The sequence below is a fragment of the Chrysemys picta genome, chromosome 21 (assembly GCF_011386835.1).
Source record: "Chrysemys picta bellii isolate R12L10 chromosome 21, ASM1138683v2, whole genome shotgun sequence".
Taxonomy (NCBI): Eukaryota; Metazoa; Chordata; order Testudines; family Emydidae; genus Chrysemys; species Chrysemys picta.
The window spans coordinates 21184331-21256419 of record NC_088811.1 but is presented as its reverse complement, the minus strand read 5'-3'; the positions used below and the strand labels follow the sequence as shown (position 1 = coordinate 21256419).

General features: G+C 48.2%; 1 long non-coding RNA gene across 1 annotated transcript; it reads right to left on the bottom strand.

The window, feature by feature from the left end:
- Window positions 1–23433: 23433 nt before the first annotated feature.
- Window positions 23434–64951, bottom strand: LOC135976953 (uncharacterized). The gene is made up of 3 exons (XR_010594229.1): window positions 64524–64951; window positions 27226–27307; window positions 23434–26598 (listed from the first exon to the last, which is right to left on the bottom strand). It is a non-coding gene; the product is annotated as an uncharacterized LOC135976953 (long non-coding RNA).
- Between the last annotated feature and the right edge of the window lie 7138 nt (window positions 64952–72089).

Here is a 72089-nt window from a genome sequence, read left to right as displayed (position 1 = left end):
TGATCATCTGATTTGTATAAATGTACCACTCTTGTATCTAAAACTAGAAATATAAAATGTAACTCTGAGGGCCTATTGTAATTGTGTAAAGTGTGGACCATTAATGATGGTTTGGAATCTTGATGACTCCCATTGTCTGCAGATGGCTGTATTTACCTGTGAGTCTTCCTGTATATGTGTGTGCTGGCAAGTGAGTAATGAAGTCTTGCAGTGACATGTGATCATGTCACCTGAACTGGAATCCATCTTTAACCTGGTGCTTTTCCAGTGAGGGGGGGTGGAAACCCAGAGAGACAAAGAGGTCCTGCCTTATGCAAAAGATATATAAAGGGGGGGAAGAGAACAGAGAGGGAGAGAAGCCATCATGAAGAATCCCCTAGCTACCACCTGAGCTGCAACAAGAGCTGTACCAGGGGAAAGAATTGTGCCCAGGCCTGGAAGGTGTCCAGTCTGAGAAAAACTTACTGAAACATCTCTGAGGGTGAGATTATCTGTATTTAGTTTGATTAGGCATAGATTTGCGCATTTTATTTTATTTTGCTTGGTGACTTACTTTGTTCTGTCTGTTACTACTTTGAACCACTTAAATCCTACTGTCTGTATTTAATAAAATCACTTTTTATTTAGTAATTTACTCGGAGTATGTATTAATACCTGAGGGAGCAAACAACTGTGCATATCTCTCTATCAGTGTTATAGAGGGCGAACAATTTGAGTTTGCCCTGCATAAGCTTTATGCAGGGTAAAACGGATTTATTTGGGTTTAGACCCCATTGGGAGTTGAGCATCTGAGTGCTAAAGACAAGCGCGCTACTGTGAGCTGTTTTCAGGTAAACTTGCAGCTTTGGGACAGGAGATTCAGACCCTGGATCTGTGTCTGGAGCCAGACGGGAGTGTCTGGCTCAGCAAGACAGGGTGCTGGAGTCCTGAGCTGGCAGGGAAAACAGGAGCAGGGGTAGTCTTTGCACATCGGGTGGCAGCTCCCAAGGGGGTTTCTGTGATCCAACCCGTCACACATACAATCATAGAACTGGAAGGGACCTCGAGAGATCATCTAGTCCAGTCCCATGCACTCAAAGCAGGACTAATTATCTAGACCATCCCTGACAGGGGTTTGTCCAACCTGCTCTTAAAAATCTCCAATGATGGAGATTCCACCACCTCCGTAGGCAATTTATTCCAGTGCTTCACCACCCTGACAGTTAGGAAGTTTTTCCTAATGTCCAACCTAAACCTCCCTTGCTGCAATTTTAGCCCGTTGCTTCTTGTCCTATCCTCAGAGGTTAAGAAAAACAATTTAACAACCTTTTATGTACTTGAAAACTGTTCTCATGTCTCCTTTCAGTCGTCTCTTCTCCAGACTAAACAAACCCAATTTTTTCAATCTTCCCTCATAGGTCACATTTTCTAGACCTTTAATCATTTTTGTTGCTCTTCTCTGAACTCTCTCCAATTTGTCCACATCCTTCCTGAAATGTGGCGCCCAGAACTGGGCACAATACTCCAGTTGAGGCCTAATCAGCACGGAGTAGAGGGGAAGAATTACTTCCTGTGTCTTGCGTACAACACTCCTGCTAATACATCCCAGAAGGATGTTTGCTTTTTTTGCAACAGCGTTACACTGTTGACTTATATTTAGCTTGTGATCCACTATGACTCCCAGATCCCTTTCCGCAGGACTCCTTCCTAGGCAGTCATTGTCCATTTTGTATGTGTGCAGCTGATCTCGCCCTGCCCCATCTATTTCTCTGCTCTCATCCCCCCTGCTTATGCCAGTCCTTTCACCGTGCTCCTTTCCCTGCTCTCAGCTTCCACTCTTCGACTGTGACCCTCTGCCTCCCCTACCCCCCGTGCTCCTGGGCCAAGCCCCTCTCCCCACCCCTCCGTTTGCCCAGGGCCTTGCTCAGCATTTGACTTGTTGCTTCTTGGGACACAGTGCGCTCAAGGGCAAGAGTGGGCCCTCAGCGGCCGCGGTTCCAGGAGCGGGCGCAGGGTTCACACATCCTGCATCTGGGCTGGCTCAGCTGAGCGGAGCGCCCTTGGGACGAGGCTCTGGCCTTCACAGAGGATGGGCAGCTCCGAGGGGCCGGCTTCTCAGACAGCCTTGGGAGGAAGTCGTCCATCCTCGCACTCAGCTGTATTGAAAACAGAGCTTGTCATTACAGCCCGTGTTACCTAAGCCATCTGGCTGGGGCAGTGACATCATGCACAGCTGGGCCCAGCACCCAGTGTAGAGGGACTCAGGTCCCCTCTCCCCTGCCATGGCTGGGGAGCTGATGGTGCTGCAGACTTCAGCCTCCAGGCCCTGTTTCCTGCTCTCCCCCGCTGCCACCACTGGGCTGGCTCCCTCATGCCCCGGCCTGACATGGCCTGTGTCCTCCATGCTTGCTCCCAGACCGAGGCAAGGGGGGGGGGAGGAAGCTGGGTCGTCTTGGGGCAGCAATGGGAGGGAAGGAGTCAGGGCTGCTGGGGACAGGGGGGCGGTCGTTCTGGACTCTCCCAAGTTTCTCAATTTAGCCTCCCTGCTGTCAGCAGCCCTCCTCCCTCCCCAGTACAGCGCAGCGCCCCCTAGTGGCAACAAAACCGCCCCGTCCAGGCCCCAGCTGGGAGTAAGCCAGCATCCTAGGGCTTAAACGGTACGTTTGGGAGGAAGGCTGGAATCCAGGCAGGTTTTTGGCGAGGGGCCGAAGTGAACAGTGAGTCTTCGCTCTCACTGCTAAGCAGCGCTGCTTCCAGCACTCCCTTGCCACGAAGGACCAACCCCCTGCCCAGGTGAGAGCAACAAGGTGCCCAGCGTGGGGAGGGAACCAATGGGGCAGGGAGGGGGCGGAGTCAGGGCAGGGCTAGGGCGGAGTTGGGGCGGTGGGGGGCGCGAGACAATTCGCATCCCAGCGTGAGGCCCCGCACCTGCTAAAGCCGGCCCTGGATGCAGGACACGCCCAAAGGGGATTTGTGTTAAAAAACAATAAAGGCTTGTTTTTACGTTAGGGATTCAAATCCCATCTACCCTCAAAGAGTCACTGGGGACTGGAGAACTAGTGAAATTCTATCATCAAAGAGCTGCAATGGCTGAGAGGGGAAGGAGATTTTAGTCAGGCTGCTTCAAACACTGTGCTTTTGGTTTGTTTGTGTTAACACCTATTGAATATCAATGCCCAATGAACTCTTTGGAGAAAGGATGATATATATATATACACACACAGAGGTATACCTATCTCATAGAGCTAGAAGGGACCTTAGAAGGTCATCAAGTCTAGTTTCCTATCTTCACAGCAGGACCAAGTACTGTCCTTGACAGGTTTTTGCCCCAGATCCCTAAATGGTCCCCTCAAGGATTGAACTCACAACCATGAGTTTAATAGACCCAGGTTCAAACCACTGAGCTATCCCTCCCCTCTAAGCATTGTTCCTTCCTTCCTCCCCCCCAACACCTTCAGTTAAGATGTGAGACCACACTCCACATCTCTAAGAGTCCACCCAAGCCCCGCTAGAAGAGACAATGCTTCGTGTTCCTGATATTTCTAAGGTTAAAAAAATAAAGAAAAAAAAACCATCTTCTTTTGTGAGGTAAAACCTTTCAGGTCCTCTTCATAATAATACTCTAATAATACCCCTATCAGCTCCCCCCTGCCCCAAATGCCTTCCACCCGTCGGCGGCCCTCCTGATCAGCGCCTCCCCCTCCCTTCCCATGCCTCCCACCCACCGCGATCAGCTGTTCTGCAGCATGCAGGAGGGGCTGGGGGGAGGGAGAGGAGCAGGGCAGAATAGGGAGGAAAGAGGCGGGACAGGGGCGGGGGCGGGAAGAGGCAGGGTAAGAGTGGGGACTTGGGGGAAGGGGTGGAGTGGGGGCAGGGCCTGGGGCAGAGCCGGGGGTTGAGTACCCCCTGGCACAGTGGGGACAGAGATTTGGACGACTCCCCCCCACACTGTAGATGAAGAGCCTGACAGTACCTTTTGCTAAGGTTGCCTACGGCTTTTCATTCGAAAGGGCCTCGTTATTACCACAGGAGCAGCTGCAGGCCCCCCAGCTGCAGCCTCCCCCAGGCCCTGGTGTGTTACACACACAGCGAGAGACAGAGCCGGCCCCAGCGAGGTTACAATCTCCGTAGACACAGAGGGGACATGCCACCCTCTCCATTTTGCACAAGAGAACTGAGCCCCGGGAAGATTCACACTATTTACAGCATTGCCAACTCTCGTAAGCGAGCTCTAGCCCACGAAAGCTTGTGTCCAATAAATGTGTTAGTCTCTAAGGTGGCACGAGGACTCCGGTTCTTTTTGTGATCTGATCGTGACTCTTGGGATATTGAGCTGGTTTTTAACCTGTCTCATGCAAACATGGCGGAAGGTGTCAACTCATGAATTTTCCCCTATTCACAATGGCCGCCATCTCCTATCACTGTCAATGCGGCTGAAGCCAGCAAGACGCTGCCATTTCTCTACAGTCTATCTCCTCTAATAGTGCTGGCTGCCACCTCTCGCTGCTTGCAATGCAACTGAAGCCATGCCCAGCGGCAACATGGCTGCCATGCTACGGGTAGCAGGGACTGTGAGGAACAGCAGAGACCCTATGAAAAGGGGATGGGGAGAGTGGGGGGGGGCAGGGCACTGAGTGGAGCAGGAGGCAGGTTTAGGGGTAGCAGCAGGATGTGAGGGCAGGAGGGAGTGGTAGGAAGGGAAGGTGGGGGGGTCCGGAGCAGGGGGGGGTCCGGAGAAGGGTCGGGGGTGAACACAGGGGGTCTGGAGCAAGGGAGGAGTGTGGGGGGAGGTGAACGGGGGGGTCTGGAGCAGGGGAGCAGTGTGGGGAGGAGGTGAACACGGGGGGTCTGGAGCAGGGGAGCAGTGTGGGGGGGAGGTGAACAGGGGAGCAGTGTGGGGGGGAGGTGAACACGGGGGGTCTGGAGCAAGGGAGGAGTGGGGGGGAGGTGAACACGGGGGGTTTGGAGCAAGGAAGGAGTGGGGGGAGGTGAAAACGGGGGGTTTGGAGCAGGGGAGCAGTATGGGGGGGAGGTGAACACGGGGGGTTTGGAGCAGGGGAGCACTATGGAGGGGAGGTGAACATGGGGGGGTCTGCAGGAAGGGAGGAGTGTCAGGGGGAGGTGAACATGGGGGGGTTGGAGCAGGGGAGCTGTGTGGGGGGAGGTAAACACGGGGGGTCTGGAGCAGGGGAGGAGTGTGGGGGGAGGTGAACATGGGGGGGTTGGAGCAGGGGAGCTGTGTGGGGGGAGGTAAACACGGGGGGTCTGGAGCAGGGGAGGAATGTGGGGGGGAGGTGAACACGGGGGGGTCTGGAGCAAGGGAGGAGTGGGGGGAAGGTGAACACGGAGGGTTTGGAGCAGGGGAGCATTATGGGGGGGAGGTGAACACGAGGGGGTTGGAGCAGGGGAGCTGTGTGGGGGTAGGTAAACACGGGGGGTCTGGAGCAGGGGAGGAATATGGGGGGAGGTGAACACGGGGGTCTGGAGCAGGGGAGGAGTGTGAGGGGGAGGTGAACACGGGGGAGGGGTTGGAGCAGGGGAGCTGTGTGTGGGGGAGGTAAACACGGGGAGTCTGGAGCAGGGGAGGAGTGTGAGGGGGAGGTGAACACGGGGGGGTTGGAGCAGGGGAGCTGTGTAGGGGAAGGTAAACACGGGGGGTCTGGAGCAGGGGAGCAGTGTGGGGGGGAGGTAAACAGAGGGGGTTTGGAGCAGGGGAGCAGTGTGGGGGCGGGTGGTGAACACGGGGGGTTGGAACAGGGGAGCAGTGTGGGGTGGAGGTGAACACGGGGGGTCTGGAGCAGGGGAGCAGTGTGGGGGGGAGGTGAACAGGGGAGCAGTGTGGGGTAGAGGTGAACACGGGGGTGTGTGGAGCAAGGGAGGAGTGGGGGGGAGGTGAACACTGGGGGTTTGGAGCAGCGGAGCATTATGCGAGGGAGGTGAACACGGGGGGCTGGAGCAGGGGAGCTAATGTCTGGCACACACTTTTAGCTTTGGTGTTGCTTAAGGGTACTGCTTCCGGCCATCGGGTAGCAAAATCCATGAAAGTCAGTATGTACTGCTTTCCTCTGGGTGTCTTCTTTGGGAAAGGACCCAGAATATCCACAGCTACTCGCTGAAATGGGACCTAAATTATGGGGAGTGGCTGGAGAGGGGCTTTAACCTGGTCTTGGGGCTTTCCCACTCATTGGCACACCTCACAAGACCGGACATAATTAGCAACGTCCTTGCCCATTCCCTCCCAGTGGAAGGACTCCCCCAACCGGTCTTTGGTTCTGTTCACCCCAGAATGGCCACTGGGATGATCATGGGCTACACTCAAGAGCTTTACCCGATACTTAGTGGGAACTACCAACTGTCTTTGAGGATGCCAGTTTTCCTGGTGCCCACCAGAAAGAGTCTCCTTGTATAAAAGTCCTTGTTCTACAACAAACCGGGATCGGTTAGAAGAGCTGAGAGGCGGTGGGGTGCTCCGCGCCGCCGCCCAAGCTTTCTGAAGGCTGTCATCTGCTTCCTGCTCGGCCTGGAACTGTTCCCTTGATGCTGGAGACATCAGTTCCTCCTTGGACTGTGGACTGGGGCTTGGTTCCTCTGGAAGTGATGCAGGTGCTGGGGCTGTTTCCATTGACTGTGAACCGCTGTCCGCTGGTGCACTATGTGGTATCTCAGGCTCTGGCTGAGCCTCTTGGGTAGGGTTATCTGCTGCTTCTGCCAGGTTAGGCTCGCTGGTGCCCTCTGGCGTTGGAGTGGTAGACGGGTTTGCAAGCGCTGGACTCAGTGCTGGCAATGGTTCTGTTGCTGGTTGCATTGCCAGTTCCGGTTCTGGGACTGGCTTTGGCTGGGTCTTTGGGATTGGATCCACTACAGCTGTTGCAGTCGTTGGCAGGGGATCCGGTTCCACCACCTTTGTTTGGGTCTCTGGTAACACAGACGGGGCCCTGGTGGACGGCTCAGGAACAGGGAGGGGGGTGAAAGCTTGCTTAGCCTGGCTGCGGGTGACTATTCCCACCCTCTTGGCTAGCTTTACATGGTTGGCCAAGTCTTCCCCCAGCAGCATGGGGATGGGATAATTGTCATAGACTGCAAAAGTCCACATTCCTGACCAGCCCTTGTACTGGACATGCAACTTGGCTGTAGGCAAGGTTACAGACTGTGACATGAAGGGTTGAATTGTCACTGGAACCTCCGGGTTGATGAGTTTGGGGTCCACTAGGGATTGGTGGATAGTTGACACTTGTGCCCCAGTGTCCCTCCAAGCGATAACCTTCTTTTCGCCCACTCTCAAGGTTTCCCTTCGCTCCGAGGGTATGAGAGAGGCATCTGGGTCTGGGGATCTTTGGTGTGATTGTGGTGTAATGAACTGTAATCGGTTGGGGTTCTTGGGGCAGTGAGCCTTTATATGTCCCAGTTCATTACATTTAAAACACCGCCCTGCTAAGATATCACCTGGGTGATGTTGGTTGGTGGAGACTGGTGTGGTGGGGTGAGAAGGCATCTGGGGTTTCCCTTGGGATGTGGGTGGGGCCTTGGTTGTCCCCGGTGGTAAGGTTTGGTTTCGGCTTGCCCCTTCTGATATTTGCTCCAACTGCTACTAGTTTTTTTCTTTTCTGCCACCTCCACCCATTTGGCTTCAATCTCCCCCGCCTCGGTTACAGTTTTGGGCTTCCCATCTAGGATGTACCTTTCTGTTTTCTCAAGAACACCCTCTAAAAACTGCTCCATTTGCATTAGGAAGGGCAACTCTTCCGTAGATTTAACATTTGCTTCTGATATCCAGGCATCCCAATTTTTTCCAATGTGGTAGGCATGTCGGGTAAATGACACATCGGGTTTCCACCTTAGGGCTCTGAACCGCCGATGGGCATGCTCAGGTGTTAGCCCCATTCTGATTTTGGCCTTGTTTTTAAAAAGTTCATAACTGTTCATGTGTTCCTTAGGCATTTCAGCCGCCACCTCTGCTAAGGGTCCACTGAGCTGCGGCCTTAGCTCTACCATGTACTGGTCTGTAGTGATGTTGTATCCAAGGCAGGCCCTTTCAAAATTTTTTAAGAAGGCCTCAGTATCATCACCTGCCTTGTAGGTGGGGAATTTTCTGGGATGGGAAGGGGTACCTGGAGAGGGGTTGTTAGGATTGGCTGGTATATCCGGCCTAGCCCGTGCTAATTTCAGTTCATGCTTCATCTCTTTTTCCCTCTCCTCCATCTCTTTTTCTCTTAGCTCCATAGCTCTCTTGTGGGCCACCTCTTTGGCTTTCTTTTCTGCTCCATTTCTTTTTCTTTCAGCTCCATAGCTCTTTTGTGGGCCTCCTCTTTGGCTTTCTCTTCAGCTTCTTGCTCGAGTTTTTTTAATTGAAGCAGTCTCTGATGTTTTTTTTTTAATTTTCTTTTGCTTCTAGTCTGGCCAGTTCTATTTTGTTAGCTACGTCTTTGGTAGTTATTTTCCTGTTTTCTTGTGCTGGGTCACACCCCTCTGCAGTTGACTGAAACTGGGATGCACTTAGCTCAGGCTGCTGCTGAGGTAACAGAGACTTTCTAACTAGCTAACCCCGAGAGGTAGAAAGAAAAAAAAACAATTCAGCTTGTAAATTCCTTTTACCAGTTGTTTGCTCACTGATTGAACCCTTCTCTTAACAAAGACCCTTGTTAAAAAAAACTTAACACCTCTGCCTTCAGGCAAGGAGAGATAAGATATGCATCTACCTTCAGCTCTGCTTTCCAAGCAGCTAGAAAGGAGGGAAAAAATCTTACTGGCTTTTGGTTTAAAATGATCCCACCTCTGCCACCATGTCAAGGCTGCTTCCCCACTCTGAACTTTAGGGTACAAATGTGGGGGCCTGCATGAAAACTTCTAAGCTTAACTACCAGCTTAGATCTGGTCCGTGGCCACCACTCCCAAAGCTAATTCCCTTCCTTGGGTAGCCTTGAGAGACTCTTCACCAATTCCCTGGTGAATACAGATCCAAACCCCTTGGATCTTAAAACAAGGAGAAATTAACCATTCCCCCTCCTCCCTCCCACCAACTCCTGGTGGATCAAGATCCAACTCCCTTGGATCTAAAAACAAGGAAAATCAATCAGGTTCTTAAAAAGAAGGCTTTTAATTAAAGAAAAGGTAAAAATCATCTCTGTAAAATCAGGATGGAAAATAACTTTACAGGGTAATCAAACTTAAAGAGCCCAGAGGACCCCCCTCTAGCCTTAGGTTCAAAGTTACAGCAAACAGAGGTAAACACCCTAGTAAAAGGTACATTTACAAGTTGAGAAAACAAAGATAAAACTAACATGCCTTGCCTGGCTGTTTACTTACAAATTTGAAATATGAGAGACTTGTTCAGAAAGATCTGGAGAGCCTGGATTGATGTCTGGTCCCTCTTAGTCCCAAGAGCGAACCACCCCCAAAACAAAGAGCACAAACAAAAACCTTCCCCCCACCAAGATTTGAAAGTATCTTGTCCCCTTATTGGTCCTTTGGGTCAGGTGTCAGCCAGGTTACCTGAGCTTCTTAACCCTTTACAGGTAAAAGGATTTTGGAGTCTCTGGCCAGGAGGGATTTTATAGTACTGTACACAGGAGAGCTGTTACCCTTCCCTTTATAGTTATGACAGGAGCAGTGTGGGGGGAGTTGAACACGGGGGGGGGGCTGGAGCAGGGGAGCAGTGTGGGGGAGATGAACACGGGGGGGGCTGGAGCAGGGGAGCAGTGTGGGGGGGAAGTGAACAGGGGGGGTTTGGAGCAGGGGAGCAGTGTGAGGGGGTGGTGAACATGGGGGGGTTTAGAGCAGGAGAGGAGTGTGTGGGGGGAGGTGAACACGGGGGGGTTGGAGCGGTGGAGCAGTGGGGGGGTGAACATGGGGGAGTTTGGAGCAGGGGAGGAGTGTGTGGGGGAGTTGAACACGGGGGGGTGGAGCTGGGGAGCAGTGTTAGGGGAAGGTGAACATGGGGGGTTTGGAGCAGGGGAGGAGTGTGGGGGGAGGTGAACATGGGGGGTTGGAGCAGGGGCGGAGTGTGGGGGGGAGTGCTGCCCAATCTCAGGCAGTGAAGTGTGTGTGCAGGGAGCAGAGTGGAGTCGGGGAAGTGTTGCTTCTTGAAAAAGTCTAGGCCAGTCCATTGTTTTTACTATGACATTATTGCTTCTGTGTATGATTGATCTAGGTTTAAAGTTCTTTAATATGCTTATCTGTAACTCATCAACCCTAAAGAGTAATATAAGTTCTATGGGCGAGTGATTAATGATGCGTCGTTAATTAGGTCAGTAGATCTCAAACTAGTTACCACTCAGCCCTTCTTTTCGTGAAGGAGATGAACGAGGAGGGGAGAGAGTCAGGACAGTCCCAGGAAATGGCTGGCAGTTCCCCTGTCTCGCGGGAGAGGGGAGGGCCAGCGGAGCAGCCTGGGAGAGGCGTGCAGTTCTGTGCACTAAAGGCTGGTTACTTTGCAGTGTGAAGTTCTCACACAGGCATGGAGCCAGAACAGTGGGGGGGGGGGGTTAGAAAGTAAGAAGATGACTAAAAACACATGATTTGATGACGTTCTTAAACTCTCGTGATTTGTGGGACCAATCTCATGAATTTTGGGGATCTGACTCATGATGTTTGGTCTCTGGAGGTTGGCTACACTTCATTGAGGAGCCTAATCCCCATTGAAAACAAGGGCAGGGCCAGAATACCCTGTCACTGGACTTTAGGCCAGTGGTTCCCAAACTTTAACAACCCGTGAACCCCTTTCACTAAAATGTCAAGTCTCGCGAACCCCCTCCAGGGGGTTTCTCCCTTACCTGAGCATAAATTATAAAAGCAGTGATCTTGGAAATATAAAATTTGTTTTTATGACATATTTATTACACACTATTTATTTTCATAGATTCATAGATTCTAGGACTGGAAGGGACTTCGAGAGGTCATTGAGTCCAGTCCCCTGCCCGCATGGCAGGACCAAATACTGTCTAGACCGTCCCTGATAGACATTTCTCTAACCTACTCTTAAATATCTCCAGAGATGGAGATTCCACAACCTCCCTAGGCAATTTATTCCAATGTTTAACCACCCTGACAGTTAGGAACTTTTTCCTAATGTCCAACCTAGACCTCCCTTGCTGCAGTTTAAGCCCATTGCTTCTTGTTCTATCCTTAGAGGCTAAGGTGAACAAGTTTTCTCCCTCCTCCTTATGACGCCTGTTTAGATACCTGAAAACTGCTATCATGTCCCCTCTCAGTCTTTTCCAAACTAAACAAACCCAATTCTTTCAGCCTTCCTTATTTATCATTACAGTAATTTTATGACATTATGAAAACGGCAATACTCTTCCAAGATCTCACTTTTGTAGCTTGTAAGACAAGGCTCCCATGTTTCATCAAGGAGTATCAGATGTGAAACAGCATGAAGGTATTTAAGAAGCCAACTCAAAGAGTTCCTCCTACACAAGCATTCAGGTCTTGAACAATCCAGGCAAAGAACGCACATTACAACAAAGCTTAAACTTGTTCTCCATAATAATTTTAAAAACAATCCTAGGTGCCTATTTAATTTTAAAAACAGCAAAATATATCCACCTCCCTTTCCATTTCTTATAAGAAATGTTGAAGCTTAAATCTCCTCAGTGTGATAGATATGCTGGCTTTGATCTGCTCAGCTCTTGGAAGTCCCCAGGGCTCCGGGCTGCCGGCCCCATGCTGCCCAGGATCCCTAGGGACAGCTCTGTCCACCATTAGGAAATTGTTGCCCAGGAACATTTCGGGAATCCCTAGGGGGTTCTCAAACCCCAGTTTGGGAACCACTGCTCTAGGCAAACAGACACTTCTGGGTTTCTACCTTCTAATATGAATAACAACAAACAACCGTCCATTGTGGCCAGGCCGACTGTGCTGCGGATCTGCTGGGGTCGGATGCTCGTCCTGCTGCTGCAAGGGGTGCTACTCACAAGGATGGAAGGGCAGCCAGGCCAAATTTGAGTGGTGCTGCAACCCCTTATGCCAGGCCACAACTCCACCCACTCAAGGGAGCAAAGTTCTTTCAGTTTGCCTGCAAATCCACATTGCCAGAACAAGAAGCAATGGTCTCAAGTTGCAGTGGGGGAGGTCTAGGTTGGATATTAGGAAAAACTATTTCACTAGGAGGGTGGTGAAGCACTGGAATGGGTTACCTAGGGAGGTGGTGGAATCTCCATCCTTAGAGGTTTTAAGGCACGGCTTGACAAAGCCCTGGCTGGTATGATTTAGTTGGGGTTGGTCCTGCTTTGAGCAGGGGGTTGGACTAGATGACCTCATAGACTCATAGACTATAAGGTCAGAAGGGACCATTATGATCATCTAGTCTGACCTCCTGCACAACACAGGCCACAGAATCTCACCACCCACTCCTGTAACAAACCCCTAACCAATGCCTGACTTATTGAAGTCCGCAAATTGTGGTTTAAAGACCTCAAGGTGCAGAGAATCCTCCAACAAGTGACCCGTGCCCCACGCTGCAGAGGAAGGCGAAAAACCTCCAGGGCCTCTGCCAATCTGCCCTGGAGGGAAATTCCTTCCGGACCCCAAATATGGCGATCAGTTAAACCCTGAGCATGTGGGCAAGACTCACCAGCCAGCACCCAGGAAAGAATTCTCTGTAGTAACTCAGATCCCACCCCATCTAACATCCCATCACAGACCATTGGGGATATTTACCTGCTAATAATCAAAGATCAATTAATTACAAAAATTAGGCTATCCCATCATACCATCCCCTCCTTAAACTTATCAAGCTTAGTCTTGAAGCCAGATATGTCTTTTGACCCCACTACTCCCCTTGGAAGGCTGTTCCAGAACTTCACTCCTCTGATGGTTAGAAACCTTCGTCTAATTTCAAGCCTAAACTTCCCCACGGCCAGTTTATATACATTTGTTCTTGTGTCCACATTGGTACTGAGCTTAAATAATTCCTCTCCCTCCCTGATATTTATCCCTCTGATATATTTATAGAGAGCAATCATATCTCCCCTCAGCCTTCATTTGGTTAGGCTAAACAAGCCAAGCTCTTTGAGTCCCCTTTCATAAGACAGGTTTTCCATTCCTCGGATCATCCTAGTAGCCCTTCTTTGTACTTGTTCCAGTTTGAATTCATCTTTCTTAAACATGGGAGACCAGAACTGCACACAGTATTCCAGAAGAGGTTTCACCAGTGCCTTGTATAACGGTACTAACACCTCCTTATCTTTACTGGAAATATCTCGCCTGATGCATCCCAAGACCGCATTAGCTTTTTTAACGGCCATATCACATTGGCGGCTCATAGTCATCCTGTGATCAACCAATACTCCGAGGTCCTTCTCCTCCTCTGTTACTTCCAACTGATGCGTCCCCAATTTATAACCAAAATTCTTGTTATTAATCCCTAAATGCATGACCTTGCACTTTTCACTATTTAATTTCATCCTATTACTATTACTCCAGTTTACAAGGTCATCCAGATCTTCCTGTAGGATATCCCAGTCCTTCTCTGTATTGGCAATACCTCCCAGCTTTGTGTCATCTGCAAACTTTATTAGCACATTCCCACTTTTTGTGGCAAGGTCAGTAATAAAAAGATTAAATAAGATTGGTCCCAAAACCGATCCCCGAGGAACTCCACTAGTAACCTCCTTCCAGCCTGACAGTTCACCTTTCAGTACGACCCGTTGTAGTCTCCCCTTTAACCAGTTCCTTATCCACCTTTCAGTTTTCATATTGATCCCCATCTTTTCCAATTTAGCTAATAATTCCCCATGTGGAACCATATCAAATGCCTTACTGAAATCGAGGTAAATTAGACCCACTGCGTTTCCTTTGTCTAAAAAATCTGTTACCTTCTCAAAGAAGGAGATCAGGTTGGTTTGTCACGATCTACCTTTTGTAAAACCATGTTGTATTTTGTCCCAATTACCATTGCCCTCAATGTCCTTAACTACTTTCTCCTTCAAATTTTTTTCCAAGACCTTGCATACTACAGATGTCAAACTAACAGGCCTCTAGTTACTCGGATCACTTTTTTTCCCTTTCTTAAAAATAGGAACTATGTTAGCAATTCTCCAGTTGTACCATACAACCCCTGAGTTTACTGATTCATTAAAAATTCTTGCTAATGGGCTTGTAATTTCATGTGCCAGTTCCTTTAATATTCTTGGATGAAGATTATCTGGGCCCCCCGATTTAGTCCCATTAAGCTGTTCAAGTTTGGCTTCTACCTCCTGAGATCTCTTCCAACCCTGATCTTCTATGATTTAACCCCCAAATAAACCTCCATGTTTTGGGCCCCTCCTCCCCACAAATCTGGGCCCCCAGCAGGGTTGGTGCAAGGAAGTTTCGCGCCCTAGGCGAAACTTCCACCTTGCGCCCCCCCCGCCCCCCGTGGCAGCTAATCATGCCCAGCCACCCCTCCCACCCAAGGAGCCCCCCCTCGCAGCTACCCCCCCTTGCAAGCCCCCTCTCCACGTCAGCTAACCCGGCCCGGGGAGCCCCCCCGCAGAAGCTAACACCGTCCCCCTCCATGGCAGCTAACCCGGCCCGGGGAGCCCCCCCGCGGAAGCTAACCCTGCCCCCCTCCGCGGCAGCTAACCCTGCCCGGGAAGCCCACCCCAGCTCTCCTTCGCTGAGCACGCTGGCTCTGCTCTAATTCTCCTCCCCTCCCAGGCTTGCGGTGCCAATTGGAGGAGACTTAGAGCGGGGGCTGTGTGCTCAGCAGAGGAGGCAGAGTGGAGGTGATCTGGGGTGGGAAGTGGTTCCCCTGTGCACCCCCCCCCGTTACTGCAGACAGCCCTCCCCATGCCCCCCCGCCCCAGCTCACCTCCACTCCACCTCCTCGACTGAGTGGGCTTTTAGGCGCCCTCAACCACTAGGCGCCTTAGGCGGCCGCCTAGCTTGCCTAAGTGGTTGCACCGACCCTGGCCCCCAGCACATGTCTAGTTGGCTTATGTGTTAATCTAGCTCTGTCAATGGGAGTTAGGCACCTTGAGGACCCATGCCTTGGGGACTTCCCTAAGGCAACCCAGGGAGTTGCTGGCAGTGCCAGGAGTCGAACCCAGATCTCCTGGGTTCCACCCTGGTGCCTTCTTCTCTTTTGCACGTCCTTATAGTGGGAAGCTTTTTCCTTTCAGGATGAATTGTTCTGGCTCTGGGCAGTGCTTGCGAATCCACTGCTTTCTTGTTTTTGAAAGACTGAGCAAAAACAGCTCAGTCAATTTCAGGAACAAAGAAGGTGGGAAAATACTTTTTTTCCCCAGCATTAAAAAAAATAAAATAAAAAGTCACTTCTTTTTTACCAGCTCTGATGCGTCCATGGTTTGGTGCAGAAACACGCATGTTGGCCGGGCCGGGGGAGAGGAGCCTGTTTAGAGAAGTGCCTTTCAATGGGATGTGGAAAATGCCTTTTGATTTGGGTGAGTGTGATAGGGTGTTCATCCCGCACCAACACCGAAGGGGTTACGGTGGCAAGAGGCTGATTAGCCGTAGGCGGCACCTGCTGGGGAGCTAAGGGGCAAGGACACTCCTTGAGACTGAAGCTCACCTGGGCAGGACCAGGCGGGGGCTTCTAGAAAGCGCAGGAGCTGAGGCGAGCCAGTCACACCCCCTGGTACAAGGGCAGGAGCAGGACCCTGAAAAAGGCGCTGTTGGAAGCAGTCCAGGGAAGGAGCAGTGAAGACCTACAGACCTGAACGGTGGGTTCAAGGGTCCCTGAACTGGCACCTGGAGGAGAGGACGGGCCTGGGTTCCCCTACCAGCTGCTGTGGGAGTGGCGCAGTCAGCACAGTGGAAAGAGACTTTGATGAGACCCCGGCAGGGGAGGCCAGAGGACGAAGCCATGGAGAGGTGCTACAGCTCCTGACTGCAGAGCCAGTGCCTGAGGCAAGGGACTGAGCAAGAGCAAGGACAGTGGTGAGCTAATTCCCCAGATAAACCCCTGGGAGGTGGTGAGTGGAGCGAAGCCCTTCACAGTGAGTTATAAATACTTGTTAAACACTTTGTGCTGTGCTTTGATTGAGCAAATGAGGAGGGATTCTGTAGTGTTAAAAAATTGGGTAGTATCTCTTTAAATAGTTTGGGAGCTCTCTGGTGGGTCTCTCTCTCTTCTATTGCAGGATGCACCATAGCCTAACAGAGCAGCAGAGTGTGTCTATGTATCTATATAGGCCTTTTATGTAGTATATAGCTAGTAAGCACTGTTATTCGCAACCCAGTGGTGTCTGTGTGCTTTCTGCATGCTCCTAATGTTATTTAAAGAGCAAAGATGTGACAGATTCCTTAGTATCGACCTCCCCCACTGGGATTAGCATTGTGCTGACACCTACAAATCACTGCAATGGGATTTCGGCTCTCAGAAGGTGACTATAGAATCTCCCCTATACCGTGTTTGAAGTTGCCTATGGGATTGGAATGCACCCCTGGACGGAAGTCAGGCACAAACCTTTGTTTCTCTGAAGCCCAAGCATTGCACTGGCTTTCTTTGCATAGGTGAATTTCACCCACCATAAGGTAGAGCTAGTGAGTGTCTTGTACAGGAATCAGCCCTCTCCTGCCCTCTAGCAACAGTTTCACACGAGGGGATTTCTTTGCTTTATCATTTTCCTTTAGAAAAAAACGATCTAGGAAATCCTCTACAGCAACTCATTCATGTTGCAATACAGACGTCAGGTTTTGTGCACACTTGGCTCTGTCCCCTTGTGCATCTGCAAAACGATTTAGGCTCAGATTGTCCAGGTCCTATTAATTTCCAGTGGGAATTGGGCATCCAGACTCCTTTGAAAATCCCACCCACAGTCGTTAATTACATGATCACCTACTATTTCCCCCCAAGACCCCTGACTCATTGTTCAGGTTGGGCAGTTTGCAGTAGATGAGGCTGGGAATCTGAGGATCTGTCCCCGATAAGGAACCTAATTCTATTTGTGATTACTAAGATGTAAATGCAAATGAACCTGATCTAACTGAGAACACACGAGGGCCCTCAGTGGGCAGGCTGGATGGTGTGAACTGAAAGCAACAAGAATCCACTCAATGAATAATGAGGATAAAAATAAATATTGTACAGCTGCCTCCTTCACTGTGCTCCAGACAACAAACACAGGGTAGGAAGATAATATGTGATCGTGTCATTAAAGCTGTCATGCACGGTGGGAGCACCAGGGGGCAGAGTGAAGGATACACAGGCAAGCTCAATATAAGCATTTCAGGTCAGATGTTTAAAAGTATGTGGGCACTTAATGGGATTTTCATAGAATGTAGAAATGTGGGGCTGGAAGGGACATTGAGAGGTCACCAAGTCCATCCCCTGGCCTGAGGCCGGACCAGATAAACCTGCAGCATCCCTGGCAGGTGTTTGTCCAGCCTGTTCTTAAAACCCCCCAATGACAGGGACTCCACAACCCCCCTTGGAAGCCAGGTCCAGAGCTTAGAAAGTTTTCCCTAATATCTAACCTACATCTCCCTTCCTGCAGATTAGCAAACAGAGTAACAGACTAGCAAGCATCTGTGCCCCAAACGAGCGAGTATGGCATTTAAATAGCTATTCATGGCGCCAAGCAGTGTTGCCGACGCTCATGAGTTTATTACAAGTATCACAGTATTTGGTATTTTTCGTCAAGCCCCAGCTCCTGGGATTGTGTAAGAATCCCAGCTTTCATTTAATGAAAAAAAAAAAGTTTCACTCTAATGGTTGTGGAGCAAAGAGAAAGTGTGACCTGAGTTTGTCCACGCGGCTCCAAAGCCAGACGGCAAGGTAAAAGAGCTGCACAGTTATTACTTTTCCAAATCTCATGACTTTTCCTTTTGAACGCTCGGCTGGTGATCCTGGGGTAGGAGTCAGCTCTTGGTGCGGGACATGTGACCCAGAAGCAGCCAGTGTGTTTGAGGCACCTTCGCCAGGTGTACGAAAGCGCTTTTTGAAGGCTACTGCTCCAGGGCTAAGTGGCAGCCCTTGGTTAGGGCGCCAGCCAGGCACCAATGGGGACGTGGGATTACATCCTGATTGGGGCCACAAATGTAATAGGTTTAAAGGTCTCATTCAAGTGGCTGGTGGCTCAGAGAGCCCACCGTGCGCTGGAGCACAAGTGATAGTGTGCCTCCCAGAAAGTCCCAGAAGTGATGGTACAGCTCAGGAGTTCTGCCCCCATTTACCAGGGAGCAGCTTTCATGGGTCACCGAGCCTTCCAGCCCCCATAGCAACTGGCTCTGTCCATGGGGCAGGAGTCGGATAGTCCTGTTCACAGTGGATTCCTTCCCAGCCAGGAGACTAGCCGCAGTCTTGCTGTAGCTGGGAGTGCAGTGAAGGAAGCGCTGGCTGATTTATTGGCGATTCGTCCCAGACACTCCCCATCTCTCTGATGTGGTTCCAGCATCATCGATCTTGGTGATGGAGGAGTCTGACCATGGAGCAACGCCGGGTGAATGGCTAAAGAGGAGTGGTGGCTCAGGGGAGAGATGATTATTGTCTGCAGAGGAGCAGAGGGATGTTAGAAAGAGGAGAGGGATCGATTATTTGCATTACTCGGTGCGGACAGAACAAGAAGTAATGACCTGATGCTGCAGCAGGGAAAACTTAGCTTCACCACTACGAGAAAGAACTATAAATCCAGGAGCCGCTCAGCAATGGACAAGCTGCCAACGGGAAGCGAATGGAGAGAACCCCAGCGATGAGAGAGACCCATCCATTGGGGTTGTCCCAGGTATTGAGATCAGTCCTGCAGGAGTGCAGGGGGAGTGATGGGAGGCCGCCCTAGGGGGCCCTCCAGTCCTCATTCTTCTCCAGGAGCAATGGCTGAAATGGTGTCCCGGAAAATGCAGCTGAATATCAGAATAACTTTGGGAGCTATTAGGCTGTGGAATAATCTCTCCCGGGGAAGGGCTGGGAGCCCCATTGCTTAAGTCATTTAAAATTTGTTTGGACAAGATGCTGAAGAATATATAGCCCCATATGGGACATCCCAGGTGAAATTTACCCCTGTGCATCGCTTATGGCTGGTCTTGCCTTTCACCTTGATGAGAATGGATTAGAGACACTTGTGAGTCTTTTTGATCTCTTATTTCCCTCTCCTGAAGGGTGGACGTGTTTGTGATGTTGCACTCCATATGATTTTATGAAAATATGCTTATGAGTGTGAATATCAGGTCGCGTTATAGCGGGGTAGAGGTGTATAACTCTGAGGTCCTATTGTAGTTATGCAAAGTGTGGGTCATTAATGGTGGTTTGGAATCTGTTGGCTCCCATCAACTAGGACAATTGGTTGTAAATGGCTCTGTTTACTTGCAAGCCTTCCTGTGAGTCAGACCAGGAAGAATGAAGGCTTGGGGTCTCACAGCACATGTGACCATGTCACCTGGTACTGGAATCCATCTTAAACCTGGTGCTTTTCCATTTAGAAGGAGGGGTGGGGACCCAGAGAGACAAAAGATTCTCGCCTTGTGCCAAAGCTATATAAGGGGGTGGAACAGGACAAAGGAGGCTGCAGTTATGAGAAATCCCCTAGCTATCATCTGAGCTGGAACTAACAAGAACTGTACCAGGGGAAAGGATTGGACTCAGACTAAGAAGGAGTCTAGTCTGTGAAAGAAGCTTATTGGAACATCTCTGAGGGTGAGATCTACCTGTATTCAGTTTCTTAAATGTATTAGGTTTAGACTTGTGTTTTTTAATCATAGAATATCAGGGACAGAAGGGACCTCAGGAGGTCATCTAATCCAACTGCCTGCTCAATGCAGGACCGATCCCCAGACAGATTTTTGCCCCAAAATCCTCAAGGACTGAACTCACAATCCTGGGTTTAGCAGGCCAATGCTCAAACCACTGAGCTATTTTGTTTTATTTTGCTTAGCACCTTACTTTGTTCTGTCTGTTATTACTTGGAACCACTTAAATCCTACTTTTTATACTTAATAAAATCACTTTTGTTTATTATTGAACCCAGAGTAAGTGATTAATACTTGGGGGAGCAAACAGCTGTGCATATCTCTCTATCAGTGTTATAGAGGGTGGACAATTTATGAGTTTACCCTGTATAAGCTTCAAACAGAGTAAAACGGATTAATTTGGGGTTTGGATCCCATTGGGAGCTGGGTGTCTGGGTGCTGGAGACAGGAGCACTTCTTAAGCTGTTTTCAATTAAGTCTGCAGCTTTGGGGCACGTGGTTCAGACCCTGGGTCTGTGTTGCAGCAGACTGGCGTGTCTGGCTCAACAAGGCAGAGTTCTGGAGGCCCAAACTGGCAGGGAAGACGGGCTCAGAGGTAGTCTCAGCACATCAGGTGACAGTCCCAAGGGGGTCTCCGTGATCAAACCCATCACAATGTTGTCTACTGGCTAGAGCAGGGAACTGGGGATCAGGACTCCTGGGTTCTATTATTACGATTCATTATTATTTTATGTAATGTGTATACTGTATGTACCTGTACTGTGGTACTCCAGAGGCTGTAGTGAGGGCCTCAGTGTGCTGGGAGCTGTACACACATAGGGATAGACAGTCCTTCCTACAACATGTGTATTATCTGCCATTCTCAGCCTCGCCACTGACTCACTGTGTAACCTTGGGCAAGTCCTTTAACCTCTCTGGCTGTGACACTAGGCTTGTCTGTCAAACACTTGCCATCAGTGCTACCAGTGCTTTGTTACAGGCAGTGATAACATGATAAGAGTGGAAAAGAAGGTCTTTGGGCTTCAGGTTTGCCATCTATAATACACCTGGTGATGACAGTAAATCCTTATTTATGGGTGTAAGAGACCCTTGTTCTGTGCCTTGGGAGAAGATGGAGAATAGGACTCCTGCGGGACCAAAGGACCATGAAAAGTGATACTGAGTCTGTCTACATTATTGAAAAGGGTCTATCGATCTCCCCATCCACCCCCATCCTTGCTCATCTGTCTGTCTGTCTAAGCTCCAATCCACAAAATGAGACTGATTCAGCAAGGAGCCTGCATTTCCTGTTCCTCTCAGGCTTATTCTCAGTTCTGGCAAGTCCCCTTGGTGTCTCTGGAGTCAGCTCCACACCTCTGCATCATCGCTCATCCTGTTTCATCTTGTTCTTTTTGTCCTGAAACGACCGGTTGCTTTTTGTCCATGCAGCCCATTGGTGGCTGCCATCACCAGGCTGGGGGAAGCCCCAACAAGCTATCAGCTCAGCCCGCCCCTCACAGGAGATTCATCGCTGGATCTGTTAGCTAACAACAAACATCCCCTTGCTCCCTAATTGATGGAACGTGTCCAGAGTGCCTGGAAGTGAACTGGAAAGTTTAGTTAATAAAGGCATGTTCCCCTCCCTGGGATTAATTAATCATCAGTTAGTCATAAGGTAATTCATCAGCGCAAATGAGAATGTGATGAAATGTAATTACGGCTAGAGCGTTTGGCAAAGTAAAAGCTTTTATCGAACTGATCCTTCTTGCCAGAGTGATTGGCTGGGACGCCGCAGATGGATGGGCCAGCCTGTTACGTGCCAGCAGGACTCGCATCCCGCAGCAGCCCCAGCCCCTTCTGAGAGTCAGCGCCCGGTGCATTAGCACCATGTCCAGCCAGTGAGTGCAAGCTGGATGCAGGCACAGAACCTGCCCTGCTGCAGGTGGCAAGTGCCTGCCTCATGTATATGGGGCACCATGCTGGCCATGCGAGCTCAGAATTGGGCCCTGAAAACTGCAGTGGCAGCTGGTGGGTGGAATTCACCCCTATGCGGAGGGCTCTGCACCACCTGGGACTTCATGGTGCCTCGGGCTGGGGCTGGCTCTCTGCATGGGGCTGAAATTCACCCTCTGGCAGTGACCCTAGGAGGGAAAAGAAGTGATTTATTAGGTATTCACATTACTGTAGCACCCAGGAGTCCCAGTCCTGAACCAGGACCTTCTGGTGCCAGGCGCTGTACAAAGAGTCCCTGCTCCAAAGAGCCTGCAGTCTAATTGCACTGTGCAGAAGAGCTGTCCCCAGATGGGCTCCTTAGTAACCAAGGCAGAGAGGAATTCAGAGGCACTGGGAGAGGAGGAAAGAATGACAGTGGCTAAGACTGCTCAAGGCACCCAGAGCTGCAGAGGGGGAGGCTCTCGCACCAGGAGTGGTGGGAGGCTGGGATGGGATGGTAGCCACCAGCTCATCTCCCTAGGCCAATGGCTTTTTGTTGTGACCAACCCAGGGCAGCTTTGAACCAGCATCCTGTCTCCTGTCACCAAAGTCAGCTCGCCCCTTCCCCTGTGGCCCTTAGGATTGTCTCGGGGACTGACCCTGCTCAGATGCCAGGTGGCATGCCAAGGCTCACCGTCCAGATGCTGGAAATGGTCCCGGAGGCCTTCAGCACCCCCGGATTCCCCAGGAGTACTCCTGCAAAGGGCTCTGCTATGTCTGCCCACACAGGTGGTGAAAGAGTTAATGTGGCCCTGAGAGACCAGTGAATACACCTGGCTGCACCTGGAGGGTGAGGCCCAACTAGGGAGAGCTAAAGGGAGGAGGCCCAGATTAGACGGGGCTGCAGGGCAGAGGGAAGAACGCTGCAGTCCCTCTCTGAGCATAGGGAGTGGGACCCAGAGGTACAGAGAAGCAGCCGGGGTGCAGCCTGCTCTGGTGGAGAGTCCAGACAGAAAAGCAGGACCTGGAGTGCCAGGGAAGAAACCAGGGGGGTGTTTGACTGAAGAGAGTGTCTGGAGATGGGCCGTGATGGGAGAGGGCAGCAGGGGTGAAGGAGACTCCTGATTTGGGCCAGAGAGACGCCAACCCACAAACAGCGGCCTTGGGGGTGGACAGGAGTGGGGGAGCAGAGACAAGACTCCAGGAAGGCAGCGTTCTGCAGAGGACTGCAGAACCCAGATTGATTTACGTTTAAGCTCAAGGGAGGGGGCAGAAGTAGCTTCCATTGTGGTTTGTGTTTCGCTTTTGAGTTTGGTTGAGAGGCCCAGGGAGGAGTGTAGGGTCCTGCTCTGACTGCAGAGGAGCCCCGGAGGGCGGAAAACGTTGTCTTAGTGATCCGCAGCGTGAGGGACACTGTCCGTGTGGGCTGTTGATACCTGGGAGGGGAAAGGCTTAGTGACCTGCTCTGAGGCTGAGCCATGGAAGTGGACAACCACAGGGCCAGAGCAACCGTTGGTGCGGGGCGGTAGAGGAGAGCCTGCTATGCCCTGCCCAGCCATGGGTCGACTCTCCTGCAGGCTCCCAGGCAGGGGAGGATGCAGGGCCGGCTTTCGGGAAAATGGCGCCCTGGCCCCTGCTGCCTCCCCGCTCCCTCCATCCCCCCGGCCCCCGCTGCCTCCCAGGCATGCCCCCCCCAATCGCCCCAGCCATCGCTGCCTTCCGGCCTCTCCACACACACCCCCCTCAATCACCCCAGCCCCTGCTGCCTCCCCATTCATCCTCCCATCCATTGCCCCTGGCCCCCGCTGCCTCCCCAGGCTCTCCACACACCCCTCCCAATCGCCCCAGTCCCCACTACCTCCCACCATCACCCCTGGCCCCTGCTGCCTCCCACGGCCCCGCTGCCTCCCTCCCCTTTCACAACATTTCCCTGAGCTCCTTCCATGGACTTGCACCCCAAGCCTGCCCCGCTCCTTGCCTCTTGGCCCCAGTGCCCCCACCCGACCACAGCGCCCTGGGTGGTTGCTCACCCATAAGGCTGGCCCTGGGAGGATGGCAGTGTGCTCAGTGTGAAGCCTTGCTCATTAGAGTCACACAGTTTGGATGCTGGCTGAAGCCCCCAGGAGGCAGGTGCGAGGGAGAGGGCCTACTCCCTCTGGGCTCCTCCAGGATAGTAGCTAGTGGTCCCATTTCTGTCCATCCCTGGGGCCCTGGATCAGTGTTCACATCGCACTCCCCATCAGTACCCGGCCTGGGCTGGGGAATCAAATTCGGTGATGAATCCTGGTCTGGTGCCACCTGAGTCATGTGGCGCATACGCTAGGAAGCCCGTCCCTGGAGGAGGCTGCCAGAGCTGTAGCAAAAGCACTAAAGAGATGAGTAAGACGAGAGTCCCTGCCACTGGGTTAAACACCCGGGAGCCCCGCTGCGTCTGCGTGGCCTGGCTAAGCTGCTCAGGGTGTCAGGTACTTTGGGAGAATCCTTCAGCCACTGCCTCACTGGCTCACCTATCGTTCCAAAGGCAGGGTCCTGCTAAGTACCCCCATGCGCAGACACGGCCTCAGTGCCGCGTGTGTTTGGCCACAGGCAATCGCCCAAGCAGACACAAGATGAAAATGACTCTGAAAGTGCGTGTGTGCGAGGAAGCATGTGTATGTGGGTGAAGGGGCTGGTGTGTATGTGTGAGCATGTGTATGCGTGTAAAAGGGGTGTGTGTCAGGGCGTGTGTGTGTAAGCATACATACATCTGTAAAGGGGTGTGTGTGAGAGAGCGCACATGTGTACGTGTGTAAAAGGGGTGGTGTGTATCGGGGTGTGTATGTGTGGGAACATACATATGTCTGAAGAGGAGTGTGTGTGAGAGTGTGCTTGCATATGTGTGTAAAAGGGGTTGTGCGTGTCTCTGTGTGTAAGCATACATACAACTGGGAAGGGCGTGTGTGTGTATGAGAGAGCGCCTGGGTACATGTGTAAAAGGTGGTGTGCTGGGGGTGTGTGGGGAGCATACATATGTGTGTAAAGGGGGTGCTGGGAGATTGCGTATGTGTGTAAAGGGGTGTGTGTGTGTGAGCACATGTACGTGTGTAAATGGGTGTGTGTTGGGGTGGTGGGGGGGGAAAGGGGAGCATGCATACATGTGTGAGGGGGAGTGTGAGTGTGTGGAGAGCGCCAGCCTGGAGATGCCAGAGTGGGGAAGGGGTGTGCGCGTGCATTCCTTAGGCCCAGGCCATGCCCCAGAGCCAGGAAACCCAGGCTTCCCCTTCCCCATTTGCGTGCCCAGGACACTCCCTGGGAGCCTCCCTATCAATCCCAGGGGAATCTTACCTGCTGATACAAACTGCGTCCCCAGGGGGCAGGGAGGGGAGGGCAGGCTGGGACGCGCCTGCCTGTTCTGAAGGGCACAGAGCCTGTTCCTTGATTTCAATCAGGGATGGTTTATTGCTCGTTAGGGTTGCAGCCTCACCCAACTTTAAAGACACCCCTGGGCTGTGTCCCATTAGGAGCGTAGGCCTGTGTCCTGGTCACATAGCTGGGAATCCACCGCAGTGAATGCTTGAAATATAGTGTGGTGTTAAGAACCTAGATAGAGATGGGTGTATGGGGACAGATTGATCTGAGACCAGAATAGGGAAAGAACAAGTTAAAGAATATTTAGGTAAGTTAAAGGTATTCAAGTTGTCCAGGCCCGATTAAATTCACTCTCTAGAATAATTAAGAAACTAGCCAAAGCAACCTCTGAACCATTAGTGATTACCTTTGAGAATTCATGGAGGACAGGTGAGGTCCCAGAGGACTGGAGAAGGGCAAACATAGCACCTATCTTCAAAAAGGGGGGAGGGGGAGGACATGCCGAACTATAGACCCATCAGCCTAACTTTGATACCCAGAAAGATACCGGAACAAATTATTAAACAACCAGTTTGTACAACCCTGGAGGATAGCAAGGTAATAAGGAATGGCCAACATGGATTTGTCAAATCCTGCCAAACCAATCCAATTTCCTTCTTTGACAGGGTCCCTGGACTAGTGGAGGGGGGAAGCAGTAGACATGATATACCTTGACTTTAGTAAAGCTTTTGACACTGTCCCACATGACATTCTCATAAGCAAACTAGGGAAATATGATCTAGTTCAGAGGTGGGCAAACTACAGCCCGCAGGCCACATCCGGCCCGCGGGACCCTCCTGCCCGGCCCCCGAGCTCCTGGCCCGGGAGACTAGCTCCTGTCCCGTCCCCTGCTGTTCCCCCTCCCCCGCAGCCTCAGCTCACGCCGCCACCAGCGCGATGCTCTGGGCAGCGGGGCTGTGAGCTCCTGGGGCAGCGCAGCTGCAGAGCCCGACCTGACCTGGTCTCTGTGCTGTGTGGTGGTGGTAGCAGCGTGGCTGGCTGCAGCCGGGCGGCACGGCTGTAGCGCCGCCAGCCACCAGTGCTCCAGGCAGCACGGTAAGGGGGCAGGGAGTGGGAAGTTGGATAGAGGGCAGGGGAGTTCTGGGGATTGTCGGGGGGCAGGGATGTGGATAGGGGTCGGGGGGGAAAAGGGGTTGAATGGGTGCAGAGGTCCTGAGGGGGCAGTCAGGAAGGAGGGGGGGTTGGATGGGGAAGCAGGGGGCAGTCAAGGGCAGGGGCTCCGGGGGTGGTCAGGGGACAGGGAGCGCAGGTGTGTGGATGGGGCAGGAGTCAGGGAATGGGGGGGTTGGATGGGGCAGGAGTCCCGGGGGGGGCAGATAGGAGGTGGGGGCTGGGCCACAATCCCCTCCCCAACTGGCCCTCCATACAATTTACGAAACCCAATGCAGTCATCAGGCCAAAAAGTTTGCTCACCCCGATCTAGTTGAAACTACTATAAGATGGAGGCACAACTGGTGGAGAGATCGGACTCAAAGAGTAGTTACCAATTGTCAGCTGTCAAACTGGAAGAACATGCCTGGTGGGTCCCACAGGGTCAGTCCTGGATATGGTCTAGTCAATATTTCCATTAATGACTTGGAGTGTTGTATGTAAGACACAGGAGGTAATTGTCCTGAGCTACTTGGCAGTGGTGAGGCCTCAGCTGCAGTACTGTGTCCAGTTCTGGGCACCACACTTAAAGAAAGAGGTGAATAAATTGAAGAGTGTCCAGAGAAGAGCAACAAAAATGATAAGAAGGTATGTCATGTTTTCCAGAGAGGAAAGGTTGAATGAATTGGGCATGTTCCATTGAGAGAAGAGAAAGCTGAGGGGGCCATTATAACAGTCTTCCTGTTACAAAGAGGACAGTGATCAATTGTTCTCCATGTCCACTGAAGGTAGGAGAAGAATTAATTGGCTTAATCTGCAGCAAAGGAGAGTTAGGTTAGATATTCAGAAAACTTTCTAACTATAGGAATAGTTAAGCTCTGGAACAGGTTTCCTAGGGAGGCTGTGGAATCTCCATCACTGGAGGTATTTAAGAGCAGATTAGACAAACTCCTGTCAGGGATGGGATGGGTTTACTTGGCAGGGGGCTGGACTTGATGACCTCTCGAGGTCTCTTCCAGCCCCTCATTTCTGTGATTCAATAGATTGATATAGGTGGAGGTTCAGCTTGGGCAGCCCAGTAAGCTGCTGCTCTCAGGGATCCTTTGTATTGGGTCCGAGTGTGAATTCAAGTTTTAAGGCATTTATCTTTTTGCATAGTGACACCATCACAGGACCTAACCAGATCAGCCACAACATCACCGGTTCATTCACCTGCACATCCACCAACGTGATATACGCCATCATGTGCCAGCAATGCCCCTCTGCTATGTACATCGGCCAAATTGGACAGTCCCTACGTAAAAGGATAAATGGACACAAGTCAGATATTAGGAATGGCAATATACAAAACCTGTAGGAGAACTTCAACCTCCCTGGCCACACAATAGCAGATTTAAAGGTAGCCATCTTACAGCAAAAAAACTTCAGGACCAGACTCCAAAGAGAAACTGCTGAGCTCCAGTTCATTTGCTAATTTGACACCATCAGCTCAGGATTAAACAAAGACTGTGAATGGCTAGCCAACTACAAAAGCAGTTTCTCCTCCCTTGGTGTTCACACCTCAACTGCTAGCAGAGCACCTCACCCTCCCTGATTGAACTAACCTCGTTATCTCCAGACTGATTCTTGCCTGCATATTTATACCTCCCTCTGGAAATTTCCATTACATGCATCTGATGAAGTGGGTATTCACCCACGAAAGCTTATGCTCCAATACGTCTGTTAGTCTATAAGGTGCCACAGGACTCTTTGTCACTTTTTACAGATCCAGACTAACATGGCTACCCCTCTGATACTTGATATGTAATGCCAGTTTTTCAAAAAGACTTCAGAGGGGATCCTGCTGATTACAGGTGGGTAAGTCTAACTTCAGTGCCAGGCAAATTAGTTGAAACTATAGTAAAGAACAGAATTATCAGACACATACATGAACACTATATGTTGGGAAAGAGTACATGACTCGAATCATCAATTTCTCCTCCTAACAGACACTGTCTGGCAAGGATCCATGATTGGCAAAATGCTCGGGCAAAGGGCAACATTATTATTGTGTAGCAATCTCATGCTCATTTGAAGCTGACTCATGATAGCTGAAAGCTTGGGGCCGGCCATACTGTGTGTGATTAGCTCAAGGTCACACAGCAAGTCAGTGTCCAAGCTAGGAATATGAGGCAGGATCTGGCTCCTTGGGTAAGTTTTGAGAAGTGATTTAGGAAACTACGTTCCATGTTCATAAATGACATAGGCACTCAACAGCCTAATAATCATTGAAAGTCGGTGAGGCCACATCCACGTCTACACTACAAACTTTGGTCGACACAAGTTACATCAGTGTACAGGCACCAAAGTTGTATATGGCTTGGGTGCGTGCACATGTGGCTGCTTGCACTGGTGCTGCGTGTGCTCACCAGGAGGGCTTGTGTTGATGTGAAGTGCCGTGCACCACGGGTAGGTATCCCAGTGTGCCACACGCCGCCATCTGGAACAATGCCTCTTGGGACATTTTTTCAGTGGTACATGGGATAGGAATGATTCACCCAGGAATCTCTGGGAACTAGGGGTCAAGTTCCCAGCATACAACTTTCTCCATCCACTAATGCCAGCCATATCCCATAATTTTTGTGCTTCTTTTTAAAGAATCCCACAAACCCACGTGATGCTTTTCAGTGTCCACCATCTCTGAAAGAGGCACGGAGCCTGCAGAGCTCTGCGCTAGTCTCATAAACAGTGCAAATACAGCATGCACAATTCTCCTTGATTTTCAGACCCTCAAGAAGTACCACATCAACCAGGATTTCTTCAAGGACAGATTGCTGTGGGACACAGTGAACAAACAATGTAAGGTTGTTGGTGGCATTCCCAGAGCAGCTGCAGATGATGGAACAGCACTTCTGGCCTTGTGAAATGAGCACCGATTTATGGGATTACATTGTAATTTAGGTTTGGGGAAGGGTGACCAGATGTCCTGATTTTATAGGGACAGTCCCGATATTTGAGGCTTTTTCTTATATAGGTGCCTATTATCTCTCACCACGTCCCGATTTTTCACACTTGCTATCTGGTCACCCTAGTTTGGGGTGATGTGACATTGCACTCCATATGTTTATGAAAATATGCTTATGAGTGTGAATATTATGTAACTGGAATATGCTTTATGCAAAAGGTCTCTTGTAAGGTATCATTACAAAGCTTATAATCTACTGAGTATGATCATCCTATTTGTATGAATGTATCTTTCTTGTATCTGAAGCTAGAAATATGAAGTATTACTCTGAAGCCCTATTGTAACTATGCAAAGTGTGGGCTATTAATAGTGGCTCGGAATCTTGATGGCTCCCATTAACTAGGACAATTGGTTGTAAATGGCTCTGTTTACTTGTAAGTCTTCCTGTATACCTGTGTGCCAGCCAGTGGGTAATGAAGTCTCACAGGACATGTGAACATGTCACATGATACTGGAATCCATCTTAAACCTGGTACTTTTCCATTTAGAAGGAAGGGTGGGATCCCAGAGAGAGACTAAAGATTCCCGCCTTGTGCCAAAGCTGTAAAAGGGGGTGGAACAGGACAAAGGGGGCTGCCAGTCATGAGAAATCCCTGAGCTGGAACTAACAAGAACTGTACTGGGGAAAGGATTGGGCTCAGACTAAGAAGGAGTCTAGTCTGTGAAAGAAGCTTATTGGAACATCTCTGATGGTGAGATTTACCTGTATTCAGTTTCTTAAATGTATTAGGCTTAGACGTGCGTGTTTTGTTTTATTTTGCTTGGCAACTTACTTTGTTCCGTCTGTTATTACTTGGAACCACTTAAATCCTACTTTTTATACTTAATAAAATCACTTTTGTTTATTAATTAACCTAGAGTACCTGGGGGAGCAAACAGCTGTGCATATCTCTCTATCAGTGTTATGTGGGGGGGACAATTTATGAGTTTACCCTGTATAAGCTTTATACAGAGTAAAATGGATTTATTCGGGGTTTGGATCGCATTGGGAACTGGGTGTCTGGGTGCTGGAAATAAGTGACTTGCTGAGCAGTTTTTGGTTAAAGTCTGCAGCTTTGAGGGCGTGGACCAGACCTGGGTCTGTGTTGCAGCAGACTAGCGTGTCTGTCTCAACAAGGCAGGGTTCTGGAGTCCCAATCTGGCAGTGGAAAATGGGCTCAGAGATTATTCCAGCATGTCAGGTGACAGTCCCATGGGTGATGAGCAGCAGCTGCAGAACTTTCAGATGGAAAAGGCCACACTCCTGGATCTGTGTGCCTTGCTCGCCCCAGCCCTCCAACTCAGGGATACCAGGAGGAGAGCTGCATTGACAGCAGAGAATGATGTGAAGATTGCACTGTGAAGGCTTACAATGCCTGATTGCTACTGATCAGTGGGAAATCATTTTGGATTTGGAAAATCCACAGCGGGGGCCATTGTCATGCAAGTGTGCAGGGTCATTAATTGTCTCCTGCTAAGCAGGACTGTGACACTTGACCATGAGCAGGACCTAGTGGAGGGATATGCAGCAATGGGGTTCCTTAACTGCAGTGGGGCAACAGATGGCACACATAACCCTATTTTGGCACCAGCCCACATTGCCCGAGAGTACATCAACAGAAAGGGCTGCTTTTCTATGGTTATGCCAGCGCTGGCAGATCACCGGGGACATTACACCAATATCAGTATGGGCTGGTCAGGGAAGGTACATGGCCCTCGCATCTCTAAGAACACAGGACTGTTCAGAAGGCTGCACGCTGCAAGCTATTGAGAGTCTTTGGGTTAAGTTTAGAGGTGAGCATAAGGGTGATGTCATGGTGGGCGTGTGCTCTAGACCAGTAGCGTAGCTAGCGGGGTGCAGGGGAAGCAGCTGCTTCCCCTCACCCCTTTTCCCAAAAGCGGCGCCTGCTGGGCCGGCGTTGGGGGCAGCACTGCCGGAGGAGCCGGGAGGGCGGGGGCAGCAAGCGCAGACGGAGAAGAGAGGGGGGCCGGCTCCTCGGACATCGCGCCCCACGCGGCCCCAACATAGCCGCAGGCGCAACTACCTCCCTGCCCGGAGCCAGAGCTGGGACTGGGATCGGCCTGCGGTGCAGGGCCGGGATCAGTCGGGGACAGGCAGTGGCACAGGACAGCCGGGCCGGCGCTGGGGGCAGCACGGCCAGAGGAGCGATGGGGGGGGGGGCAGCAGGCGTAGCTGGAGAAGCGAGGGGGAGGGCGGCAGGCACGGCCGGAGGAGAGAGGGGGGCCGGCTAATCAGCCATTGCGCCCCACGGGGCCCCAACATCGCCGCAGGCGCAGCCACTTCCTGCGGCAGCTCAGGGCTCGGCGGCCAAGCGCTCCTCGCCCAGAGCCAGAGCTGGGACCGGGATCCGCCCGCGGCGCGGGGCCGGGATTGGCCAGGGACAGGCGGCGGCGCAGGACAGAACGTGAACGGCATGGGTCCGGTGCCTTGCACTGGGGGGTCTCCTCCGGGCGAGGGGCTCCCCGGGGCCGGGCCCGCAGGGCGGGGGCGCAGGCCACGCTGTCTGGGACAGGGGGCCCTGGCGCGGCGCAGGAGTCTGGAGCCCCGGGCGGGGGGGACGGGACCCCACGGGTGGGGCCAGCCGCTGCAGCCCGGCGGGGGAAACCTGCAGAGCAGCCTGGGGAGGAGAGACTCTCCCGGGACCGCGGGGGGACGGGGCTATCCGCACCCCTGGGAAGCCCGCAGGAGTCCTGAGCCGGGCCTCGGGGTTAATCTGGGAGGGAAATGGGAGGAGCCAGGGGGCGTGGCCAGAGGAGGAGCTAAGGAGGAGCGCCTTTTTTCTGTTTGCTCCCCCTACACTTAGACCCTGGCTACGCCACTGCTCTAGACCACCAGATCAGAAGGATGAGGTGGATGAGGCTTTCTTCAGACAACTAACTGAAGTTTCCAGATCACAGGCCCTGGTACTAATGGGGGACTTCAATCACCCTGACATCTGCTGGGAGAGCAGTACAGCAGTGCACAGACAATCCAGGAAGTTTGTGGAGAGTGTTGGGGACAACTTCATGGTGCATGGTGGTTGGAGGAACCAACTAGGGGCCATGCTCCTCTTGACCTGCTGCTTACAAACACGGAAGAACTGGTAGGGGAAGTAGAAGTGGGTGGCAACCTAGGCAGCAGTGACCATGAGATGGTTGAGTTCAGGATCCTGACAAAAGGAAGAAAGGAGAGTAGGAAAATACAGACCCTGGACTTCAGAAAAGCAGACTTTGACTCCCGTAGGGAACTGATGGGCAGGATCCCCTAGGAAGCTAATATGAGGGGGCAAGGAATCCAGGAGAGCTGGCTGTATTTTAAAGAAGCCTTATTGAGGGCATAGGAACAAACCATCCCGAAGTGCAGAAAGAATAGCAAATATGGCAGGTGACCAACTTGGCTTAACAGTGAAATCTTCAGTGAGCTTAAATTCAAAAAGGAAGCTTACAAGAAGTGGAAATTTGGACAGATGACTAAGGAGGAATATAAAAATATTGCTAGAGCATGCAGGGATGTAATCAGGAAGGCCAAAGCACAATTGGAGTTGCAGCTAGCAAGGGATGTGAAGGGTAACAAGAAGGGTTTCTACAGGTATGTTAGCAACAAGAAGAAGGTCAGGGAAAGTGTGGGACCCTTACTGAATAGGGGAGGCAACCTAGTGACAGATTATATGGAAAAAGCTGAAGGCTTTTTTTGCCTCGGTCTTCACAGACAAGGTCAGCTCCCAGACTGCTGCACTGGGCAACACAGTATGGGGAGGAGGTGAGCAGCCCTCAGTGGTGAAAGAACAGGTTAAGGGCTATTTAGAAAAGCTGGACATGCACAAGTCCATGGGTCCGTCCAGATCTAATGCATCCAAGGGTGCTGAGGGAGTTGGCTGATGTGATTGCAGAGCCATTGGCCATTATCTTTAAAAATTCATGGCGATCAGGGGAGGTCCCGGATGATTGGCAAGAGGCAAATATAGTGCCCATATTTTTTAAAAATGGAAGAAAGAGAACCTGGGGAACTACAGCCTCACTTCAGTCCCCGGCAAAATCATGCTGCAGGTCCTCAAGGAATCCATTTTGAAGCACTTGGAGGAGAGGAAGGTGATCAGGAACAGTCAACATGGATTCACCAAGGGCAAGTCATGCCTGACCAACCTGATTGCCTTCTATGATGAGATAACTGGCTCTGTGGATATGGGGAAAGTGGTGAATATGATATATATTGACTTTAGCAAAGCTTTTGATACGGTCTCCCACAGTATTCTGGCCAGCAAGTTAAAAAAGTATGGATTGGATGAATGGACTATAAGGTGGATAGAAAGCTGGCTAGATTGTCGGGTTCAACGGCTAGTGATCAATGGCTCCATGTCTAGTTGGCAACCGGTATCAAACAGAGTGCCCCAAGGGTCAGTTCTGGGGCCGGTTTTGTTCAACATCTTTATTAATGATCTGGATGATGGGATGGATTGCATCCTCAGCAAGTTCTGAGATGACACTAAGCTGAGGGGAGAGGTAGATACGCTGGAGGGTAGGAATAGGGTCCAGAGTGACTGAGACAAATTGAGGATTGGGCCAAAAGAAATCTGATGAGGTTCAACAAGGCCTGCGATGTGCAGGAGGTCAAACTAGATCATCATGATGGTCCCTTCTGACTTTCAAGTCTCTGAGACTAAGATAGGATATTGGGCTAGATCAGGGATCAGCAACCTTTCAGAAGTGCTGTGCCGAGTCTTCATTTAATCACTCTAATTTAAGGTTTCCCGTGCCAGTGATACATTTTAACATTTTTAGAAGGTCTCTTTCTATAAGTGTATAATATATAACTAAACTATTGTTGTATGTAAAGTAAATAAGGTTTTTAAAATATTTAAGAAGTTTCATTTAAAATTAAATTAAAATGCAGAGCCCCCCGGACCGGTGCCCAGGACCCGGGCAATGTGAGTACCACTGAAAATCAGCTTGCATGCTGCCTTCGGCACACGTGCCATAGGTTGCCTACCCCTGGGCTAGGTGGACTATTGATCTCACCTATATGGTCATTCTTATACTATTTACTAGCTGGCGGTTAAATCTAGTGGAGAAAAGCAAAACAAGAACCAATGCCTGGAAGCTGAAGTCAGACAAAATGAGGCACACCTTTTTAACAGTCAGGGTGATCAACAATCGGAACAAACTCCCAAAGGAAGTGGTGAATTCTTCATCTCTTGATGACTTCACATCAAGACTGGATGCCGTTCTGGAAGGTGTGTGTCACAGGGTCCACCCACCATTGTGGCACCTCCTTGTGACTCGGTCTGGGGATCTTCTCTTTCCTGGTCTGGAATCCCCGGTGGAAGGAAAAGCTTTCTCAGTCTTAGTTTGTGGAAAAGTACAGGCACAAGATGGAGTCCAGAGTCACAGGAGACACTGACATGCTTTGATGATTCTTAGGAGCAGCCATTACCCATATTCTGGCTAAAGCATCCACAGGAAGGCTTGCTGGGTGGGATGAATTTTTTCTATGGCCCATTGTGAGAGTTAATTGCCTTCAATGGGCCATCAAGCTTGAATAGTCCATTCAAAATGGCTGGCTAGACTGGATGTAAACTACTCTGTGGTTGTTGGCCAGGAATACAGCACATAGGTAGGATGCCAGTATATAGTCAATATTTATAACTAGAGGTAAAAAATAATATATGCATATAAACAGGATAATCATACTCAGCCATTCATAACTTTTCTGTTGACACCTTACATGATATACTTTGTACAAGATTTGTTGCAATTAACTAACAGTGACAATTGTAATGATATTAATGGTCATGTTTCAATCATACAGCATCATAGTGGCCTCAAAGGCCTTCTCCACACCCACCTACCACCTGACCCTGATGAGGAGAAAGATGAGGACAAGGGAGGACGTGTTCTGTGAGATCCGGCAAGCCACTGCTGCAGCTTTTCCCCCTTTGCCCCAAAGGTATTACGCAACAGACAGTATAACCATGGAGATCTTTTTCTCACTGGGATCTAATTTATGAGTAAACACTAAGAATGTCCATATTGACACCAATGGTCCATCTAGCTGTCTTCTGACAGTGGCCAATGCCAGGTGCTTCAGAGGGAATAAACAGAAAAGGGCAATTTATCGAGTGATCCATCCCCTGTCATCCAGCCCCAGCTTCTGGCAGTCAGAGGTTTAGGGACAACCAGAGCATGGGGTTGCCTCTCTGAGCATCTGACTAATAGCCACTGATGGACCTGTCCTCCACGAACTTCTCTCATTCTTTTTTGAATGCACTTATACTTTTGGCCTTCACAACATCCCCTAGCAACAAGTTCCAAAGGTTGAAGTGTGAAGAAGTACTTCCTTATGTTTGCTTTAAACTAGGGTTGTCAAGTGATTAAAAAAATTAATCACGAATAATCGTGCTGTTAAACAATAGAATACCATTTATTTTAAATATTTTTGGATATTCACTACATTTTCAAATATATTAATTTCAATTACAACACAGAATACAAAGTGTACAGTGCTCACTTTATATTTATTTTTTATTACAAATATTTGCAGTGTAAAAAACAAAACAAAAATATTTTCAGTACACCTTGTACAAGTACTGTAGTGCAATCACTTTATCGTGAAAGTTGAATTTACAAATGTGGAATTATGTACAAAAAAACCCCTGCATTCAAAAATAAAACAATGTACAACTTTAGAGCCTACAAGTCCACTCAGTCCTACTTCTTGGTCAGACAAACAAGGTTGGTTACAATTTACAGGAGATAATGCTGCCTGCTTCTTGTTTACAATGTCACCTGAAAGTGAGAATAGGCCTTCGACATCGCATGCACTGTTGTAGCTGGCGTTGCAAAATATTTACATGCCAGATGTGCTAAAGATTCATATGTCCCTTCATGCTTCAATCACCATTCCAGAGGACATGCTTCCATGCTGATGACGGGTTCTGCTTGATAACAATCCAAAGCAGTGAGAACCGACGCATGTTCATTTTCATCATCTGAGTCAGATGCCACCAGCAGAAGATTGATTTTCTTATTTGGTTGTTTGGATTCTGTAGTTTCCGCATCAGAGTGTTGCTCTTTTAAGACTTCTGAAAGCATGCTCCACACCACGCCCCTCTCAGATTTTGGACAGCACTTCAGACTCTTAAACCTTGGGTCGAGTGCTGTAGCTATTTTTAGAAATCTCACATCGATACCTTCTTCACGTTTTGTCAAATCTGCTGTGAAAGTGTTCTTAAAACGAACATGTGATGGGTCATCATCCGAGACTGCTATAACATGAAATATATGCAGAATGTGGGTAAAACAGAGCAGAAGACATACAATTCTCCCCCCAAGGAGTACAGTCACAAATTTAATTGACACATTATTTTTTTAACAAGCATCGTCAGCATGGAAGCACATCCTCTGGAATGGTGGCCGAAGCATGAAGGGGCATACGAATGTTTAGCATATCTGGCACGTAAATACCTTGCAACGCCAGCTACAAAAGTGCCATGCAAATGCCCATTCTCACTTTCAGGTGACATTGTAAATAAGAAGCAGGCAGCAGTATCTCCCGTCAATCTAACCAAACTTGTTTGTCTTAGTGGTTGGCAGAATAAGAAGTAGGACTGAGTGAACTTGTAGTCTTTCAAGTTTTACACTGTTTTGTTTTTGAGTGCAGTTATGTAACTAAAAAAAATCTGCATTTGTAAGTTACACTTTCAGGATAAAGCGATTGCCCTTCAGTACTTGTATGAGATGAATTGAAAAATACTATTTCTTTTGTTTATCATTTTTACAGTCCACATATTTGTAATAAAAATAATAATATAAAGTGAGCACTGTGAACTTTGTATTCTGTGTTGTAATTGAAATCAATATTGAAAATGTAGAAAAACATCCAAAAATATTTCATACATTTCAAATGGTATTCTATTGTTATAAGTGCGATTAGTCGTGATTAATTTTTTTGAGTTAATTGAGTGAGTTAACTGTGATTAATTGATAGCCCTACTTTAAACCCGCTGCCTATTAATTTCATTGGGTGACCCCTGGTTCTTGTATTATGGGAAAGGGTATATAACACTTCCCTAGTCACTTTCTCCACACCGTTCATGATTTTATAGACCTCTATTATATCCCCCCCTCAGTTTTCTCTTTTCTAAGCTGAACAGTCCCAGTCTTTTTAACTTCTCCTCATATGGAAGCTGTTCCCTAATTATTTTTTTCAATTATAATATATCTTTTTTAGATGGGACAACCAGAACTGCACGCAGGATTCAAGGTGTGGGTGTACCATGGATTTTTATAGTGGCATTAGGATGTTTTCTGTTTTATTATTTATCCCTTTCCTAATGGTTCTGTTAACTGTTTTGACTGCCACCGGACGCTGAGCAGATGTTTTCAGAGAACCATCCATGAGGATTCTAAGATCTTTCCTGAGTGGTAACAGTTAATATAGACCCCATAATTTTGTATATATAGTTGGAATTACGTTTTCTAATGTGCATTACTTTGCATTTATCAACATTGAATTTCATTTGCCATTTTGCTGCCCAGTCACCCAGTTTAGTGAGATCCCTTTGTAACTCTTCGCAGTCAGCTTTGGACTTAATTATCTTGAGTAATTTTGTATCATCTTCAAACTTTGCCACCTCACTGTTTACCTCCTTTTCCAGATCATTTATGAATCCATTGAATAGCACAGGTCCCAGTACAGATCCTTGGGGGACCCGGCTACTTACCGCTCTCCACTGAGAAAACTGACCATTTATTCCTACCCTTTGTTTCCTGTCTTTTAACCACTTACTGATCCATTAGAGGACCTTCCCTCTTATCCGGTGGCTGCTTTCTTTGCTTAAGAGCCTTTGGTGAGGGACCTTGTCAAAGGATTTCTGAAAGTTCAAGTACACTATATCCACTGGATCACCCTTGTCCACCCATGTTTGTTAACCCCCTCAAATAATTCTAATAGATTGGTGAGGCATGATTTCCCTTCACAAAAGTCGTGTTGACCCCAAACTGGTGGTGTGTTCTATACTCAGATTTCACCAAGTCAGTAACAAATCTGAACTCTGAGATCACTATAACAGTCTTACCATGGAGTCACAGACAGTCCCCATAGACCAGGGGTGGGCAAACTACGGTTCAAGGGCCAGATCTGGACGTTTTAAGCCAGCTTGCGAGCTCCTGCTGGGGAGCGGGGTCTGGGGGCTTGCCCTGCTCTGATGCTCCGGCTGGGGCACTGGGTCGGGGGCCGCATCACGCGGCTTGGACCTGCTCTGGCGCGCCAGCCGAGGTGGGGGCTGCACCACATGGTTCTTGGAAGCCAGGGCATGGCCCCTCTCCAGCACTCTAGCCAAGGTGCAGGGTCAGGGGCCACTCCACATGGCTCCCGTAAGTCACCGCATGGTCCCGCTCTGGCTCCTATGTGCTCCAATGGGAGCTGCAGGGGCGGTGCCTGCGGATGGGGCAGTGTGCAGAGCCGCCTGGCTGCACCTCTACGTAGGAGCTGGAGAAGGGACATGCCACTGCTTCCAGGAGCCACTTGAGGTAAGCAACAGAGAGTCCTGTGGCACCTTTAAGACCAACAGATGTATACATCTGGGGGATGCAGATCAAGATAAGTAAAGAACATATCAGAGATCTTCTGACCTGTATACATCTGTTGGTCTTAAAGGTGCCACAGGACTCTCTGTTGCTTTTTACAGATCCAAACTAACACGGCTACCCCTCTGATACTTGAGGTAAGTGCCACTCTGAGCCTGCACCCCTGAGCCTCTCCCCAACCCCCTGCCCCAGTCCTGATTCCCCTTCTGCTCTCCAAACCCCTCGATCCCAACCCAGAGCACCCTCCTGCACCCTAAACCTCTCATCGCTAGCCCCGCCCCAGAGCCCACACCCCCAGCCAGAACCTGCACCCTTTTCTGCACCCCTGCCGCAGACTTGATCCCACTCCCGCCCTCTGAACCCATTGATTCCAGCCCAGAGCACCCTCCTACACGCCAAACTCCTCATCCCCAGTCCCACCCCAGAACCCGCACCCTCAACCAGAGCCCTCACCCCCTCCCGCAGCCCAATCCCAATTTTGTGAGCATTCATAGCCCGCCGTACAATTTCTATTCCCCGATGTGGCCCTCAGGCCAAAAAGTTTGCCCACCCTGCCATAGACTCTTCACTCTATCTTGCCACCAAGACAAACTGGACTTTGTGATAAAAGGTCACTTACACCACATCAAGTTGCTCCCAGTCCCAAGAGACCAGTCACTTACCCCAGATGAATTGATACGCTAGATCTTACACCAAAGATAATGCTGGCAACTAATTCTATAGTAAACTAACAAGAGGTTTAGTAGCTAATAAAAGGAAGTGAGAGTTATTGAGAGGTTAAAGCAGGTAAAATATATGTACAGGTGAGTCACCGTTTGTAATTCCAAATGGTGGCAGTGATGTAATAAACTGCCATTTTCCCCAGAGTTTTTTCAGGGTAGTCAGATTGCCTCTGGGGATCTCTGCTTTGCAGCTGTACATTTCCCTGTAAGAGTCCAAACAGTCCAGAGATCCAGGATCTTCCTTTGAATCCATATTTATAGCTTCTTCTCACAGAAAACAAGCTGACAGGGTCACTACTCATGTGGGCTTTTCCTTTGATGACACAGAGTGAGGAATGAATTTTTAGTCTTTGACCTCCAATCATCACACCCAATGACCACTGGCTTTGGAATTAGCACTTTAGTTCTTTATTTACATTCCACAAGGCTTTGTTCTCATTTGATGGGTTATTTAGCTACGAGGTACACACCATGTAAATGTTTGCTCCTACATTATAATGGGATACAGATAAGTGAAAACAATGCAAGTAACATCCCACTAGTTTTCATGAAGTTTAAATGCCAAATATCAGAGGGGTAGCCGTGTTAGTCTGAATCTGTAAAAAGCAACAGAGGGTCCTGTGGCACCTTTGAGACTAACAGAAGTATTGGGAGCGTAAGCTTTCGTGGGTAAGAACCTCACTTCTTCAGATGCAAGTAATGGAAATCTCCAGAGGCAGGTATAAATCAGTGTGGAGATAACGAGGTTAGTTCAATCAGGGAGGGTGAGGTGCTCTGCTAGCAGTTGAGGTGTGAACACCAAGGGAGGAGAAACTGCTTCTGTAGTTGGATAGCCATTCCCAGTCTTTGTTTAATCCTGATCTGATGGTGTCAAATTTGCAAATGAACTGGAGCTCAGCAGTTTCTCTTTGGAGTCTGGTCCTGAAGTTTTTTTGCTGTAAGATGGCTACCTTTACATCTGCTATTGTGTGGCCAGGGAGGTTGAAGTGTTCTCCTACAGGTTTTTGTATATTGCCATTCCTGATATCTGACTTGTGTCCATTTATCCTCTTGCGTAGTGACTGTCCAGTTTGGCAATGTACATAGCAGAGGGGCATTGCTGGCATATGATGGCATATATAACATTGGTGGACGTGCAGGTGAATGAGCCGGTGATGTTGTAGCTGATCTGGTTAGGTCCTGTGATGGTGTTGCTGGTGTAGATATGTGGGCAGAGTTAGCATCGAGGTTTGTTGCATGGGTTGGTTCCTGAGTTAGAGTTGTTATGGTGCGGTGTGTGGTTGCTGGTGAGAATATGCTTAAGGTTGGCAGGTTGTCTGTGGGTGAGGACTGGCCTGCCTCCCAAGGTCTGTGAAAGTGAGGGATCATTGTCCAGGATGGGTTGTAGATCACTGATGATGCGTTGGAGATGTTTAAGCTGAGGACTGTAGGTGATGGCCAGTGGAGTTCTGTTGGGTTCTCTTCTGGGCCTGTCTTGTAGCAGGAGGCTTCTGGGTACATGTCTGGCTCTGTTGATTTGTTTCTTTATTTCCTTGTGTGGGTATCGTAGTTTTAAGAATGCTTGGTGAAGATCTTGTAGGTGTTGGTCTCTGTCTGAGGGGTTGGAGCAGATGCGATTGTACCTCAGTGCTTGGCTGTAGACGATGGATCGTGTGGTGTGACCGGGGTGGAAGCTGGAGGCATGAAGGTAGGCGTAGCGGTCGGTGGGTTTTCGGTATAGGGTGGTGTTAATGTGGCCATCGCTTATTTGTACGGTGGTGTCTAGGAAGTGGACCTCCCGTGTAGATTGGTCCAGGCTGAGGTTGATGGTGGGGTGGAAGCTGTTGAAATCATGGTGGAATTCTTCCAGGGTCTCCTTCCCATGGGTCCAGATGATGAAGATGTCATCAATATAGCATAGGTAGAGAAGGGGCATGAGTGGACGAGAGCTGAGGAAGCGTTGTTCCAGGTCAGCCATAAAAATGTTGGCATATTGTGGGGCCATGCGGGTGCCCATAGCGGTGCCACTGGTCTGGAGGTATATATTGTCACCAAATTTGAAATAATTGTGCGTGAGGATAAAGCTCAGCAATAAGTTGTGCTGTGTCATCATCGGGGATACTGTTCCTGACAGCTTGTATTCCATCAGTATGTGGGATGTTTGTGTAGAGAGCCTCTACATCCATGGTGGCTAGGATGGTGTTTTCTGGGAGGTCACCAATGCATTGTAGTTTTCTCAGGAAATCTGTGGTGTCACGGAGATAGCTGGGAGTGCTGGTGGCGTAGGGTCTGAGTAGGGAGTCCACATATCCAGACAGCCCTTCAGTAAGAGTGCCAATGCCCGAGATGATGGGGCATCCAGGATTTCCAGGATTGTGGATCTTAGGTAGTAGATAGAATAACCCCGGTTGGGGCTCTAAGGGTATGTTGATTTGTTCCCGTGTTAGTGTAGGGAGTGTCCTGAGTAGATGGTGCAGTTTCTTAGTGTATTCCTCAGTGGGATCTGAGGAAAGCGGCCTGTAGAATTTGGTATTGGAGAGTTGTCTGGCAGCCTCCTTCTGGTAGTCAGACCTGTTCATGATGACAACAGCACCTCCTTTATCAGCCTCTTTGATGATAATGTCAGGGTGGTTTCTGAGGCTGTGGATGGCATTGCGTTCTGCATGACTTAGGTTATGAGGCAAGCGATGTTGTTTTTCCACAATTTCTGCCTGTGCACGTCGGCGGAAGCATTCTATGTATAGGTCTTTCCTATCAGAGGGGTAGCCGTGTTAGTCTAAATCTGTAAAAAGCAACAAAGAGTCCTGTGGCACCTTATAGACTAACAGATGTATTGGACCATAAACTTTCGTGGGTGAATACTCACTTCGTCAGACACATTATTCTTTCCTAAATACATTTCCTTTTCTTTTATAATTGAACTCCAATGCTGTGCATATTACAGGAGCAGTGGGCTAATGTAAAAATGGTAAACTGTGGCACACTGGTCTTCTGAGAACAGAGGATCTGGGATTTCTGTGGGTATCCAGTGATCAGGGGCTGGATATCACAGGAGCTGAGGTGCATCCGTTGTCAACCTACAAGGCAAAGACAGGGTTGGTGTAGCCCAGAGAAAAGTGCTTGGGAGGCTGACAGGCTGTTTGTGTTAGAATCATAGACTATCAGGGTTGGAAGAGACCTCAGGAAGTCATCTAGTCCAACCCCCTGCTCAAAGCAGGACCAACCCCAACTAAATCATCCAAGGGTGTCCAGCTAGTACAGGCAAGACTCCCTCATGCTGGAGGCAGTTGGTAAGAAGGTGCCCGGAGAAGCATCACACCTATTCTTCCAGTCAAGGGTAGGGGCCCAGACAGAGACAGATGCATCCTGGAGGTGTTGCCCAGAGGGCTTTGGCTTTCTTGATCTGGGATGTTGTTCCGGGAAGAAGGACCACTAAGCAGAGATGGGGTTACCTATCGAGTAAGGAGAACAGCATACAGATTGGCTAACCTAGTGAGGAGGGCTTTAAACTAGGTTCAATGGGGTCAGGAGACAAAAGCCCACAGGTAAGTCAAAAACATGGAGACCTGGGAGAAGGGTTGGAATCTGGGAGGGGAGTGGGGGAACATGGGCCATTATAGCAGGGATAAGGGGGGAAATCAAATCAGTATCTTAGATGTCTGTATACTAATGCAAGAAGTATGTGAAATAAGTAGGAAGAACTAGAAATGCTAGTTAATAAACACAACGATGGCATATGCATCCGAAGAAATGGGCTGTAGTCCACGAAAGCTTATGCTCTAATAAATTTGTTAGTCTCTAAGGTGCCACAAGTACTCCTGTTCTTCTTTTAACGATGGCATAGTTAGCATAAATTGGAATATTGGTATAGGGGGGTACAGGTTGAAGGACAGGCAGGGGGAAAAAGGGAGGAGGTATTGCCACATATGTTAAAAATATATACACTTGGACTGAGGTTGAGATGGAAATAGGAGCCAGACTTGTTGAAAGTCTCTGAGTAAGGGTAAAAGGGGTAAAAAAACAAGGGTAGTGTCATGGTAGGGCTCTACTAGAGACCACCTAACCAGGAACAGGAAGTGGATGAGGCTTTTTATAAACAACTAACAAAATCACCCAAAGCACAGGACTTGGTGGTGATGGGGACTTCAACTCCCCAGACATCTGTTGGGAAAATACACAGCAGGGCACAGATTATCCAACAAGTTCTTGGAATGTATTTGGAGACAATTTTTCATTTCAGAAGGTGGAGAAAGCTACTAGGGGGGATGCTGTTCTAAATTTGATTTTGACATATAGGGAAGAACTTGTTGAAAATTTGAAAGTGGAAGGCAGCTTGGGTGAAAGTGATCATGAAATGGTAGAGTTCATGATTCTAAGGAATGGTAGGAGGGAAAACAGCATAATAAAGAAAATAGATTTCAAGAAGGCAGACTTTAGCAAACTCAGGGAGTTGGTATGTAAAATCACTTGGGAAGCAAGTCTAAGGGGAAAATCAGTTCAAGAAAGTTGGTGGTTTTTCAAAGAGACATTATTAAGGGCCCAGGAGTAAACTATCCCGCTGCTTAGGAAAGACAGGAAGTATGGCAAGAGATGACCCTGGCTTAACCAAAAGATCTTCAATGATCTAAAAATCAAAACACAGTACTACAAAAAGTGAAACTAGGTCAAATTACAAAGGATGAATATAAACAAATTACTCAAACATGTAGGAATAAAATTGGAAAGACCAAGGCACAAAATGAGATTAAACTAACTAGAGACATAAAATGTAACAAGAAAACATTCTACAAATACATTAGAAACAAGAGGCAGACCAATGACAGGGTAGGCCCATTGCTCAATGAGGAGGGAAAAACAATAACAGAAAATGTGGAAAAGGCAGAAGTGCTAAATAACCTTTTTGTTTGTTTTCACCAAAAAGTTTAGTAGCAATTGGACATCTAACTTAATGAATGCCTGTGAAAATCAGGTAGGTGTGACATTCTATACCTTGGGGGAGTGTCCTGGAACTCCCATAGTCTCATTTTCATATAATTATGATCTTACATATAAAGCATGCCATGTGAGGTATCTGGGGAAAGGTTATGATCTGCTGAAAGTCATTGTTCTATCTAAATATGTGTATCATCAATGCATACGAAGTTATGAGAATTGTGTTGTATGGTTGTCACTAAAACATGCTGTGGGTTTGGGAGGTGCCCAGATACTGGCTCTACAGAGACAATGACAAGGGAGGTAACCAACACCTGGGTGGGTGCTGTTGAACAGAAATCACCAGCCATTGTCCAGAAAGGGAGCTACAATTCAGTGACTCACCTGCATAAGGCCACACCAGGGGAATTGCTCAACCTGCATTGGAGACTCAGCAATGCCCCCAGACATGCCTGGATTTGTATTCTCCAAGCACGTGGGCTAAGGGTATCAAAACCAAACACAGGGGCCCACGCTTGGCCTTTCTTCTTCACCCACCTACACTGCAAGCAACAAGGAGGGTGAAGACTTGAGACTCCAGCTGAGGGGACTGGCCCAGATTTCAAAGGTGAAATCTCTATACTATGGACTACAATATCCAGTGGGGTGAGAAAAACTGCTTAACCTAGATGTTGCCACTCAAATACGGTTGAGAGCTTAGACAGAGTGCTTATATTTTATTTCTTTTGGTAACTAACTGTGACTTTTTGCCTATCACTTAATATCAGTTAAAATCTATCTTTTATAGTCAATAAATCCATTGAACTGTTTGTCTTTATCAGTGAGTTTGTATGTGGCAAATCTCAGGTTTTGCAAAGGCTGGTATATGTCCACTTTCCATTGAGGAAGTAGTGAACCAATTAATAAACCTGCACTGCCCATCTTGAGCAGTGCAAGACGGTATATTCACGAGGTACAGTGCTGGGAACTGGGGGGATTTGTCTGGTGCCTTTCTCTGTGTGATTCATGAGTGGCTCTGGGAGCATTCATGCAATAGACTGGGTGTGGGCTCCACATGCTGCTGTGCTGAGTGATCACGGTGCCTGGAGGGGTTCTCTGCTGGTCACTAGCAAGGCATTATGAGAGACAGCCCAGGTTGGAGAGAATTAAGGGGACACGGCGGTCCCATGATCTCAGGCTGCACACTGGAGATCCCGTCACAGTAGGGTCTGAGGTTAAAATAGGGAAAGAACAAATTGAGAATTATTTAGGGCTTGTCTACACTACCAGCCGGATCGGCGGGCAGCGATTGATCCAATGGGGGTCAATTTATCACGTCTAGTATAACTGCGATAAATCGACTGCTGAGCGCTCTCCTGTCGACTCCGGTACTCCACCAGAACGAGGAGCGCAAGCGGAGTTGACGGGAGAGGATCAGCAGTTGACTTACTGCAGTGAAGACATCGCGGTAAGTAGATCTAAGTACGTCGACTTCAGCTACACCATTCATATAGCTGAAGCTGCATATCTTAGATCGATCCCACACGGTAGTGTAGACAAGCACTTAGACAAGTTAGATGCCTTCAAGTCACCAGGGCCTGATGAAAAACATCCTAAAATACTCAATGAGCTGACTGAGGAGGTATCTGAGCCATTACCAATTGTCTTTGAAAACTCATGGAAGACGAGAGAGATTCCAGAGGACTGGAAAATGGCACTATATTTGCCCATCTATAAAAAGAGGAATAAAGACAACCCAGGGAATTACAGACCAGTCAGCTTAACTTCAGTACCTAGAAAGATAATAGAGCAAATAATCAAGAAGTCAATTTGCAGACACCTAGAAGATAATAAGGTACTAAGTAAGAGTCAGCATGGATTTGTCAAGAATAAATCATGTCAAATCAACCTAATAGCTTTCTTTGACAGGGTAAGAAGCCTTGCGGATGGACGGAAGTGGTAGACATGGTATATCTTGACTTTAGTACGGTTTCTGATGCTGTCTCACATGATCTTCTCATAAACAAACTAGGGAAATACAGCCTAGATGGAGCCACTATGAGGTGGGTTCATAACTGGTTGGAAATCGATCCCAGAGAGTAGTTATCAGGGATTCAGTCAAGCTGGAAGGGCGTCACGAGTGGGATCCTTCAGGGATCAGTTCTGGGTCTGTGCTTTGGAGGATAGGGTTAAAATTAAATATGATCTGGACAAACTGGAGAAATGGTATGAAATAAACCGGATGAAATTCAATGAGGACAAATGCAAAGTACGGCACTTCGGAAGGAACAATCAGTTGCACACATACAAACTGGGCAATGACTGCCTAGGAAGGAGTACTGCGGAAAGGGATCTGGGGGTCATAGTGGATCACAAGGTAAATATGAGTCAACAGTGTTGCAAAAAAAGCAAACATCATTCTGGGATGTATTAGCAGGAGTTTTGTAAGCAAGATGAGAAGTAATTCTTCTGCTCTACTCCCCACTGATTAGGCCTCAACTCGGGGTGAAAGTAGCACATATGACTTAAGTGGTATGGGGGTCCAGGAACAGGGCTGGGGGTCAGCGTCCCCTAGCCAGCCCATCCACGCTGCCTGGCCTGTGCTGCTTGGGGCTCTGCGGTAGCGTCTGGAGCCCCGGGCCCTTTTAAATTGCCAAGCCCCGGGGAAGCTGCCCCTTTCCCCCACCCCACCCCTGTTGGTGGCCCTGCCAGTAGGATCCCTACCAGCAGGGACGCCAATGGGGGGGAGAGGGAGAGAGGGCAGCGACGTTATACATTATACATTTTAACGTCAGGTGTGTACGGGCCGATATCGGTGGCCACTTCTTACCGGTATGCCGTACTGGCCCGTACCGGCCCATTTTCACCCCTGCCTCAACTGGAGTATTGTGTCCAGTTCTGGGTGCCACATTTCAGGAAAGATATGGACAAATTGGAGAAAGTCCAGAGAAGAGCAACAAAAATGATTAACAGTCTAGACCAGTGGTTCTCAAACTAGGGCCGCCGCTTGTTCAGGGAAAGCCCCTGGTGGGCCGGGCCGGTTTGTTTAGCTGCCGCATCCACAGGTTCGGCCGATCGCGACTCCCACTGGCCGCGGTTCGCTGCTCCAGGCCAATGGGGGCTGCAGGAAGGGCGGCCAGCACATCCCTCGGCCCGTGCCGCTTCCTGCAGCCCCCATTGGCCTGGAGCAGTGAACCGCGGCCAGTGGAAGCCGGGATTGGCCGAACTGGCCCGGCCCGTCAGGGGCTTTCTCTGAACAAGCAGTGGCCCTAGTTTGAGAACCTCTGGTCTAGAAAACATGATCTATGATGGAAGACTGAAAAAAAATTGGGTTTGTTTAGTCTGGAGAAGACAAGACTGAGGGGGGACATGATAACAGTTTTCAAGTACATAAAAGGTTGTTACAAGGAGGAGAGAGAAAAATTGTTCTCTTTAACGTTTGAGGATAGGACAAGAAGTAACGGGCTGAAAATGCAGGAAAGGCAGTTTAAGTAGGATTTTAAGGAAAACTTCCTACCTGTCAGGGTGGTTAAGCACTGGAATAAATTGCCTAGGGAGGCTGTGGCATCTCCATCATTAGAAGTTTTTAAGAGCAGGTTGGACAAACACCCGTCAGGGATGGTCTAGATAATACTCAGTCCTGCCTTGAGTGCAGGGGACTGGACTAGATGACCTCTCAAGATCTCTTTAGGGTTGCCAACTGTCTAATCGCACAAACCCAAACACCCTTGCCCTGCCCCCTTCCTCACCCCTTCCCCGAGGCCCCGCCCCCACTCACTCCATCCCCCCTCCCTCCGTCGCTCACTCTCCCCCACCCTTACTCACTTTCCCCAGGTTGGGGTGCAGGAGGGGGTGCAGGCTCTGGGAGGAAGTTTGGGTGCAGGGTGCGGGCTCTGGGCTGGGGCCGGGGTGTGGGGGGGGTGAGGAGTGTGGGCTCCGGCCAGGCAGCACTTACCTTGGGCAGCTCCCAAAAGCGACCGGCCCATCCTTCTGGCAGCGGCTTCTAGGTGAGGGGATCAGGGGGTCTCTGCATGTTGCCCCTGCCCACAAGCACTGCCTCCACAGCTCCCATTGACTGCGGTTCCCGGCCAATGGGAGCTGTGGAGTCGGCTCTCAGGGCGGGGGCAGCGCACGGAGACCCCCTTCCCCTCTCAGGGGCCGCAGGGATGTGCCGGCTGCTTCCAGGAGCGGTGCAGAGCCAGGGCAGGCAGGGAGCCTGCCTTAACCCCACTGCGCTGCCGGATTTTTAGCACCTAAAATCTCTTGGTTTGGCTTCAGTAGCCTTTGGGAGATAGAGCCTGATTCCGGGAGACTTCTGGTGAAACCGGGAGGGTTGGCAACCCTAGGTCTCTTCCAGTCCTATGATTATTTCATCTTTCAATTCTAAACTCTCCCACTGTGACCAGAGCTTTACTGTGGCATTTTAAGGAGATACTGCATTTTGGGGGGGCTGTGTTTACCAGCTGATTTTTTTCCCAACCACACACGATTCTAATATTAGGATCCTCTCTTTGGGAAGCTCTTAGATGCTCTGCAGTCCATTTCTGCAACCCCACCTCCACTCTTCCAGTGGCTGAATCAGGAATATTTGCACTTCTGTAAAGTTGGGGTAGGGGGTGGGAAGAGAGCCAGCCATCGCTTCCTGAGCACACTCATTCCCTCGAGTGGCCAATTCCTTGTTCTTCTACTTAGGGCAGTGCTAGCAATTAGCCTCCCAACAGGGCCATCTGGACAAGACATCAGCACTACCATGGGAAATTGTTCCCAGCCTGTGGGTTACTGTGAAATCATAACAATGCTGTTTTTCCAACCACCTCGCAAGTTGCCCCTCAGGATTCCTGACTCTAAGAGCCATTTCAGGGATGTGTGGTCTGTCGTGACCACAGACGTTCTCCCATACAGCTAGTGGCGAAAATGTTCTATAGATTTAATCACTGCTAGGAGTTACTTTTGGGTTGTGCAATAATCTCTCTAGAGAGAAATTAGACTTTTGCTGTAATAAGCCCTTGTGTTCTTGTGTCAATACCGCCCCCAATGCATAAGCACCAGCACCATGTCCAATATGAAAGAGGTTTTGAAACACAGGTTGGCTAAGACTGGAGCAGTCACAAGGGCCTTTTTCAACTCTGAAAATGCTACATCACACTGTGCTGACCACTGAAATAGTTTCCCTTTGTCACCCCACCTATGCAGAGGTTTTGCAATACTGACAAACCCACAAATGAACCTTCTGTAACAGGAGCAGAACCCTATAAAACTCTGCCCATCTGTGAGTGTCGGGGGAGTTCACCAGCTCTGTGCAGCCTTGATTTCTGTTTTGTCATGGACATTTCTCCCCTCGCTAATTGTGTGCCCAGCATATTATCTCTTTTTTTTAAACAAGGCACATCTTTCTGGGTTGAGTTTCAGATTGGAAACCTTTACTAGAACACAGACCACTTGGAAATGTATCGATTCCAGTTCCCATTTTTTTAGCGTGCACCAGATTGTGATCTAGGTACAACAAACAGGCTGAGAGGATCATGCCTTGTAATACCCTCTCCATTAGCCTCTCAAAGGTGGCCAGTGCATTACGCCAGTGGTCCTCAACTTTTCCAGACTACTGTACCCCTTTCAGGAGTCTGATTTGTCTTGCATACCCCCAAGTTACACCTCACTTAAGAGCTACTTGCTTACAAAATCAGACATAAAAATACAAAAGTGTCACAGCACCCTATTACTGTCAAATTGCTGACTTTCTCATTTTTACAACATAATTATAAAAATAAATGAATTGGAATATAAATATTGTACAGTACTTACATTTCAGAGTATGGTACATAGAGCAATATAAACAAGTCATTGTCTGTATGAAATGATAGTTTGTACTGACTTTGCTAGTGCTTTTTATGTAGCTTGTTGTAAAACTAAGTAAATATCTAGATGAGTTGATGTACCCCCCAGAAGACCTCTGTGTACCCCCAGAGGTACATGAACCCCTGCTTGAAAACCACTGCCTTACATGAGCCGAAAGCCATCACTTTAAATTGCCACAGGCCTTGTCCTACTGTGAAAGCAGTTTTATCCCTGTCTTTTGGATCCACTTCCAGTTGCCAATACCCATTTTTAAGTGCCAATGTGGAACGTCAGATTGAACCTGCTACAGCACCCAGGGTATCACCTATTTGTGGTAATGAAAACAAATCTTTTAAAGTGACTTCATTTAGTTTTCTATAGTCCACACAGAATTTGGTGCTGCCATATTTTTTCTTGCCCAGAACGATGAGTGAGGCTGAAGGTTGAGTTTTGCCTTCCTGATACATTTCTTTACTGGTCTATCAAGCCTCTTCCCCCTTTGCTGTTGGTGAATGGTGAGCTGGCAGCTGTTTAAGGGTGTTTCCCCCAGAGTCAATCTTATGCTGGACCAGTGCAGTACAACAACCTTAGCTGGATCAGGAGAACAGCTCCTGAATTCTAAGCAGAATGTGTCTCGGACCTTCTTCTTCTCATTGAAATGAACAGCACGGGGCTGGAACTAGGCTGGGGAGCTGGGGGTTATTTTGGCTGTGGCCTCTCTATTGTTAGTACATGCAGTAGCTGGTCAGCTGCATGCAACTGTATCTGGGTGTGTCCCTTCCTGTGTGAATGCTGGTGGGAGTGTAGGACTGGGAGCGGTCTACATCTTGTGACAGCAACACAATGTAAAAGGAAACCCAGGCTGGTGAGTCAGAGGGCTCAGTGGTTCTCCAGTTCCAGGTGGCATCCCAGGGGAAACCCATAACACACTCCTTTATAGTCTCTTTGATAATCTAAATAGATCGAGTTCCTTGAGTCAATCATTATAAGGCATTTTTTCTGGTGCTTAATTTGTAATGAAAGAGGTTTCTGGACTCCAGCAATGAGGTGCCAGGGCTCAAGCAATCTTTTTACTTTCATAACTGACGTGGCAAGCCCAGAGGTGCTGGGGCTATGAATTGCCAAGCCTAGAGGTGCCGCGGCACAGCTCTAGCAAGCCCTGGCACAAATTAAGCACTGATTTTTTCCAATCCTTTAATCATTCTCTTGGCTATTCTCTGACTCCTCTCCATTTTTTCTGTATCCTTCTTGAATTGTGGATGCCAGAACTGGACAGAAACTCCAGTAGCGGTCACATCAACAGTGCCAAATACAGAGGTAATATAACCACCCAATGTCTACACGATGATCTCTTGTTTATACATCCAAAGATTGCATTAGCCTTTGTAGCGTCATGGTTTCCAGCTTTTTTTTTTTTTAATGAAAGCTGAGATTCTCACCTAATCCCATGACTCCAGGAGCTGGAGCTTTTAAAAGAAACACCAAATATTGCAAGAGTCATGATAACATTGCGATACCTGGCGACACTGCACACAGATCTACATTCTCAAAAGTGTCTGCTAATTTTCAATGCTTCCATTTTTAGGTTCCCATTTAGTGATACCTGCAACCTGATTTTCAAAGGCACTGAGCATCTTCTGCGCCCACTGAAAGGTGCCATAAGATGTACAAAGCCTTATTACATTGGTGCTTTTCATCTTCTAAGCACTTTGCGAATATTAACTAATACTAATTAATCCTAATTAACTCATTAACAGCAAATGGTCCTCTACTTGAGGGAGGGGTGGGGTGGGTGAAGAGATAATTAACATACTGTCACTTTTTATCAGAGGAAATTTTCTAATCACCCGCCCCCCCCAGCTTCAAACCAGCAGCTCCATCCATCACAGTGGTTCCAGCACAAGTTTAACAATGACACACTGCCACGCCTGCACATTTCAAAGTGGCTTTGCACATTCCAGGGCTTAATTTCATTTTTGTGCAGCTGCAGGAATCTGCATAACCACACACATGTATGGACATGTGCATGCACACACACACACGCACACACACACAGAAACACGCATGCATACACGTGGACACATGCGTTCACATAAGGCAGGCATGCGCATGCACACACATCAATGCTCTTGCACACACACATTTTCAAATGTGGGAGACGGACTGGAAGAAAACTTCGTTAGTGGCTTTATTTGCAAGTTTCTTGCAGCCACAAATCCATTAATAGCCAAAGCCCTCAGACAAGCCTCTCCCTGCAATAATATACATTATTCTGGGATGTTAGCAGGAATGCTGTAAGCAAGACACAAGAAGTAATTCTTCCCCTCTACTCCATGCTGATTAGGCCTCAACTGGAGTATTGTGTCCAGTTCTGGGCGATACATTTCAGGAAAGATGTGGACAAATTGGAGAAAGTCCAGAGAAGAGCAACAAAAATGATTAAAGGTCTAGAAAGCATGACCTATGAGGGAAGATTGAAAAAAATGGTTTGTTTAGTCTGGAGAAGAGAAGACTGAGAGGGAACATGAGAACAGTTTACAAATACATAAAAGGTTGTTAAAAGGAGAAGAGAGAAAAATTGTTCTTCTTAACCTCTGAGGATAGTTCAAGAAGCAATGGGCTTAAACTGAGCAAGGGCAGTTTAGGTTGGACATTAGGAAAAACTTCCTACCTGTCAGGGTGGTTAAGCACTGGAATAAATTGCCTAGGGAGGTTGTGGAATCTCCATCATTGGGGATCTTTAAGAGCGGGTTGGACAAACCCCTGTCAGGGATGGTCTAGATAATCCTTAGTCCTGCCGGGAGTGCAGGGGCCTGGACTAGATCACCTCTCGAGGTCCTGTCCAATCCTATGAGTCTATGATACTAGAATGAAGTACACTTGCACATTTCTCATTCCCTTTATTTTTCATTTCCTCTTGTGTGACATCAGGGCAGATTCTGGTCTGAATTATACTGATGTAAATCCAGAGTAACTCCTTTAACGTAAATGGAGTTACTCTGGATTTACACTTGTATAAATCAGACCCACTAATTTCTCTGAAGAGGGAAGGGGAGGAACAGTGACCAGCCCATCAGATGGTAACAACTTTTAGTCTCTTCCATGCCCATTGTTTTTACTTCTGCCACCCACTCACTTTGTCTGGCTCTTTCCCCAGAGCAGCAAGGTTCACAGATGCTGGCAAGGAAAGGGTTACATGGAATTGAAGGCCAGAAGTGACCACCAGATGATCTGGTTTGACATGTATATCACAGGCCAGTAATTAACACCCAGCCACCCCCACAACGCGCTCAGCAATCTGAACTAAACCAAAGTATCACAGCCCTCAAGAGACTGGACTATTGCGTGCCACCGGCACAGAACAGGAGGGACCAAAGTGCACCAATGTGCAAAGCCCTGCAATGGCCGGAAATTGGTTTACAAATCAAGAGAAAAAGAGACAAAATGTGACAGAAATAGATAGTTCTAACCACAAACCTCAGTAACTTTACCTACACTAGCAACATTTTACAACCATTTCCCCCTGTTGGTACCCGGGTTAGCAGTTCTGGGAGCTATAATGCGTGACCCATCCAGGTGGATTATACCACTGCTTCCAGCACTGCTGACACCAGCGGAGCTGAATCAGGGCAGCAATGGCAGAATGTGTTTTGTGCATTTCCTTGCTGTAGGGAAAGAGCCCTAGAGAGGGACACAAGAAGAACCAGCGTGATGCAGGAATTACTGGATGAAATGCTATGGACAGCCTAGATGATCCCAGTCTATCGAAGAGAGTTATATGCCCTCCATTATCACAGAATCTTGAATGTGTCACCCAGGTCCCCTGTGTGGCAGGGAAGAGCTAGTGTCCCTGTTCTAGACAGATGGAGAACTGAGAGTGAGAGACTTGTCCAAGGGCACACGGGAAACCTGTGACAGAGGAGGGGAATTGAACCAGTATTGTACTAGTGCCCTAACCGCTTGACCATCCTTTTCATCCCCTTTACCCTTAAAATAGGCACTTCTGGTCTCAAAATCCATGCATGGGACTTCCTTCCCGACCTCAGACCTGTCAAATTACCGTGAACTGATGTCTTTGTTCCCTGTTTGCTTGTCTCTGTCCTGGAAATGGGAACTGGGGGCAAAGCTGTTTTCTCCATACTCCTATCTCAGTTAAACAGGTGCAATTGCAGGGACTCTAACAAAAGGCTCCCAATAGATTCTCAGACCTGAGAGCTTCAGCTGACGGGGCTCTGTTCAAAACAAGTTTGGCCCCAGAAGCTCCCAAGTGCTTCCGTGAGTGGGGGGAGCACAATGTCTCGGCACCTTGTCTGGTCTATTTTCTGCATTCCACTGGACAGGAGGCAAGTTGGCTGGGAAGTGCCCGTGCAAACAGCTGCACACACTGTAGAGCAGTGGTTCTCAACCCGGGGTACACAGAGGTCTTCCGGGGGTAAATCAACTCATCTAGAGATTTTACAACAGGCACTAGTGAAGTCAGTACAAACTAAAATTCCATAAATCTATACTGCTCTATATACTATACACTGAAATTTAAGTACAATATTTATATCCCAATAGATTTATTTTATAATTACAGTAAAAGCTGTTTTATCCGGCATGTTGTGGGAATGAGGGGGTGCCGGTAAGTAAAAAATGGCAGTTAATTAAGGGGGAGGCAGTTTGAGTGCGGGGTGTGTGTGTGCGGAGCTGGGGCTAGGGCGCAGGAGGGGGTGCAGGGCACAGGCTCTAAGAGGGAGTTTGGGTATGGGAGGGGACTTGGAGCAGCGGGTTGGGGCGCAGGAGAGGGAGCAGGGTGCCGGATCCGGGGGCCGCTCACTTTGGGCAGCTCCCCTCAAGTGGCGACCTGTTCTGGCTGCTCCTAGGCGGAGGCGTAGCAGGTGGTTCTGCGGGCTGCCCCCGCCCCAAGTACTAGCTCTGCAGTTCCCATTGGCTGGGAACCACAGAATTCAAAAATAAAACAATGTAAAATTTTAGAGCCCGCAAGTCTACTCAGTCCTACTTCTTGGTCAGTCAATCGCTCTGACAAACAATTTGCAGGAGATAATGCTGCTCGCTTCTTGTTTACAATGTCACCTGAAAGTGAGAACAGGCATGCGCATGGCACTGTTGTAGCCGGCATTGCAAGATATTTATGTGCCAGATGCGCTAAAGATTCATATGTCCCTTCATGCTTCAACCATCATTCCAGAGGACGAGCGTCCATGCCGATGACGGGTTCTGCTCAATAACGATCCAAAGCAGTGCGGACCATTTTCATTCTCTGAATCAGAAGCCACAAGCAGAAGGTTGATTTTCTTTTTTGGTGGTTCGGGTTCTGTAGTTTCCGCATCAGAGTGTTACTCTTTTAGGACTTCTGAAAACATGCGCCACATCTCATCCCTCTCAGATTTTGGATGTCACTTCAGATTCTTAAACCTTGGGTCGAGTGTTGTAGATATCTTTAGAAATGTCACATCGGTACCTTTTTTGCATTTTGTCAAATCTGCAGTGAAAGTGTTCTTAAAATGAACATGTGCTGGGTCATCATCCGAGACTGCTATAACATGAAATATATGGCAGAATGTGCGTAAAACAGAGCAGGGGACATACAGTTCTCCCCCAAGGAGTTCAGTCACAAATTTAATTGACGCATTATTTTTTAACGAGTGTCATCAGCATGGAAGCATGTCCTCGGAATGGTGGCTGAAGCATGAAGGGACATATGAATGTTTAGCATATCTGGCACGTAAATACCTTGCAATGCTGGCTACAACAGTGGCATGCAAATGCCTGTTCTCACCTTCTGGTGACATTGTAAATAAGAAGAGGGCAGCAGCATCTCCTGTAAATGTAAACAAACTTGTTTGTCTTAGCGATTGGCTGACCAAGAAGTAGAACTGAGTGGACTTGAAGGCTTTGAAGTTTTACATTGTTTTGTTTTTGAGTGAAGTTATGTAACAAAAGAAAAAAAATCTACATTTGTAAGTTGCACTTTCACAACAAAGAAATTGCACTATAGTACTTGTATAAGGTGAATTGAAAAATACTATTTCTTTTATCATTTTTACAGTGTAAATATTTGTAATAAAAATATATACATTGATTTCCATTACAACACAGAATACAATATATATGAAAATGAAGAAAAACATCCAAAATATTTAATAAATTTCAATTGGTATTCTATTGTTTAACAATGTGATTAAAACTGCGCTACATTTTTAAAATTGTGATTAATTTTTTTGAGTTAATCGCGTGATTTAACTGCGATTAATTGCCAGCCCTAGTTCGTGAATGTCTAAAGCCAGCATTTTTGTCACTGTTCTATTTGCTTTGTGGTACTTGTTTTTAAGGACATCACAATTCAGAACATGCTGCTTATAGGGCCTGACCCCCAAACACTTTCTACCAAGACTTGTGCATACTACCATGGGGGATCCATGTGCTGGAACTATGGTGCTGGGGGAGGGGCTGCCATACCCCTTGGCTTGAAGTGGATGAGACACGATAAATCGATCCCCGATAGATCGATTACTATCCGCTGATCCGGCGGGTAGTGAAGACATACCCTTAGCATAGTGAAGACATACCCTTAGCATCAGCAAAGCAGAGGGATCTTGCAAGTGTTTAGCTCCACTTCCCCCACCCCTCAAAACAACAAGAAAATGGAGAAATTAAATGCAAAAGTGACATTAATGCATTGTTAAGGTTGACAGGCACTTAGAGGTATAGCAAACCCTGAACAGATAGATAGAGATCTTAAGGTTTAATACTGCTGCCCATCCCCGGGTACCTGCCATGTAAAATCAACAACAATAGCAAAGTCCCTAGAGGATTTATGGAGTCTCTGGCATCTCTCCCTTCTTCCATTCCAAACCAAGCACTCAAAAGGCAGGAAATGCCTAAAGCTAAGGTTTCTACCATAACATTAACTCAGCCATGTCGCACATTAGCAGCATTTTCTATTACTCTTTTCCTTGTTAAATATCAACTTTAATGCCTTGCTGCTTCTTATTCCATCTGTGCCAGCAAATATTCAGGATGTGCAACAGGACTGAGTTAAAACCACTAGGTGTGATTTGCAGAGCTCCCAGTGCTCAGACTGCAATCAGTGGAGATTGGGCACAATTGAAAATCAGGCCGTTTAATTTTTCAGTATCCTACCTATTGAGCACTTGATTTCTAACCCTTACTATTACATCAACACTAGTTTTTGCATTGCATTGTTTGTTGATTGCCCAGAGCCTAGTGCTGTGGGTATATGTAACAAATGACCTTATTATGATATACTTAGGCTACGTCCTCACTACGGGGTGGGGGTGGGGGGGGGTCGATTTAAGATACACAAATTCAGCTATGCGAATAGCGTAGCTGAATTCGACGTATCGGAGCCGACTTACCCCGCTGTGAGGATGGCGGCAAATCAACCTCCGCGGCTCCCCGTCGACAGCACTTACTCCTACCTCCGCTGGTGGAGTACAAGCGTCGATTCGGGGATCAATTGTTGCGTCCCAACGAGACGCGATAATTCGATCCCCGAGAGATCGATTTCTACCCGCTGATTCAGGCGGGTAGTGTAGACGTAGCCTTAGAAGGGAAGAAATGTAATATTTCTGTGGAAATCATCCTTCTGAATATTCTGACTTGTGCAATTAAAGTCTAATCCTTAAGGATGCATTAATACATTTTAAAAATGATTTTTTTGCACATGTAAAATTAAAATCATAGGATTTTACAAACTGATTGTAGCTCTGGAGAACTCTTCATAGTCCGCTGGTGAAGGCAGACTGGGTACATGCAGCATTGAGAATAGAACTTGCAACTTTCCTCAAAAAGCAACAAAAACAGAACAGATTTCTGCTACTTGAGCCAAAGGAGAAGCTCTGTCAACAAGTATTTTATTTTCCTCACAGGCCTCTGGCCACTAAACTAATGACAAACCCTTGATCAGTTCTGACCCCACAAATACTGTTACATGCACATATAACCTGCCTCGAGTTGTCAGCAGCACTTGAACCTGGGAACTTGGTTGCTGTATGCACCTCTGCCTCTTGAGCTAAACAAGCAGCTAAAGGAGTTGCTGGTGGCTGTTATCCTCAGCTGTGAATCAACCACTTGAGAGGCACAAAGCTCCCCGTATTGTGCCAGGGTGGGTTACACTTGTGCTTGGCTAATACAATGAATAGAGCTCAGCAAATAACAGAGTTTTCAAATTGGTGGTCAAACCAAAAAAATTTAGTTTTGGGTTCAATTAAACAAAAATTGTTCAGTTTTTCTCGACAAATGAAAAACTGAAAAGAAAATGATTTGGGGTCAAACAATATTATTTTTTGGGGGGGTTAATTTTATTGTTGCATTTTTAATATTTTTAATATTATAATATAATATAATATTTTAACATTTTAATATATTTTTTAAAATTCAATTTAAGTAAAGTCCAAACTGAAACATCTTTCCAAAATGAAAAATCAAAATGTTTCATTTCAGAGATGCTGAAATGAAACATGTAGATGGTTCAGGAACATTTTTAAAATTTATTTTTGACTGAAACTATTTGCCAAATTGGACCTGAATTCACAAAGTTTCGATTAACCTGAACCTGCATATGTTGGTGAAAAAACTATTTGCACAAAGAATTTCACCCAGCTCTAACAATGAAGTTCTGCTTTTGCTCAATTATTTCCCATATTCCTCTCCTTTTAGTCACAGCTGGTGTGACCCTGGCAGCCCCTCAACGCCGACTGGCAGAGGGCCCCCCATACGGTCACTCACATCAGACTTGATGCACTCATTGCCCCAACTGTTGTCATAATATACTCCTCAGAAGTGTCATGTAAGGTATCATATGTACATTGGTGACACACTGGTCCCAAAAATCATTGTGTGATGTATGTACAGACTGTGTACAAAAGGTTATATGTATGTGCTGGAAATTTGTTCTCAAAACATGTTTGGGAGGCAGAGCATAAAACCAGATTGCCCTAGGCAAAGGAAAAGGAATTTTTACCGGTCTGACTGGCTTGCTTACAGGGCTGAGAACAATAAGAACATAAGAATGGCCATACTGGGTCAGGACAATGGTCCATCTAGCCCAGTATCCTGTCTTTTGGCAGTGGCCAGTGCCAGATGCATCAGAGGGAATAAACAGAAGAGGGAAATTATTGAGTGATCCATCCCCTTTCGTCCAGTCCCAGCTTCTGGGTGTAGGTCATCAGTTTAGGGACACCCAAGCATGGGGTCGCATCACTGACCATCTCGACTAATAGCCATTCATGGATCTATCCTCCATGAACTTAGCTAATTCTTTTTTTGAACCCAGTTATACTTTTGGCCTTCACAAAATCCCCTGACAACGAGTTCCACAGGTTGACTGTGGCCTGTGTGAACGTACATTTACATATAAGGTAAACAAAGACATCAAACTAAATAAGCAGGGGAGAAATCCGTCAGAGGGGTGAAATATTGGAACGGCCTACCGAGGGAAACGGTGGGGGCGACGGACCTGTCTGGTTTTAAGATAAAGTTAGATAAGTTTATGGAGGGAATGGTTTAATGGTAAAACATAGTAGTCAAGGAAAGCCAAGCAATGGTAGGTAAATAGTATCATGGCTAAAAGGGGTCAGGCTGGAGACTCTTGCCTATATGCTCGGGGTCTTACTGATCGCCACATTTGGGGTCGGGAAGGAATTTTCCTCCAGGGCAGATTGGCTGAGCCTCTGGAGGTTTTTCGCCTTCCTCCGCAGCATGGGGCAGGGATCTCTAGCAGGAGGGTCTCTGCCGATTGAAGTCACTAAAAACAGGATTGGGGACTTCAACAGCAGAGTCCAGGGAAGGGGTAGGGACGGTTTTATGGCCTGCAGCATGCAGGGGGTCAGACCAGATGATCATAATGGTCCCTTCTGACCTTAAAGTCTATGAGTCTATGAGTAAATCCGTTTAACAATCATACTGGGAGGACAGAATCTGCACCCAGGAAGCATTCCTGGTTCTCAAGGCAGAGACAGTGAACTTCAGTAATATAAAGTGAGCAAAATGGACATTTTAGTTATCCATCACCGAGCCCATGAAAGCTGGCTTCTCTTGGCCTGTAAGGCAAGAGATGTTGGTAACTTAATGTAAGTAAGAAAACTGCTTATGCAGAGATGGGATCGTGGTAAAATTAAGTTTTAGTCACTAGAAAGCATGTTGTGTTGTGTTTGTAATCAGACCTGTCTCTTTTATTCTTGCTTAGTATCACTTAGATCTTTGTGCTTTGGTAAAAACATTATTCTTGTTTTATTACAAGTGCTGGGTATTAACCGTGGAGGGTGAGTCTGCAGCCAGTCTAACAGGCTGGTGTGTACACGGTCTCTTTGGGGGCAGCACACTTACTAGCGTCTTTGGGTGGCCAGTGAGAGGGACCGGACATTGCAGAGAGATGTCATTCGGGAAGTGGAGCTCACTGATTGTGACCTGTGACCTGACAGAGTCCTGAGGAGTTTGCTGGCAAGGCAGACAAGCTGGTGTGTCAGGGAGCTGACTCGCTTACCAGCAGCACAACTCTTTGTGCTGAGGCAGGGTGGTGGTGACACAGTGGCTCACAGTTCTGGGGGACCTGAGCAAGAAGTCACAGTTGGATTTGTCCCAGTGGGCTGAAGATCCCTTGAAATATTAAGCAAAAACTGAGGCTTGGGGTTCACAGCCAGCTTTATTTGCTCTTTGTATTTACAGCTTGAAACCCACTAAGCCGAGGACATGGAGGGAGGTGGGGACACATGGGTGGAGGAAGGAGCACAGTCTGCCCTAGCACGTACTGAGGATCAGCATTCCAGCCAACAGATGCTAGGTGGGCTGGAACATCAGCATGCCAACTTGCAAGTTCAGGATGTATCACACCATTAGCTCACATAGGGACCATGACGAAGCCTAAAAATTTGTCATAGTTATTTTTAGTAAAAGTCTCGGACAGGTCACAGGCAATAAACAAAAGTTCACGGAAGCCGTGACCTGTCGGTGACTTTTGCTGCTGCGGCTCCATGGATTCCCCCACTACGATGGTGGCTGGGAGCTATGGGGTTCCCCCTCTGCCCATGGCAGCTGGAAGCTGCAGGGGGCCCCCCCTCCACCCACGGTGGCTGGGAGCTGCAGGGTGACCATATTTCCCAAAGAGAAAATGGGACACCCCCAGGCGCTCACCCAGGGCAGCCCCCTCTCTCCCGTGAGAGACTGTCGCCCGTCGCTGGAACCCTGAGGAGGCCCCCCTCAGGAGTCTGGCACCTGTCACTGGAACCTTGCAGGGGGCCCTGTTCTCTGTCGCTGCTGTCACTGGAACCCTGCTAGGGCCCCGCAGGCTGCCAGTTCCAGAGTCCTGCAGCCAGGGCCGGTGCAACCTATTAGGCGACCTAGGCGGTCGCTTAGGGCGCTAGCATTTGGGGGGGGCGACATTTTCTTTGGCGGCCCCGGTCGCCACCGGCATTTAGGCGGAGGGAGCTGGGGCAGGGGGGCGCAGGGAGGGCCGCCTGCAGCAAGTAAGGGGGGGGCGGCACACAGGGGAACTTCCCGCTCCAGCTCACCTCTGCTCTGCCTCCTCCCTGCTCTGCTTCTCTCCCTCCCAGGCTTGCGGTGCCAAACAGCTGATTGGCGCCGCAAGCCTGGGAGGCGGGAGAAGTGGACCAGCGACGGCGTGCTCGGGGAGGAAGTGGAGCAGAGGTGAGCTGGGGTGGGGAGCTGCCGCACGGCTCCCCGGGCGGGGGTGGAGCTATCATGGGGGGGGCGCCTCAGGGCGGAGGGGGGGGGAGCTGTCATGGGAGGGTGCCTCAGGGCAGAGGGTGGGTGGGGAGCTGCTGCAGGGCTCGGGGAGGGGGCAGAGCAGAGGTGAGCTGGGGTGGGGAGCTGCCGCATGGCCCGGGGGGATGGGGGGTGGGGAGCTGCCGCAGGGGAGGGGCGCCTCAGGGCGGAGGGGGGGTGGGGAGCTGCCGCAGGGCTCGGGGAGGGGGAGGGCGCAAGGTGGAAGTTTCGCCTAGGGCGCGAAACATCCTTGCACCGGCCCTGCCTGCAGCCCCTGGAGCTGAAGCACAGAATGTCACGGAGGTCTCTGGAAGTCACGGATTCCGTGTCTTCCATGACCTCCGTGACATAAACGTAGCCTTAACCATGACACTAGAAGCCTTTCAGCAATTCCTGCCAACCTGGAATAGAGCCCTGACCAACAGCAGCTTTTAAAGGGACCAATTTCTCACAGCCAAAAACAATTAGGAGCAAAAATTGATTGGAAGGAAAAATTTGAACTAAACAATGTCAATGATGATTCGGAGCTATTTCGGAAAGTTGTCTCAGGTGCCTCACAATTTCACACCATGGAACAAGACTTCATCAGCTAAAAATACCATCCAGGTTCAGAAGGGAAGTGAAAGCTGCACTGAAAAGTGATAGAGCAGATGGAAAAAGGAGAAGTTGATAGCAATGACTATAAATTAGCAGTCAGTGATTAGAGCCCTGCAACTCGACCCCAACCTGACAGGACCCGATTACAAGTGTTGGGTCCGGGTTGGGTTAGGTGGGAAAACAACCAGACCCTGTTGGGATTCTGTCAGCTCTTCTCCTCCTGCCTGTTGGGTCAGCCTGCCAGGGGCTGCATCCCCTGCTCCTGCCCTCCGCCACCACCTCACTGAGCTGTGTGTGCCAAAAAGTCGCATTGTCCCTCACTTTACAGCACACACAACACAGCAGGGAGCGGCGGACAGCAGGAGCAGGGCATTCAGCTGCAGCCGCAGGCAGCTACCTCTGCACCAACTTCACAGACAAGTGGCGGCAGCGGTGGCAATGACTCAGGGCTGGGAGAAGGGTTGGATTGGGTCAGAAAATGACTCAACCCTCTCAGGTCAGGCCGGGTGAGCTTGGGTCCGGTTTGGGTCTGGTTCAGGCCTAAAAATTAGGCCTGAGCAGTCCTCTACAATTGATAAGGGAAGCTAAAGGTATAAATGAAAAATCTGTGGCCCGTAGGGCTGGGAACAATAAAAATTATTTTTTTAAAAATAGATCAGGTACAATGGAAATCCTGGCAATCATACAGGACTGTTACTAGGTAGAAATGGTAAAACTGTCAATAACAACGCATAAGCGTTCAATAAATATTTCTATTCTGTTCTTGGAAAGAAACTGGATGATATATTCATAGCTTACAGTGATAATGACATAAGTTCTATTCTAACAGTAACTAGGTAAGATGTTAAACAGCAACTGCTAAAGTTAAACATTTTAAAATCAGCAGTATCAGAGAACTTGCACTCAGGTTTTTTAAAAGAACTGGCTGAGGAGTATTCCTTGAGTCACTGATGTTGATATTTAACAAATCTGGGGAAGTTCCAGAGGACTAGAAAAAAGCTAATGTTGTGTCAATATTTAAGGAGGGTAAATAGGATGACCCAATCACTACAGGCCAGTTAGCATGACATGGATCCACGGCAAAATCATAGAAAGGCTGATATGGGACATAATCAGTAAAGAATTTAAGGATGGAACATAATTAATACCAATCAACATGGTTTCATGGAAATAGGTCTTGTCAAACTTGTTACAGTTTTGTTTTGTTTTTTTCAGATTACAAGGTTGGTCGACAAAGAAACCCGCTGACATAATATACTTAGACGTCTGTAAGACTTAGCATTGTACCACACTCTGCTTAAAAAATTAGCAAAACCAATGCAGCACAGATTAAATTGATTAAAAATGGGCTGACTGATAGATCTCAAAGATCAAAGACCTGTAAATGAAAAATCATCATCTAAGGAAGGTGTTTCTAGTGAGGTTGCACAAGGATCTGCTCTTGGCCCAATGTTACCCAATAGCTTTATCAATGAGCTAGGAAAAAATATAAAATCGTTGCTGGTAAAGTTTTCAGATGTTATAAAAGTTGGTGGAGTAGTAAACAATAAGGATAGGTCAGTTGTACAGAACAATTTGTGTTGCACAGCTCACTTAGACAACATGCATTTCAATATGTTTAATAGAAGATCATAGATCTAGGAACAAAGAATGTAGGGCACACTTATAGCATGGGGCCTGTATTTTGGAAAAAAGAGACTTAAAAAAGGACTTTGGTATTGTGGTGGAAACCAACTGAACATGAACTTCAAGTGCAAATTGGTGCCTAGGTGAGCAAATGTGATCCTTGGATGTATAAGCAGGGGAAGAACAAGTAGAAGTAGTGAGGTGCTGATACCACTGCACATGGCATTAGTGAGACATTACTGGAATACGGGGTCCAGTTTTGGTGTCCACTATTTAAGAAGAATGTTGACAAGAGTTCAGAAAAGAGCGAAGTCTGGAAAACGTGTCTGACAATGAAAGACCTAAAGAAACACAATCTATTTAGCTTAACAAAGAGAAGGTTAAGAGGTGACTTGATCACAGTCTATAAGAAACTATATGGGGAGGAAATTTTTGATAGCAAAGAATCGGTCAGACAAAGGCAGGAAAAGATCCAATAGTTGGATTTTAAAAAGTGAGGGTAATCAACCATTGCAACAACTTACCTAGAGATGTGCATTTTCCAGCATTTGAAGTCTTTAAACAGAGAACGCATGTCCTTTGAAAAGATATGCTGTAGCTCAGCCCACAGTTATGGCCTTGATGCAGGAATCACTCAGGGTATGGCTGTGCTGCAAAAAAGACCCCATGGCAGCGAGTTTCAGAGCTCGGGTCAACTGACAGGCTCCCGGGGCTAAAAATAGAAGTGTTGATGTTCCTGCTCAGGCAGGGTCAATATTTTGACACAAACTATTTTTTGAGAGAGAGAAAAATGCTGATTCAGGTCGACTGAAACATTTCCTGAATTCGTGTCAATTTCAGAAAATTCTTTGGGTCAGGAAATTAAAAAAAATATCCATAAAAATGAAATATTTTAACTTTTCAGGTCAAAACAGCATTTTGTTTAGAGAGTTCCTTTTATTTTACTTTGTTTAAAAGTTAAAAATGCCCCCAATCTAAACAAAAATTTTGTTTGACCCTATTTTCCCTATTTTTTTGATTTGCCAAACATTCTGACACATTTCGTTTTGGGGTTGGCCCAGAATGAATTTTTGTCCCGATTCTTTGGAGCTGCCAGCTCTGGTTATTTGCAGCTCTGGTTAAGAGTGGGATTTTCAAAACTGCATAAGTGACTTAGGAGTGTTGTTGTAGCCATGTTAGTCCCAAGATATGAGCGAGACAAGGTGGGTGAGGGAATATCTTTTATTGGACCAACTCCTGTTGGAGAAGGAGACAAGCTCCACAGAGGTCTTCTTCAGTCCCAGATGTGACGAAGAGATCTAATCTATCTAACCTATCCAGATAGCAGGTTCACACTCGCTCCCTAGGGAAAGAAACTACATTCTTTCTTCTACAGAAACAGGCCTTTCCCAGTGAGGGACAGACTGGAAAGCACCATGACAGCAGGACTCCTGGGTTCCATTCCCAGCTCTGCCAATCAGCGCTGACCTACGGTGGAGGAGGCAGCAGTGATAGCCAGGGGGCTCCTCCCCTTCCTATACCCTCTGAAGGCTGGGCCCTGTAGTGGTCATACAGGGTTCTCCTCCACCCTGGCCTGTGGCATCAGTGGGCCTGAGACTGGGAGCAGTGGTGGGCCAGTTTCTTCCTACGCAGCCTGACAGCAGGCGCAGAGCAGTGGGACAGTGTCGTCCGCATCCCTCAGCCAGCTGGGCCCTCCCAGACCAGGGAGCAGTGGGGGGTGGCCACCATGGGTGGGGCCCAGCGGCAGGGAGCGCAGGGCTCCCAAGTGCCCACTGGGATCTCACACAGCCGTGTTCGGCCCGGGCAGCTGCATTTTCTCCTCCTGGCCACGGGCCCGCCAGGGAGTTCAGGCAGCTTCTCTGCTTCCCCTTCCTCTGCTCCCATGATGGCGCCAGGTGGGTGTGAGCCCACACACAGTGAGGAGGCAGCAGCTGGTAGGGAGGGACTGGGGGTTGGAGGGGAGAGATGCGGGGGGCGCAGAATCTGGAAAGGGAGGTAATGGGGGCATTGTCTGGGAGGGGAAAGAACGGGATCAGGGAAGAGAAAAAATGGTTACTCACCTCTCATAACTGTTGTTCCTCGAGATGTGTTGCTCACGTCCATTCCAATTAGGTGTGTGCGCGCCGTGTGCACAGTCGTCGGAAAGTTTTTCCCCTAGCAGCACCCATCGGGTTGGCTGTGGAGCCCCCTGGAATGGCACCTTCATGGCGCTCAATATATGACCCTGCCGACCCAGCGCCTCTTCAGTTCCTTCTTGCCGGCTACTCCGACCGAGGGGAAGGTGGGCAGGTTTGGAATGGATATGAGCAACACATCTCGAAGAACAACAGTTACAAAGGTGAGTAACCGTTTTTTCTTCTTTGAGTGATTGGTCATATCGATTCCAATTAGATGACTCCCAAGCCTTACCTAGGTGGTGTGTGTGACCCTCTGTGCCTCAGGGGAACACCCTGCACCCCCATGTTCATCCTTATGATTGTGTGGTGTCCAGTGCAAAGTTTGTCATGTCAGGTGTCTTCAGAAGGCTCATGATGCACTGAGCATTGTTGTTATAGTAATGTTATAGGTTGTAATTTCATGTATATAGTATGAGACTGAAAATGTGTCCTCATGGCTTAAAACAAGCCCAGGCACAACTCTTCAAGAGCAGAAGAGCAGTTCACACCTCATCAGGGCACGTATGGGACAAACCCAGCCCAGCCTCACAGGAACAAAGGACACTGGCCTAGGCAGCAACAAAAGATCTGTTGGACTCTCAAGTGAGTCACCCGCCCCCCTTCCTTTGGTCAGTTTGGGACTGCGATGAGGTAATGCTCACCTGACCCTGAAGGGGGGGGGGGGCAAAGCCAAGAGGGAAGAAAGAACACGATAAAAGGGAAAGACATTTGCCATGCTCTTCCTCTCTCTTCCACCTCCATCTACAGACATCACCACCAAGCGACTGAAGCGCTGATCAAAGGGGAGAGCCTGGTTGAAGGGCAGCCTGCCAGCCTGTGGTGAGAAGCATCTAAGTTTGTAAGGTCATTGGAAGTGTTAAGATCAGCTTAGAATGCGTTTTGCTTTTATTTCATTTGACCAAATCTGACTTCTTGTGCTTTGACTTATAATCAATTAAAATCTATCTTTTGTAGTTAATAAATCTGTTTGTTTATTCTACCTGATGCAGTGCGTTTGGTTTGAAGTGTGTCAGAGACTCCCCTGGGGATAACAAGACTGGTGCATATCAATTTCTTTGTTAAACTGACAAACTCATATAAGCTTGCAGCGTCCAGCGGGTATAACTGGACACTGCAAGACGGAGGTTCCTAGTGTTGCATCTGGGACCGGAGCTATTGTCTAGTGTCATTCGGTTGCACAATCCAAGGAGCAGCTTACATGCCAGAGGCTGTGCATGACTAGCCCAGGAGTGGGGTTCTCACAGCAGAGCAGGGTAAGGCTGGCTCCCAGAGTCAAGGATTGGGGTGACCTAGCTGATCACCGGTCCAGATAACGCCAGGGGAACGTCACAGTGGGGTCGGAGTTAAGGAAACGCTGATTGTAGCACTGCTGTGCCGAAAGCCGCATCATCTCTGGCGTGCCGGACGATGGCATAGTGAGAGGTGAAGGTATGCACTGAGGACCAAGTTGCTGCCCTGCAGATTTCTTGGATCGGGACCTGGGCCAAGAACGCTGATGATGAGGCCTGGGCCCTTGTGGAGTGTGCCATAAGAGCCGGGGCCAGTACTTTGGGCAGCTCATAGCATGTGCGGATGCATGATGTGATCCAGGAGGATATTCTTTGAGATGAGACCGGGAGCCCTTTCATCCAGTCTGCCACCGCTATGAACAACTGGTTCGACTTCCTCAATGGCTTAGTGAGCTCGATGTAGAAAGCTAATGCTCGCTGAAAATCGAGGGAGTGCAGCAGCTGCTCCCGGTAACTGGCATGAGGCTAAGGGTAAAAGACAGGCAGGAAAATGTCCTGGCTGGTGTGGAAATGAGACATTACCTTGGGGAGAAAGGCCAGGTGCGGCCTGAGTTGCACCTTATCCCTGTGGAAAACTGTGTGCGGTGATTCCGAAGTGAGGGCCTTTAGCTCAGACACCCTCCTCACAGAAGTAATGGGGACCAGGAAAGCTACCTTCCAAGACAGATCCAGAAGGGAGCAAAAAGAAGAACAGGAGGACTTGTGGCACTTGTGGACTTGTCCTCTAAAGTGCTTATAACTCCACCCAGCTTGGTATCATCCAAAGACTTTACAAGTATATCCTCTGTGCCATTATTCAAATCATGTATAAAGATATCAAATAGAACCAGACCCAGGACAGATCCCTGTGGGGCCCCACTCATTATGCCCTTCCAGCTTGACTGTGAGCCATTGATAACTATTCTCTGAGTACCATTTTCCAACCAGTTGTGCACCCACCTTATAGTAGGTTAATCTGGGCTATATTTCTCTGTGGGGTTCCATGCGGAGCAGATAAAGCACATGACCAATGTGGTTGCAAGCTGAATCCGAATCCTGTTTATTGCAAGCTTTCTTTTATAGTTTTTCTCTACATTACATAACACAATTAGGCTATAATAACACATCTACGGATTGGACAAGAAGGAGAATCATGTGTTTATCACATGTATAGCCCCACACCGATTGGTTCAACCGTTCCTTACATAAGGCCATGATTTGTTTACCTCATCTTATATAATACTAGACCACCAGGGGGCCTTACATAAGGCCATCTCTTGCTAGCTGCAACTCCAAGTGTGATTTGGCCTTCCTGATTTCACTCCTGCATGCCTGAGCAATATGTTTATACTCCTCCCTGGTCATTTGTCCTATCTTCCACTTCTTGTAAGCTTCTTTTTTGTGTTTAAGGTCAGCAAGGATTTCACTGATAAGCCAAGCTGGTTGCCTGCCATCTTTACTATTCTTTCTACACATCGGGATGGTTTGTTCCTGCAACCGCAATAAGGATTCTTTAAAATACAGCCAGTTCTCCTGGACTCCTTTGCCCCTCATGTTATTCTCCCAGGGGATCCTGCCCATCAGTTCCCTGAGGGAGTCAAAGTCTGCTTTTCTGAAGTCCAGGGTCCGTATTCTGCTGCTCTCCTTTCTTTCAGGAGCAGGGTGGATCTGAAGCTCTGCTACTAGTCATCTCTGGGCCATTTAGGCCTTAGATCAGAGCCTTGGCTCCAGGGCCGACCCACAACATTTTGGCACCTGAGGCGGGGAGCTCAAATGACGCCCCCATGCCCCATCACTTGGGCCAAAACTTTGAAAGGTTTCAATTCTGCCTTCTTCCTGTTCTGCTTCTCTCATGGTACTGCTCTCTTACCTACCCCAGTAAAGGAGAACTAACAACTTAAAATGCCTTGTTCAAAAATTTTAAGTAACACTTAACTTTCAAACGCCTGAACAGCAAATGTAACTTTTCTGGTCTGCATAATAAACACTGGCATTTGTATCTCTTCCAATAATCAAAGTGGTGTTTTCTGTGCCTTCTTGGTTGCAAAGATCTGAACTGCTTCCTGAAGGTCCACAGTCTGCACCAGCTCATGCTCTATTCAGATGTTTGCAAGGCTGACCAGCCTCTCCTGTGTCATTGTGGAGTGTAGATGTGTTTTTATTAACTTCAGCTTGGAGAAGCTGCGTTCTCCACTGGCAACTGTTACAGGAAGTGTTAGAAGTATGCACAGAGCAACAAAAGCATTCGGAAAGAGGGTGGTCATTTTATTTGTGCACATATATTCCAGGACAGCCTTTGGAGTTGATCCTACTGAAATGTATCTTGAAAAGGCTTTCAGTTCATCACCTAAGTCACTTGCATCAATATTGCGCATGTCATCATGTGTCAACACTGTCTCTAGTGCCCTGCATTGCTGGTGTAGGTCTTCTTCAGGTATAGTGAGGGGTTTTGGAATATCATACAACATCCCAAATATACTGCTGTGTTCCTCGAGCTGCATGAAACGTTCTTCAACTGACTGTATTGCACAATCTAGCATCTAGTTAAAGAATTCAACTTTGAATTGTTGTTTGGGGTCTCTTATGGGATTATCCCGGGCCTCATAATCAAAATGTCTTCTTCTTCGGTGACTCTTGTATTCTTGAATGGGTGGGAAAATAGCTTCGGTGTGAAGTTCCTCTGCCAGTTTCTGTGCACTCTTCAGAACATTTTGAAATCCCTCATCTGACCGATAAGACTGTAGGAATGACTTTGCTTTGTCCAGTTGTTCCATTGCTCCAGATTTATCAAGGTCAACACCTTGGAGTCTCTTGCTTACAACATTTATTTCAAACAGTATGTCATGCAACAACACTAAGCCACACAGAAATTTGAAGTTATGTATGTTTCTGGTGATTCCATTTCCCTCTGCCACTGTTCTCCCACCAACAGTTCCTGTCATAGCATTATCCTCCATAATGGCAACTATGACATCATCTATCTTCCCAATTTGGTGTTTGATAGGCTTTATCGCCTCCACTCGACTTTCCCATCGTGTGGCACTCAGTGGTTTCAGTGTCAGAGAGGATGTTCCCAGATGTTGCTTCAAAATTTGCCATTTTGATGCAGAGAAAAATATATAGATGCTTTGAATTACATTAAAAAATTCAGCAGCCTCACTAGAAGCTGATGCTGCATCATTGACCACCAAGTTCAATGAACGAGAACTGCATGGGACAAAAAAAGTTCAAGGGTTTAACTCTCGGATCCGTGTCTGCGCTCCTCTGTTCTTTCCTCTCAGGTTGTCACCATTATGTACCGTAGCCCTGACTTCTCATGTCAGCTATCCCAATTCCCATATCTTCCAGCTTTTTAAGAAGCACATTTGTCATACCAGCTCCTGTAGTATCATCAATGTCAATAAATTCTAGAAAATGCTCTCTGACAGTCACCATTGCAGGGACATTTTCACTAGGTTCTGTTGTTGTTACAAAACGCACCATTAAAATCATTTGTTCCATATGGCTGATGTCAGGTGTGCAGTCCAGAATAACAGAGTCATATCTTGCTGACTTCAGATCTGCCACAATCTTCTGTTTGACTTTTGTTGCCAGTAACTGTATGATCTCATTTTGAATTGTTTTTCCAAGGTAGTGGTGTGTGCACATTTCTTGGGTGGTGACTCTTCTTAGATGCTCCTGGAGTATAGCATCAAACTCAGCCATCAGTTCCACAATTTTAAGGAAGTTTCCATTCTTTGGCACATACAGCTGATCTGAAGTGCCACACAGTGCTAGGTTTTGGGTAGCAAGCATTCTCACAATGGCAATGAGCCTTTTCAGAACATTTTGCCAGTAAAGAGACTCTGGTGCAATCTTCTCTTGATGCTGATCATCTATTAACCTTAGTCTCATCTCAAGCTCTTTCCACCTATGGAATGCTCTCTAGTGATTTGCTGCCTTCTCACGGCATGCCAGATTTCTAGCCAGATTTTTCCAGTCCTTTATTCCTGTAGAACCTAATGTGACTGGAACAAACCTACTGACGGCTATACTTACCTACATGCTTCCAGCTTTCATCCAGACCACACCACACGATCCATTGTCTACAGCCAAGCTCTAAGATACAACCGCATTTTCTCCAACCCCTCAGACAGAGACAAACACCTACAAGAGCTCTATCAAGCATTCTTACAACTACAATACCCACCTGTTGAAGTGAAGAAACAGATTGACAGAGCCAGAAGAGTACCCAGAAGTCACCCACTACAGGACAGGCCCAACGAAGAAAGTAACAGAACGCCATTAGCTGTCACCTTCAGCCCCCAACTAAAATCTCTCCAGCGCATCATCAAGGATCTACAACCTATCCTGAAGGACGATCCCTCACTCTCACAGATTTTGGGAGTCAGGCCAGTCCTTGCTTACAGACAGCCCCCTAACCTAAGGCAAATACTCACCAGTAACCACACAACAAAAACACAACTCAGGAACCTATCCTTGCAACAAAGCCTGTTGCCAACTCTGTCCACATATCTATTCAGGGGACACCATCATAGGACCAAATCACATCAGCCACACTATCATAGGCTTGTATCAGAGGGTAGCCATGTTAGTCTGGATCTGTAAAAAGCAACAGAGAGTCCTGTGGCACCTTTAAGACTAA